Source organism: Ambystoma mexicanum, chromosome 9 (assembly GCF_040938575.1).
Source record: "Ambystoma mexicanum isolate Mex_15411 chromosome 9, UKY_AmexF1_1, whole genome shotgun sequence".
NCBI classification, from domain to species: domain Eukaryota; kingdom Metazoa; phylum Chordata; class Amphibia; order Caudata; family Ambystomatidae; genus Ambystoma; species Ambystoma mexicanum.
Window position 1 is genome coordinate 125,725,585 of NC_090931.1, and position 72,089 is coordinate 125,797,673.

Genomic DNA, 72,089 nt, shown 5'->3' on the forward strand with positions numbered 1-72,089 from the left:
GTCACCCAGACGTGGACCCTTTGCTCACTGTGCTCAGAGAGCCACAACTCCACCTCACTGATGATGCCCAACAAGGCTGAAACATATGTATGGGGTTGCTGTTCGTACTCTTGTTCTGAAAGGAATTGCCATAGAATTTCGGTGCTGGACTGCCCATGTGGGCGGGACACTGACCGATATGCAAATGGATATTTCCCATCTGTGAAAGTTACAGTGAGCTGAAGTGTGGCTGCAGACTCTAGAGATGGTACCTTCCCAAAGAACAGGCCATTTTTGCCGTGTTCGTTCTCATACAGGAGCGCCCGTGACACATTTTTAATTTTTTGAAGGGCCTTAGGTCTTGTCACCCTAAGTTTCTGAGGGTCATCCAGACGTGGACCCCTTGCTCACTATGCTCAGAGAGGCACAGCTCCACCTCACAGATGATGCCCAACAAAGCTGAAACATGTGTATGGGGGTGCTGTTGGTACTCTTGTTCAGAAGGGAATTGCCATATCATTTCTGTGCTGGACTGCCCATGTGGATGGGACAAAGACTGATATGCAAATGGATATTTCCCATCTGTGAAAGGTACAGTGAGCTAAAGTGTGGATGCAGACTCGAAATGGGTACCTTCCCAAAGAGCAGGCCATTTTTGCTGTGTTCCTTCTCATAGAGGAGCACCCATGACACATTTTTGATTTTTTGAAGGGCCTCGGTCTTGTCACCCTAAGTTTCCGAGGGTCACCCAGAGGTGGACCCTTTGCTCACTGTGCTCAGAGAGCCACAACTCCACCTCACTGATGATGCCCAACAAGGCTGAAACATATGTATGGGGTTGCTGTTGGTACTCTTGTTCCGAAGGGAATTGCCATAGCATTTCGGTGCTGGACTGCCCATGTGGGCGGAACAAAGACTGATATGCAAATGGATATTTCCCATCTGTAAAAGTTACAGTGAGCTAAAGTGTGGCTGCAGACTCTGGAGAGGGTACCTTCCCAAAGAACAGGCCATTTTTGCCGTGTTTGTTCTCATAAAGGAGCGCCCGTGACAAATTTTTAATTTTTTGAAGGGCCTTAGGTCTTGTCACCCTAAGTTTTTGAGGGTCATCCAGTCGTGGACCCCTTGCTCACTGTGCTCAGAGAGGCACAGCTCCACCTCACTGATGATGCCCAACAAGGCTGAAACATGTGTGTGGGGTTGCTGTTGTGACTCTTGTTCAGAAGGGAATTGCCATAGCATTTCGGTGCTGGACTGCCCATGTGGGCGGGACACAGACTGATATGCAAATGGTTATTTCCCATCTGTGAAAGGTACAGTGAGCTTAAGTGTGGCTGCAGACTCTAGATGGGTACCTTCCCAAAGAGCTGGCAATTATTGCCGTGTTTGTTCTCACAGAGGAGAGTCCATGACTAATTTTTGATTTTTTGAAGGGCCTTAGGTCTTGTCACCCTAAGTTTCCGAGGGTCATCCAGACGTGGACACTTCGCTCACTATGCTCAGAGAGGCACAGCTCCACCTCACTGCGGATGCCCAACAAGGCTGAAACATGTGTATGGGCTTGCTGTTGGTACTCTTGTTCAGAAGGGAATTGCCATAGCATTTCGGTGCTGGACTGCCCATGTGGGCGGGACACTGACCGATATGCAAATGGTTATTTCCCATCTGTGAAAGGTACAGTGAGCTAAAGTGTGGCTGCAGACTCGAGAGTGGGTACCTTCCCAAAGAACAGGCAACTTCTGCCATGTTTGTTCTCATAGAGGTGAGTCCATGACACATTTTTGATTTTCTGAAGGGCCTTAGGTCTTGTCACCCTAAGTTTCTGAGGATCATCCAGATGTGGACCCCTTGCTCACTGTGCTCAGAGAGGCACAGCTCCACTTCACAGATGATGCCCAACAAGGCTGAAACATGTGTATGGGTGCACTGTTGGTACTCTTGTTCAGAAGGGAATTGCCATATCATTACGGTGCTGAACTGCCCATGTGGGTGGGACAAACACTGTTATGCAAATGGATATTTCCCATCTGTGAAAGTTACAGTGAGCTAAAGTGTGGCTGCAGACTCTAGAGAGGGTACCTTCCCAAAGAACAGGCCATTTTTGCCGTTTTCGTTCTAATACAGGAGCGCCCATTGACACATTTTTAATTTTTTGAAGGGCCTTAGGTCTTGTCACCCTAAGTTTCTGAGGGTCATCCAGTCGTGGACCCCTTGCGCACTGTGCTCAGAGAGGCACAGCTCCACCTCACTGATGATGCCCAACAAGGCTGAAACATGTGTGTGGGGTTGCTGTTGTGACTCTTGTTCAGAAGGGAATTGCCATAGCATTTCGGTGCTGGACTGTCCATGTGGGCGGGACACAGACTGATATGCAAATGGTTATTTCCCATCTGTGAAAGGTACAGTGAGCTAAAGTGTGGCTGCAGACTCGAGAGTGGGTACCTTCCCAAAGAACAGGCCATTTTTGCCGTGTTCGTTCTCATACAGGAGCGCCCGTGACACATTTTTAATTTTTTGAAGGGCCTTAGGTCTTGTCACCCTAAGTTTCTGAGGGTCATCCAGTCGTGGACCCCTTGCTCACTGTGCTCAGAGAGGCACAGCTCCACCTCACTGATGATGCCCAACAAGGCAGAAACATGTGTGTGGGGTTGCTGTTGTGTCTCTTGTTCAGAAGGGAATTGCCATAGCATTTCGGTGCTGGACTGTCCATGTGGGCGGGACACAGACTGATATGCAAATGGTTATTTCCCATCTGTGAAAGGTACAGTGAGCTAAAGTGTGGCTGCAGACTCTAGATGGGTACCTTCCCAAAGAGCTGGCAATCATTGCCGTGTTTGTTCTCACAGAGGAGAGTCCATGACTAATTTTTGATTTTTTGATGGGCCTTAGGTCTTGTCATCCTAAGTTTCCGAGGGTCATCCAGACGTGGACACCTCGCTCACTGTGCTCAGAGAGGCACAGCTCGACCTCACTGCGGATGCCCAACAAGGCTGAAACATGTGTGTGGGCTTGCTGTTGGTACTCTTGTTCAGAAGGGAATTGTCATAGTATTTCGGTGCTGACTGCCCATGTGGGTGGGACAAAGACTGGTATGCAAGTGGATATTTCCCATCTGTGAAAGGTACAGTGAGCTAAAGTGTGGCTGCAGACTCTAGAGTGGGTACCTTCCCAAAGAACAGGCAACTTCTTCCGTGTTTGTTCTCATAGATGAGAGTCCATGACACATTTTTGTTTTTCTGAAGGACCTTAGGTCTTGTCACCCTAAGTTTCTGAGGGTCATCCAGACGTGGACCCCTTGCTCACTATGCTCAGAGAGGCACAACTCCACCTCACTGATGATGCCCAACACGGCTGAAACATATGTATGGGGTTGCTGTTGGTACTCTTGTTCCGAAGGGAATTGCCATAGCATTTCAGTGCTGGACTGCCCATGTGGGCGGATCAAAGACTGATATGCAAATGCTTATTTCCCATCTGTGAAAGGTACAGTGAGCTAAAGTGTGGCTGCAGACTCTAGAGTGGGTACCTTCCCAAAGAACAGGCCATTTTTTCTGTTTTTCTTCTCATAGAGGAGCACCCATGACTAATTTTTGATTTTTTGAAGGGCCTTAGGTCTTGTCACCCTAAGTTTCCGCGGGTCATCGAGACGTGGACACTTTGCTCACTATGCTCAGAGAGGCACAGCTCCACCTCATTGCGGATGCCCAACAAGGCTGAAACATGTGTATGGGCTTGCTGTTGGTACTCTTGTTCAGAAGGGAATTACCATAGTATTTCGGTGCTGACTGCCCATGTGGGTGGGACAAAGACTGATATGCAAATGGATATTTCCCATCTGTGAAAGGTACAGTGAGCTAAAGTGTGGCTGCAGATTCTAGAGTGGGTACCCTCCCAAAGAACAGGCAACTTCTTCCGTGTTTGTTCTCATAGAGGAGAGTCCATGACACATTTTTGTTTTTCTGAAGGACCTTAGGTCTTGTCACCCTAAGTTTCTGAGGGTCATCCAGACGTGGACCCCTTGCTCACTATGCTCAGAGAGGCACAGCTCCACCTCACAGATGATGCCCAACAAGGCTGAAACATATGTATGGGGGTGCTGTTGGTACTCTTGTTCAGAAGGGAATTGCCATATAATTTCGGTGCTGGACTGCCCATGTGGATGGGACAAAGACTGATATGCAAATGGATATTTCCCATCTGTGAAAGGTACAGTGAGCTAAAGTGTGGCTGCAGACTCTAGATGGGTACCTTCCCAAAGAGCTGGCAATGATTGCCGTGTTTGTTCTCACAGAGGAGAGTCCATGACTAATTTTTGATTTTTTGAAGGGCCTTAGGTCTAGTCACCCTAAATTTCCGAGGGTCATCCAGACGTGGACACTTCGCTCACTATGCTCAGAGAGGCACAGCTCCACCTCACTGCGGATGCCCAACAAGGCTGAAACATGTGTATGGGCTTGCTGTTGGTACTCTTGTTCAGAAGGGAATTGCCATAGCATTTTGGTGCTGGACTGCCCATGTGGGTGGGACACAGACTGATATGCAAATGGTTATTTCCCATCTGTGAAAGGTACAGTGAGCTAACGTGTGGCTGCAGACTCTAGCGTGGGTACCTTCCCAAAGAAGAGGCAACTTCTGCCGTGTTTGTTCTCATAGAGGAGAGTCCATGACACATTTTTGATTTTCTGAAGGGCCTTAGGTCTTGTCACCCTAAGTTTCTGAGGGTCATCCAGACGTGGACCCCTTGCTCACTGTGCTCAGAGAGGAACAGCTCCACCTCACAGATGATGCCCAACAAGGCTGAAACATGTGCATGAGGGTGATGTTGGTACTCTTGTTCAGAAGGGAATTGCCATAGCATTTCGGTGCTGGACTGCCCATGTGGGTGGGACAAAGACTGATATGCAAATGGATATTTCCATTCTGTGAAAGCTAAAGTGAGCTACAGTGTGGCTGCAGACTCTAAAGTGGGTATCTTCCCAAAGAACAGGCCATTTTTGCTGTGTTCGTTCTCATAGAGGAGCGCCCATGACTAATTTTTGATATTTTGAAGGGCCTTAGGTCTTGCCAGCCTCAGTTTCTGAGGTCATCTAGACATGGACCCCTTGCTCACTGTGCTCAAAGAGGCACAGCTCCACCTCACAGATGATGCCCAACAAGGCTGAAACATGTGTATGGGGGTGATGTTGGTACTCTTGTTCAGAAGGGAATTGCCATAGCATTTCGGTGCTGGACTGCCCATGTGGGTGGGACAAAGACTGATATGCAAATGGATATTTCCATTCTGTGAAAGCTAAAGGGAGCTAAAGTGTGGCTGCAGACTCTAAAGTGGGTATTTTCCCAAAGAACAGGCCATTTTTGCTGTGTTCGTTCTCATAGAGGAGCGCCCATGACTAATTTTTGATATTTTGAAGGGCCTCAGGTCTTGTCACCCTAAGTTTCCGAGGGTCACCCAGACGTGGACCCTTTGCTCACTGTGCTCAGAGAGCCACAACTCCACCTCACTGATGATGCCCAACAAGGCTGAAACATATGTATGGGGTTGCTGTTGGTACTCTTGTTCTGAAGGGAATTGCCATAGCATTTCGGTGCTGGACTGCCCATGTGGGCGGGACACTGACCGATATGCAAATGGTTATTTCCCATCTGTGAAAGGTACAGTGAGCTAAAGTGTGGCTGCAGACTCGAGAGTGGGTACCTTACCAAAGAACAGGCAACTTCTGCCATGTTTGTTCTCATAGAGGTGAGTCCATGACACATTTTTGATTTTCTGAAGGGCCTTACGTCTTGTCACCCTAAGTTTCTGAGGATCATCCAGATGTGGACCCCTTGCTCACTGTGCTCAGAGAGGCACAGCTCCACCTCACTGATGATGCCCAACAAGGCTGAAACATGTGTGTGGGGTTGCTGTTGTGACTCTTGTTCAGAAGGGAATTGCCATAGCATTTCGGTGCTGGACTGTCCATGTGGGCGGGACACAGACTGATATGCAAATGGTTATTTCCCATCTGTGAAAGGTACAGTGAGCTAAAGTGTGGCTGCAGACTCTACAGTGGGTACCTTCCCAAAGAACAGGCAACTTCTTCCGTGTTTGTTCTCACAGAGGAGAGTCCGTGACTAATTTTTGATTTTTTGAAGGGCCTTAAGTCTTGTCACATTATTTTTCTGAGGGTCATCCAGACGTGGACACTTCGCTCACTGTGCTCAGAGAGGCACAGCTCCACCTCACTGATGATGCCCAACAAGGCTGAAACATGTTTTATGGGGTTGCTGTTGGTACTCTTGTTCAGAAGGGAATTGCCATAGTATTTCGGTGCTGACTGCCCATGTGGGTGGGACAAAGACTGATATGCAAATGGATATTTCCCATCTGTGAAAGGTACAGTGAGCTAAAGTGTGGCTGCAGACTCTAGAGTGGGTACCTTCCCAAAGAACAGGCAACTTCTTCCGTGTTTGTTCTCATAGATGAGAGTCCATGACACATTTTTGTTTTTCTGAAGGACCTTAGGTCTTGTCACCCTAAGTTTCTGAGGGTCATCCAGACGTGGACCCCTTGCTCACTATGCTCAGAGAGGCACAGCTCCACCTCACAGATGATGCCCAACAAGGCTGAAACATGTGTATGGGGGTGCTGTTGGTACTCTTGTTCAGAAGGGAATTGCCATATCATTTCGGTGCTGGACTGCCCATGTGGATGGGACAAAGACTGATATGCAAATGGATATTTCCCATCTGTGAAAGGTACAGTGAGCTAAAGTGTGGCTGCAGACTCTAGATGGGTACCTTCCCAAAGAGCTGGCAATTATTGCCGTGTTTGTTCTCACAGAGGTGAGTCCATGACTAATTTTTGATTTTTTGAAGGGCCTTAGGTCTTGTCACCCTAAGTTTCCGAGGGTCATCCAGACGTGGACACTTCGCTCACTATGCTCAGAGAGGCACAGCTCCACCTCACTGCGGATGCCCAACAAGGCTGAAACATGTGTATGGGCTTGCTGTTGGTACTCTTGTTCAGAAGGGAATTGCCATAGTATTTCGGTGCTGACTGCCCATGTGGGTGGGACAAAGACTGATATGCAAATGGATATTTCCCATCTGTGAAAGGTACAGTGAGCTAAAGTGTGGCTGCAGACTCTAGAGTGGGTACCTTCCCAAAGAACAGGCCATTTTTGCTCTGTTCCTTCTCATAGAGGAGCACCCATGACACATTTTTGTTTTTTTGAAGGGCCTCGGTCTTGTCACCCTAAGTTTCCGAGGGTCACCCAGACGTGGACCCTTTGCTCACTGTGCTCAGAGAGCCACAACTCCACCTCACTGATGATGCCCAACAAGGCTGAAACATATGTATGGGGTTGCTGTTGGTACTCTTGTTCCGAAGGGAATTGCCATAGCATTTCAGTGCTGGACTGCCCATGTGGGCGGATCAAAGACTGATATGCAAATGCTTATTTCCCATCTGTGAAAGGTACAGTGAGCTAAAGTGTGGCTGCAGACTCTAGAGTGGGTACCTTCCCAAAGAACAGGCCATTTTTTCTGTTTTTCTTCTCATAGAGGAGCACCCATGACTAATTTTTGATTTTTTGAAGGGCCTTAGGTCTTGTCACCCTAAGTTTCCGAGGGTCATCGAGACGTGGACACTTTGCTCACTATGCTCAGAGAGGCACAGCTCCACCTCATTGCGGATGCCCAACAAGGCTGAAACATGTGTATGGGCTTGCTGTTGGTACTCTTGTTCAGAAGGGAATTGCCATAGTATTTCGGTGCTGACTGCCCATGTGGGTGGGACAAAGACTGATATGCAAATGGATATTTCCCATCTGTGAAAGGTACAGTGAGCTAAAGTGTGGCTGCAGATTCTAGAGTGGGTACCCTCCCAAAGAACAGGCAACTTCTTCCGTGTTTGTTCTCATAGAGGAGAGTCCATGACACATTTTTGTTTTTCTGAAGGACCTTAGGTCTTGTCACCCTAAGTTTCTGAGGGTCATCCAGACGTGGACCCCTTGCTCACTATGCTCAGAGAGGCACAGCTCCACCTCACAGATGATGCCCAACAAGGCTGAAACATATGTATGGGGGTGCTGTTGGTACTCTTGTTCAGAAGGGAATTGTCATATAATTTCGGTGCTGGACTGCCCATGTGGATGGGACAAAGACTGATATGCAAATGGATATTTCCCATCTGTGAAAGGTACAGTGAGCTAAAGTGTGGCTGCAGACTCTAGATGGGTACCTTCCCAAAGAGCTGGCAATGATTGCCGTGTTTGTTCTCACAGAGGAGAGTCCATGACTAATTTTTGATTTTTTGAAGGGCCTTAGGTCTAGTCACCCTAAGTTTCCGAGGGTCATCCAGACGTGGACACTTCGCTCACTATGCTCAGAGAGGCACAGCTCCACCTCACTGCGGATGCCCAACAAGGCTGAAACATGTGTATGGGCTTGCTGTTGGTACTCTTGTTCAGAAGGGAATTGCCATAGTATTTCGGTGCTGACTGCCCATGTGGGTGGGACAAAGACTGATATGCAAATGGATATTTCCCATCTGTGAAAGGTACAGTGAGCTAAAGTGTGGCTGCAGACTCTAGAGTGGGTACCTTCCCAAAGAACAGGCAACTTCTTCCGTGTTTGTTCTCATAGAGGAGAGTCCATGACACATTTTTGATTTTCTGAAGGGCCTTAGGTCTTGTCACCCTAAGTTTCTGAGGGTCATCCAGACGTGGACCCCTTGCTCACTGTGCTCAGAGAGGAACAGCTCCACCTCACAGATGATGCCCAACAAGTCTGAAACATGTGCATGAGGGTGATGTTGGTACTCTTGTTCAGAAGGGAATTGCCATAGCATTTCGGTGCTGGACTGCCCATGTGGGTGGGACAAAGACTGATATGCAAATGGATATTTCCATTCTGTGAAAGCTAAAGTGAGCTACAGTGTGGCTGCAAACTCTAAAGTGGGTATCTTCCCAAAGAACAGGCCATTTTTGCTGTGTTCGTTCTCATAGAGGAGCGCCCATGACTAATTTTTGATATTTTGAAGGGCCTTAGGTCTTGTCAGCCTCAGTTTCCGAGGTCATCTAGACATGGACCCCTTACTCACTGTGCTCAAAGAGGCACAACTCCACCTCACAGATGATGCCCAACAAGGCTGAAACATGTGTATGGGGGTGATATTGGTACTCTTGTTCAGAAGGGAATTGCCATAGCATTTTGGTGCTGGACTGCCCATGTGGGTGGGACACAGACTGATATGCAAATGGTTATTTCCCATCTGTGAAAGGTACAGTGAGCTAACGTGTGGCTGCAGACTCTAGCGTGGGTACCTTCCCAAAGAAGAGGCAACTTCTGCCGTGTTTGTTCTCATAGAGGAGAGTCCATGACACATTTTTGATTTTTTGAAGGGCCTTAGGTCTTGTCACATTATGTTTCTGAGGGTCATCCAGACGTGGACACTTCGCTCACTGTGCTCAGAGAGGCACAGCTCCACCTCACTGATGATACCCAACAAGGCTGAAACATGTGTATGGGGGTGCTGTTGGTACTCTTGTTCAGAAGGGAATTGCCATAGTATTTCGGTGCTGACTGCCCATGTGGGTGGGACAAAGACTGATATGCAAATGGATATTTCCCATCTGTGAAAGGTACAGTGAGCTAAAGTGTGGCTGCAGACTCTAGAGTGGGTACCTTCCCAAAGAACAGGCCATTTTTGCTGTGTTCCTTCTCATAGAGGAGCACCCGTGACACATTTTTGATTTTTTGAAGGGCCTCGGTCTTGTCACCCTAAGTTTCCGAGGGTCACCCAGAGGTGGACCCTTTGCTCACTGTGCTCAGAGAGCCACAACTCCACCTCACTGATGATGCCCAACAAGGCTGAAACATATGTATGGGGTTGCTGTTGGTACTCTTGTTCCGAAGGGAATTGCCATAGCATTTCGGTGCTGGACTGCCCATGTGGGCGGAACAAAGACTGATATGCAAATGGATATTTCCCATCTGGAAAAGTTACAGTGAGCTAAAGTGTGGCTGCAGACTCTAGAGAGGGTACCTTCCCAAAGAACAGGCCATTTTTGCCGTGTTCGTTCTCATAAAGGAGCGCCCGTGACAAATTTTTAATTTTTTGAAGGGCCTTAGGTCTTGTCACCCTAAGTTTTTGAGGGTCATCCAGTCGTGGACCCCTTGCTCACTGTGCTCAGAGAGGCACAGCTCCACCTCACTGATGATGCCCAACAAGGCTGAAACATGTGTCTGGGGTTGCTGTTGTGACTCTTGTTCAGAAGGGAATTGCCATAGCATTTCGGTGCTGGACTGCCCATGTGGGCGGGACACAGACTGATATGCAAATGGTTATTTCCCATCTGTGAAAGGTACAGTGAGCTAAAGTGTGGCTGCAGACTCTAGATGGGTACCTTCCCAAAGAGCTGGCAATTATTGCCGTGTTTGTTCTCACAGAGGAGAGTCCATGACTAATTTTTGATTTTTTGAAGGGCCTTAGGTCTTGTCACCCTAAGTTTCCGAGGGTCATCCAGACGTGGACACTTCGCTCACTATGCTCAGAGAGGCACAGCTCCACCTCACTGCGGATGCCCAACAAGGCTGAAACATGTGTATGGGCTTGCTGTTGGTACTCTTGTTCAGAAGGGAATTGCCATAGTATTTCGGTGCTGACTGCCCATGTGGGTGGGACAAAGACTGATATGCAAATGGATATTTCCCATTTGTGAAAGGTACAGTGAGCTAAAGTGTGGCTGCAGACTCTAGAGTGGGTACCTTCCCAAAGAACAGGCCATTTTTGCTGTGTTCCTTCTCATAGAGGAGCACCCATGACACATTTTTGATTTTTTGAAGGTCCTCGGTCTTGTCACCCTAAGTTTCCGAGGGTCACCCAGACGTGGACCCTTTGCTCACTGTGCTCAGAGAGCCACAACTCCACCTCACTGATGATGCCCAACAAGGCTGAAACATATGTATGGGGTTGCTGTTGGTACTCTTGTTCCGAAGGGAATTGCCATAGCATTTCAGTGCTGGACTGCCCATGTGGGCGGAACAAAGACTGATATGCAAATGCTTATTTCCCATCTGTGAAAGGTACAGTGAGCTAAAGTGTGGCTGCAGACTCTAGAGTGGGTACCTTCCCAAAGAACAGGCCATTTTTTCTGTTTTTCTTCTCATAGAGGAGCACCCATGACTAATTTTTGATTTTTTGAAGGGCCTTGGGTCTTGTCACCCTAAGTTTCCGAGGGTCATCCAGACGTGGACACTTTGCTCACTATGCTCAGAGAGGCACAGCTCCACCTCACTGCGGATGCCCAACAAGGCTGAAACATGTGTATGGGCTTGTTGTTGGTACTCTTGTTCAGAAGGGAATTGCCATAGTATTTCGGTGCCGACTGCCCATGTGGGTGGGACAAAGACTGATATGCAAATGGATATTTCCCATCTGTGAAAGGTACAGTGAGCTAAAGTGTGGCTGCAGATTCTAGAGTGGGTACCCTCCCAAAGAACAGGCAACTTCTTCCGTGTTTGTTCTCACAGAGGAGAGTCCATGACACATTTTGGTTTTTCTGAAGGACCTTAGGTCTTGTCACCCTAAGTTTCTGAGGGTCATCCAGACGTGGACCCCTTGCTCACTATGCTCAGAGAGGCACAGCTCCACCTCACAGATGATGCCCAACAAGGCTGAAACATATGTATGGGGGTGCTGTTGGTACTCTTGTTCAGAAGGGAATTGCCATATAATTTCGGTGCTGGACTGCCCATGTGGATGGGACAAAGACTGATATGCAAATGGATATTTCCCATCTGTGAAAGGTACAGTGAGCTAAAGTGTGGCTGCAGACTCTAGATGGGTACCTTCCCAAAGAGCTGGCAATTATTGCCGTGTTTGTTCTCACAGAGGAGAGTCCATGACTAATTTTTGATTTTTTGAAGGGCCTTAGGTCTAGTCACCCTAAGTTTCCGAGGGTCATCCAGACGTGGACACTTCGCTCACTATGCTCAGAGAGGCACAGCTCCACCTCACTGCGGATGCCCAACAAGGCTGAAACATGTGTATGGGCTTGCTGTTGGTACTCTTGTTCAGAAGGGAATTGCCATAGTATTTCGGTGCTGACTGCCCATGTGGGTGGGACAAAGACTGATATGCAAATGGATATTTCCCATCTGTGAAAGGTACAGTGAGCTAAAGTGTGGCTGCAGACTCTAGAGTGGGTACCTTCCCAAAGAGCTGGCAATTATTGCCGTGTTTGTTCTCACAGAGGAGAGTCCATGACTAATTTTTGATTTTTTGAAGGGCCTTAGATCTTGTCACCCTAAGTTTCTGAGGGTCATCCAGACGTGGACCCCTTGCTCACTGTGCTCAGAGAGGACCAGCTCCACCTCACAGATGATGCCCAACAGGTCTGAAACATGTGCATGAGGGTGATGTTGGTACTCTTGTTCAGAAGGGAATTGCCATAGCATTTCGGTGCTGGACTGCCCATGTGGGTGGGACAAAGACTGATATGCAAATGAATATTTCCATTCTGTGAAAGCTAAAGTGAGCTACAGTGTGGCTGCAGACTCTAAAGTGGGTATCTTCCCAAAGAGCTGGCAATTATTGCCGTGTTTGTTCTCATAGAGGAGCGCCCATGACTAATTTTTGATATTTTGAAGGGCCTTAGGTCTTGTCAGCCTCAGTTTCCGAGGTCATCTAGACATGGACCCCTTACTCACTGTGCTCAAAGAGGCACAGCTCCACCTCACAGATGATGCCCAACAAGGCTGAAACATGTGTATGGGGGTGATGTATGTACTCTTGTTCAGAAGGGAATTGCCATAGCATTTTGGTGCTGGACTGCCCATGTGGGTGGGACACAGACTGATATGCAAATGGTTATTTCCCATCTGTGAAAGGGACAGTGAGCTAACGTGTGGCTGCAGACTCTAGCGTGGGTACCTTCCCAAAGAAGAGGCAACTTCTGCCGTGTTTGTTCTCATAGAGGAGAGTCCATTACACATTTTTGATTTTCTGAAGGGCCTTAGGTCTTGTCACCCTACGTTTCTGAGGGTCATCCAGACGTGGACCCCTTGCTCACTGTGCTCAGAGAGGCACAGCTCCACCTCACAGATGATGCCCGACAAGGCTGAAACATGTGTATGGGGGTGATGTTGGTTCTCTTGTTCAGAAGGGAATTGCCATAGCATTTCGGTGCTGGACTGCCCATGTGGGTGGGACAAAGACTGATATGCAAATGGATATTTCCATTCTGTGAAAGCTAAAGTGAGCTAAAGTGTGGCTGCAGACTCTAGAGATGGTACCTTCCCAAAGAACAGGCCATTTTTGCCGTGTTCGTTCTCATACAGGAGCGCCCGTGACACATTTTTAATTTTTTGAAGGGCCTTAGGTCTTGTCACCCTAAGTTTCTGAGGGTCATCCAGACGTGGACCCCTTGCTCACTATGCTCAGAGAGGCACAGCTCCACCTCACAGATGATGCCCAACAAGGCTGAAACATGTGTATGGGGGTGCTATTGGTGCTCTTGTTCAGAAGGGAATTGCCATATCATTTCGGTGCTGGACTGCCCATGTGGATGGGACAAAGACTGATATGCAAATGGATATTTCCCATCTGTGAAAGGTACAGTGAGCTAAAGTGTGGCTGCAGACTCTAGATGGGTACCTTCCCAAAGAGCAGGCAATTATTGCCATGTTTGTTCTCACAGAGGAGAGTCCATGACTAATTTTTGATTTTTTGAAGGGCCTTAGGTCTTGTCACATTATGTTTCTGAGGGTCATCCAGACGTGGACACTTCGCTCACTGTGCTCAGAGAGGCACAGCTCCACCTCACTGATGATACCCAACAAGGCTGAAACATGTGTATGGGGTTGCTGTTGGTACTCTTGTTCAGAAGGGAATTGCCATAGTATTTCGGTGCTTACTGCCCATGTGGGTGGGACAAAGACTGATATGCAAAAGGATATTTCCCATCTGTGAAAGGTACAGTGAGCTAAAGTGTGGCTGCAGACTCTAGAGTGGGTACCTTCCCAAAGAACAGGCCATTTTTGCTGTGTTCCTTCTCATATAGGAGCACCCATGACACATTTTTGATTTTTTGAAGGGCCTCGGTCTTGTCACCCTAAGTTTCCGAGGGTCACCCAGAGGTGGACCCTTTGCTCACTGTGCTCAGAGAGCCACAACTCCACCTCACTGATGATGCCCAACAAGGCTGAAACATATGTATGGGGTTGCTGTTGGTACTCTTGTTCCGAAGGGAATTGCCATAGCATTTCGGTGCTGGACTGCCCATGTGGGCGGAACAAAGACTGATATGCAAATGCTTATTTCCCATCTGTGAAAGGTACAGTGAGCTAAAGTGTGGCTGCAGACTCTAGAGTGGGTACCTTCCCAAAGAACAGGTCATTTTGTCTGTGTCTCTTCTCATAGAGGAGCACCCATGACAAATTTTTGATTTTTTGAAGTGCCTCAGGTCTTGTCACCCTAAGTTTCCGAGGGTCACCCAGACGCGGACCCTTTGCTCACTGTGCTCAGAGAGCCACAGCTCCACCTCACTGCGGATGCCCAACAAGGCTGAAACATGTGTATGGGCTTGCTGTTGGTACGCTTGTTCAGAAGGGAATTGCCATAGTATTTCGGTGCTGACTGCCCATGTGGGTGGGACAAAGACTGATATGCAAATGGATATTTTCCATCTGTGAAAGGTACAGTGAGCTAAAGTGTGGCTGCAGACTCTAGAGTGGGTACCTTCCCAAAGAACAGGCAACTTCTTCCGTGTTTGTTCTCATAGAGGAGAGTCCATGACACATTTTTGATTTTCTGAAGGGCCTTAGGTCTTGTCACCCTACGTTTCTGAGGGTCATCCAGACGTGGACCCCTTGCTCACTGTGCTCAGAGAGGAACAGCTCCACCTCACAGATGATGCCCAACAAGTCTGAAACATGTGCATGAGGGTGATGTTGGTACTCTTGTTCAGAAGGGAATTGCCATAGCATTTCGGTGCTGGACTGCCCATGTGGGTGGGACAAAGACTGATATGCAAATGGATATTTCCATTCTGTGAAAGCTAAAGTGAGCTACAGTGTGGCTGCAGACTCTAAAGTGGGTATCTTCCCAAAGAACAGGCCATTTTTGCTGTGTTCGTTCTCATAGAGGAGCACCCATGACTAATTTTTGATATTTTGAAGGGCCTTAGGTCTTGTCAGCCTCAGTTTCCGAGGTCATCTAGACATGGACCCCTTACTCACTGTGCTCAAAGAGGCACAGCTCCACCTCACAGATGATGCCCAACAAGGCTGAAACATGTGTATGGGCTTGCTGTTGGTACTCTTGTTCAGAAGGGAATTGCCATAGTATTTCGGTGCTGACTGCCCATGTGGGTGGGACAAAGACTGATATGCAAATGGATATTTCCCATTTGTGAAAGGTACAGTGAGCTAAAGTGTGGCTGCAGACTCTAGAGTGGGTACCTTCCCAAAGAACAGGCCATTTTTGCTGTGTTCCTTCTCATAGAGGAGCACCCATGACACATTTTTGATTTTTTGAAGGTCCTCGGTCTTGTCACCCTAAGTTTCCGAGGGTCACCCAGACGTGGACCCTTTGCTCACTGTGCTCAGAGAGCCACAACTCCACCTCACTGATGATGCCCAACAAGGCTGAAACATATGTATGGGGTTGCTGTTGGTACTCTTGTTCCGAAGGGAATTGCCATAGCATTTCAGTGCTGGACTGCCCATGTGGGCGGATCAAAGACTGATATGCAAATGCTTATTTCCCATCTGTGAAAGGTACAGTGAGCTAAAGTGTGGCTGCAGACTCTAGAGTGGGTACCTTCCCAAAGAACAGGCCATTTTTTCTGTTTTTCTTCTCATAGAGGAGCACCCATGACTAATTTTTGATTTTTTGATTGGCCTTAGGTCTTGTCACCCTAAGTTTCCGCGGGTCATCCAGACGTGGACACTTTGCTCACTATGCTCAGAGAGGCACAGCTCCACCTCACTGCGGATGCCCAACAAGGCTGAAACATGTGTATGGGCTTGCTGTTGGTACTCTTGTTCAGAAGGGAATTGCCATAGTATTTCGGTGCCGACTGCCCATGTGGGTGGGACAAAGACTGATATGCAAATGGATATTTCCCATCTGTGAAAGGTACAGTGAGCTAAAGTGTGGCTGCAGATTCTAGAGTGGGTACCCTCCCAAAGAACAGGCAACTTCTTCCGTGTTTGTTCTCATAGAGGAGAGTCCATGACACATTTTGGTTTTTCTGAAGGACCTTAGGTCTTGTCACCCTAAGTTTCTGAGGGTCATCCAGACGTGGACCCCTTGCTCACTATGCTCAGAGAGGCACAGCTCCACCTCACAGATGATGCCCAACAAGGCTGAAACATATGTATGGGGGTGCTGTTGGTACTCTTGTTCAGAAGGGAATTGCCATATAATTTCGGTGCTGGACTGCCCATGTGGATGGGACAAAGACTGATATGCAAATGGATATTTCCCATCTGTGAAAGGTACAGTGAGCTAAAGTGTGGCTGCAGACTCTAGATGGGTACCTTCCCAAAGAGCTGGCAATTATTGCCGTGTTTGTTCTCACAGAGGAGAGTCCATGACTAATTTTTGATTTTTTGAAGGGCCTTAGGTCTAGTCACCCTAAGTTTCCGAGGGTCATCCAGACGTGGACACTTCGCTCACTATGCTCAGAGAGGCACAGCTCCACCTCACTGCGGATGCCCAACAAGGCTGAAACATGTGTATGGGCTTGCTGTTGGTACTCTTGTTCAGAAGGGAATTGCCATAGTATTTCGGTGCTGACTGCCCATGTGGGTGGGACAAAGACTGATATGCAAATGGATATTTCCCATCTGTGAAAGGTACAGTGAGCTAAAGTGTGGCTGCAGACTCTAGAGTGGGTACCTTCCCAAAGAGCTGGCAATTATTGCCGTGTTTGTTCTCACAGAGGAGAGTCCATGACTAATTTTTGATTTTTTGAAGGGCCTTAGGTCTTGTCACCCTAAGTTTCTGAGGGTCATCCAGACGTGGACCCCTTGCTCACTGTGCTCAGAGAGGATCAGCTCCACCTCACAGATGATGCCCAACAGGTCTGAAACATGTGCATGAGGGTGATGTTGGTACTCTTGTTCAGAAGGGAATTGCCATAGCATTTCGGTGCTGGACTGCCCATGTGGGTGGGACAAAGACTGATATGCAAATGAATATTTCCATTCTGTGAAAGCTAAAGTGAGCTACAGTGTGGCTGCAGACTCTAAAGTGGGTATCTTCCCAAAGAACAGGCCATTTTTGCTGTGTTCGTTCTCATAGAGGAGCGCCCATGACTAATTTTTGATATTTTGAAGGGCCTTAGGTCTTGTCAGCCTCAGTTTCCGAGGTCATCTAGACATGGACCCCTTACTCACTGTGCTCAAAGAGGCACAGCTCCACCTCACAGATGATGCCCAACAAGGCTGAAACATGTGTATGGGGGTGATGTTGGTACTCTTGTTCAGAAGGGAATTGCCATAGCATTTTGGTGCTGGACTGCCCATGTGGGTGGGACACAGACTGATATGCAAATGGTTATTTCCCATCTGTGAAAGGTACAGTGAGCTAACGTGTGGCTGCAGACTCTAGCGTGGGTACCTTCCCAAAGAAGAGGCAACTTCTGCCGTGTTTGTTCTCATAGAGGAGAGTCCATGACACATTTTTGATTTTCTGAAGGGCCTTAGGTCTTGTCACCCTACGTTTCTGAGGGTCATCCAGACGTGGACCCCTTGCTCACTGTGCTCAGAGAGGCACAGCTCCACCTCACAAATGATGCCCAACAAGGCTGAAACATGTGTATGGGGGTGATGTTGGTACTCTTGTTCAGAAGGGAATTGCCATAGCATTTCGGTGCTGGACTGCCCATGTGGGTGGGACAAAGACTGATATGCAAATGGATATTTCCATTCTGTGAAAGCTAAAGTGAGCTAAAGTGTGGCTGCAGACTCTAGAGATGGTACCTTCCCAAAGAACAGGCCATTTTTGCCGTGTTCGTTCTCATACAGGAGCGCCCGTGACACATTTTTAATTTTTTGAAGGGCCTTAGGTCTTGTCACCCTAAGTTTCTGAGGGTCATCCAGACGTGGACCCCTTGCTCACTATGCTCAGAGAGGCACAGCTCCACCTCACAGATGATGCCCAACAAGGCTGAAACATGTGTATGGGGGTGCTGTTGGTGCTCTTGTTCAGAAGGGAATTGCCATATCATTTCGGTGCTGGACTGCCCATGTGGATGGGACAAAGACTGATATGCAAATGGATATTTCCCATCTGTGAAAGGTACAGTGAGCTAAAGTGTGGCTGCAGACTCTAGATGGGTACCTTCCCAAAGAGCAGGCAATTATTGCCATGTTTGTTCTCACAGAGGAGAGTCCATGACTAATTTTTGATTTTTTGAAGGGCCTTAGGTCTTGTCACATTATGTTTCTGAGGGTCATCCAGACGTGGACACTTCGCTCACTGTGCTCAGAGAGGCACAGCTCCACCTCACTGATGATACCCAACAAGGCTGAAACATGTGTATGGGGTTGCTGTTGGTACTCTTGTTCAGAAGGGAATTGCCATAGTATTTCGGTGCTTACTGCCCATGTGGGTGGGACAAAGACTGATATGCAAAAGGATATTTCCCATCTGTGAAAGGTTCAGTGAGCTAAAGTGTGGCTGCAGACTCTAGAGTGGGTACCTTCCCAAAGAACAGGCCATTTTTGCTGTGTTCCTTCTCATAGAGGAGCACCCATGACACATTTTTGATTTTTTGAAGGGCCTCGGTCTTGTCACCCTAAGTTTCCGAGGGTCACCCAGAGGTGGACCCTTTGCTCACTGTGCTCAGAGAGCCACAACTCCACCTCACTGATGATGCCCAACAAGGCTGAAACATATGTATGGGGTTGCTGTTGGTACTCTTGTTCCGAAGGGAATTGCCATAGCATTTCGGTGCTGGACTGCCCATGTGGGCGGAACAAAGACTGATATGCAAATGCTTATTTCCCATCTGTGAAAGGTACAGTGAGCTAAAGTGTGGCTGCAGACTCTAGAGTGGGTACCTTCCCAAAGAACAGGTCATTTTGTCTGTGTCTCTTCTCATAGAGGAGCACCCATGACAAATTTTTGATTTTTTGAAGTGCCTCAGGTCTTGTCACCCTAAGTTTCCGAGGGTCACCCAGACGTGGACCCTTTGCTCACTGTGCTCAGAGAGCCACAGCTCCACCTCACTGCGGATGCCCAACAAGGCTGAAACATGTGTATGGGCTTGCTGTTGGTACGCTTGTTCAGAAGGGAATTGCCATAGTATTTCGGTGCTGACTGCCCATGTGGGTGGGACAAAGACTGATATGCAAATGGATATTTCCCATCTGTGAAAGGTACAGTGAGCTAAAGTGTGGCTGCAGACTCTAGAGTGGGTACCTTCCCAAAGAACAGGCAACTTCTTCCGTGTTTGTTCTCATAGAGGAGAGTCCATGACACATTTTTGATTTTCTGAAGGGCCTTAGGTCTTGTCACCCTACGTTTCTGAGGGTCATCCAGACGTGGACCCCTTGCTCACTGTGCTCAGAGAGGAACAGCTCCACCTCACAGATGATGCCCAACAAGTCTGAAACATGTGCATGAGGGTGATGTTGGTACTCTTGTTCAGAAGGGAATTGCCATAGCATTTCGGTGCTGGACTGCCCATGTGGGTGGGACAAAGACTGATATGCAAATGGATATTTCCATTCTGTGAAAGCTAAAGTGAGCTACAGTGTGGCTGCAGACTCTAAAGTGGGTATCTTCCCAAAGAACAGGCCATTTTTGCTGTGTTCGTTCTCATAGAGGAGCACCCATGACTAATTTTTGATATTTTGAAGGGCCTTAGGTCTTGTCAGCCTCAGTTTCCGAGGTCATCTAGACATGGACCCCTTACTCACTGTGCTCAAAGAGGCACAGCTCCACCTCACAGATGATGCCCAACAAGGCTGAAACATGTGTATGGGGGTGATGTTGGTACTCTTGTTCAGAAGGGAATTGCCATAGCATTTTGGTGCTGGACTTCCCATGTGGGTGGGACACAGACTGATATGCAAATGGTTATTTCCCATCTGTGAAAGGTACAGTGAGCTAACGTGTGGCTGCAGACTCTAGCGTGGGTACCTTCCCAAAGAAGAGGCAACTTCTGCCGTGTTTGTTCTCAAATCCACAGATTTTTGATTTTCTGAGGGGCCTTAGGTCTTGTCACCCTACGTTTCCGAGGGTCACCCAGAGGTGGACCCCTTGCTCACTGTGCTCAGAGAGCCACAACTCCACCTCACTGATGATGCCCAACAAGGCTGAAACATATGTATGGGTTTGCTGTTGGTACTCTTGTTCCGAAGGGAATTGCCATAGCATTTCGGTGCTGGACTGCCCATGTGGGCGGAACAAAGACTGATATGCAAATGCTTATTTCCCATCTGTGAAAGGTACAGTGAGCTAAAGTGTGGCTGCAGACTCTAGAGTGGGTACCTTCCCAAAGAACAGGCCATTTTTGCTGTGTTCCTTCTCATAGAGGAGCACCCATGACACATTTTTGATTTTTTGAAGGGCCTTAGGTCTTGTCACCCTAAGTTTCCGAGGGTCATCCAGACGTGGACACTTTGCTCACTATGCTCAGAGAGGCACAGCTCCACCTCACTGCGGATGCCCAACAAGGCTGAAACATGTGTATGGGCTTGCTGTTGGTACTCTTGTTCAGAAGGGAATTGCCATAGTATTTCGGTGCCGACTGCCCATGTGGGTGGGACAAAGACTGATATGCATATGGATATTTCCCATCTGTGAAAGGTACAGTGAGCTAAAGTGTGGCTGCAGATTCTAGAGTGGGTACCCTCCCAAAGAACAGGCAACTTCTTCCGTGTTTGTTCTCATAGAGGAGAGTCCATGACACATTTTGGTTTTTCTGAAGGACCTTAGGTCTTGTCACCCTAAGTTTCTGAGGGTCATCCAGACGTGGACCCCTTGCTCACTATGCTCAGAGAGGCACAGCTCCACCTCACAGATGATGCCCAACAAGGCTGAAACATATGTATGGGGGTGCTGTTGGTACTCTTGTTCAGAAGGGAATTGCCATATAATTTCGGTGCTGGACTGCCCATGTGGATGGGACAAAGACTGATATGCAAATGGATATTTCCCATCTGTGAAAGGTACAGTGAGCTAAAGTGTGGCTGCAGACTCTAGATGGGTACCTTCCCAAAGAGCTGGCAATTATTGCCGTGTTTGTTCTCACAGAGGAGAGTCCATGACTAATTTTTGATTTTTTGAAGGGCCTTAGGTCTAGTCACCCTAAGTTTCCGAGGGTCATCCAGACGTGGACACTTCGCTCACTATGCTCAGAGAGGCACAGCTCCACCTCACTGCGGATGCCCAACAAGGCTGAAACATGTGTATGGGCTTGCTGTTGGTACTCTTGTTCAGAAGGGAATTGCCATAGTATTTCGGTGCTGACTGCCCATGTGGGTGGGACAAAGACTGATATGCAAATGGGTATTTCCCATCTGTGAAAGGTACAGTGAGCTAAAGTGTGGCTGCAGACTCTAGAGTGGGTACCTTCCCAAAGAGCTGGCAATTATTGCCGTGTTTGTTCTCACAGAGGAGAGTCCATGACTAATTTTTGATTTTTTGAAGGGCCTTAGGTCTTGTCACCCTAAGTTTCTGAGGGTCATCCAGACGTGGACCCCTTGCTCACTGTGCTCAGAGAGGATCAGCTCCACCTCACAGATGATGCCCAACAGGTCTGAAACATGTGCATGAGGGTGATGTTGGTACTCTTGTTCAGAAGGGAATTGCCATAGCATTTCGGTGCTGGACTGCCCATGTGGGTGGGACAAAGACTGATATGCAAATGAATATTTCCATTCTGTGAAAGCTAAAGTGAGCTACAGTGTGGCTGCAGACTCTAAAGTGGGTATCTTCCCAAAGAACAGGCCATTTTTGCTGTGTTCGTTCTCATAGAGGAGCGCCCATGACTAATTTTTGATATTTTGAAGGGCCTTAGGTCTTGTCAGCCTCAGTTTCCGAGGTCATCTAGACATGGACCCCTTACTCACTGTGCTCAAAGAGGCACAGCTCCACCTCACAGATGATGCCCAACAAGGCTGAAACATGTGTATGGGGGTGATGTTGGTACTCTTGTTCAGAAGGGAATTGCCATAGCATTTTGGTGCTGGACTGCCCATGTGGGTGGGACACAGACTGATATGCAAATGGTTATTTCCCATCTGTGAAAGGTACAGTGAGCTAACGTGTGGCTGCAGACTCTAGCGTGGGTACCTTCCCAAAGAAGAGGCAACTTCTGCCGTGTTTGTTCTCATAGAGGAGAGTCCATGACACATTTTTGATTTTCTGAAGGGCCTTAGGTCTTGTCACCCTACGTTTCTGAGGGTCATCCAGACGTGGACCCCTTGCTCACTGTGCTCAGAGAGGCACAGCTCCACCTCACAAATGATGCCCAACAAGGCTGAAACATGTGTATGGGGGTGATGTTGGTACTCTTGTTCAGAAGGGAATTGCCATAGCATTTCGGTGCTGGACTGCCCATGTGGGTGGAACAAAGACTGATATGCAAATGGATATTTCCATTCTGTGAAAGCTAAAGTGAGCTAAAGTGTGGCTGCAGACTCTAGAGATGGTACCTTCCCAAAGAACAGGCCATTTTTGCCGTGTTCGTTCTCATACAGGAGCGCCCGTGACACATTTTTAATTTTTTGAAGGGCCTTAGGTCTTGTCACCCTAAGTTTCTGAGGGTCATCCAGACGTGGACCCCTTGCTCACTATGCTCAGAGAGGCACAGCTCCACCTCACAGATGATGCCCAACAAGGCTGAAACATGTGTATGGGGGTGCTGTTGGTGCTCTTGTTCAGAAGGGAATTGCCATATCATTTCGGTGCTGGACTGCCCATGTGGATGGGACAAAGACTGATATGCAAATGGATATTTCCCATCTGTGAAAGGTACAGTGAGCTAAAGTGTGGCTGCAGACTCTAGATGGGTACCTTCCCAAAGAGCAGGCAATTATTGCCATGTTTGTTCTCACAGAGGAGAGTCCATGACTAATTTTTGATTTTTTGAAGGGCCTTAGGTCTTGTCACATTATGTTTCTGAGGGTCATCCAGACGTGGACACTTCGCTCACTGTGCTCAGAGAGGCACAGCTCCACCTCACTGATGATACCCAACAAGGCTGAAACATGTGTATGGGGTTGCTGTTGGTACTCTTGTTCAGAAGGGAATTGCCATAGTATTTCGGTGCTTACTGCCCATGTGGGTGGGACAAAGACTGATATGCAAAAGGATATTTCCCATCTGTGAAAGGTACAGTGAGCTAAAGTGTGGCTGCAGACTCTAGAGTGGGTACCTTCCCAAAGAACAGGCCATTTTTGCTGTGTTCCTTCTCATAGAGGAGCACCCATGACACATTTTTGATTTTTTGAAGGGCCTCGGTCTTGTCACCCTAAGTTTCCGAGGGTCACCCAGAGGTGGACCCTTTGCTCACTGTGCTCAGAGAGCCACAACTCCACCTCACTGATGATGCCCAACAAGGCTGAAACATATGTATGGGGTTGCTGTTGGTACTCTTGTTCCGAAGGGAATTGCCATAGCATTTCGGTGCTGGACTGCCCATGTGGGCGGAACAAAGACTGATATGCAAATGCTTATTTCCCATCTGTGAAAGGTACAGTGAGCTAAAGTGTGGCTGCAGACTCTAGAGTGGGTACCTTCCCAAAGAACAGGTCATTTTGTCTGTGTCTCTTCTCATAGAGGAGCACCCATGACAAATTTTTGATTTTTTGAAGTGCCTCAGGTCTTGTCACCCTAAGTTTCCGAGGGTCACCCAGACGTGGACCCTTTGCTCACTGTGCTCAGAGAGCCACAGCTCCACCTCACTGCGGATGCCCAACAAGGCTGAAACATGTGTATGGGCTTGCTGTTGGTACGCTTGTTCAGAAGGGAATTGCCATAGTATTTCGGTGCTGACTGCCCATGTGGGTGGGACAAAGACTGATATGCAAATGGATATTTCCCATCTGTGAAAGGTACAGTGAGCTAAAGTGTGGCTGCAGACTCTAGAGTGGGTACCTTCCCAAAGAACAGGCAACTTCTTCCGTGTTTGTTCTCATAGAGGAGAGTCCATGACACATTTTTGATTTTCTGAAGGGCCTTAGGTCTTGTCACCCTACGTTTCTGAGGGTCATCCAGACGTGGACCCCTTGCTCACTGTGCTCAGAGAGGAACAGCTCCACCTCACAGATGATGCCCAACAAGTCTGAAACATGTGCATGAGGGTGATGTTGGTACTCTTGTTCAGAAGGGAATTGCCATAGCATTTCGGTGCTGGACTGCCCATGTGGGTGGGACAAAGACTGATATGCAAATGGATATTTCCATTCTGTGAAAGCTAAAGTGAGCTACAGTGTGGCTGCAGACTCTAAAGTGGGTATCTTCCCAAAGAACAGGCCATTTTTGCTGTGTTCGTTCTCATAGAGGAGCACCCATGACTAATTTTTGATATTTTGAAGGGCCTTAGGTCTTGTCAGCCTCAGTTTCCGAGGTCATCTAGACATGGACCCCTTACTCACTGTGCTCAAAGAAGCACAGCTCCACCTCACAGATGATGCCCAACAAGGCTGAAACATGTGTATGGGGGTGATGTTGGTACTCTTGTTCAGAAGGGAATTGCCATAGCATTTTGGTGCTGGACTTCCCATGTGGGTGGGACACAGACTGATATGCAAATGGTTATTTCCCATCTGTGAAAGGTACAGTGAGCTAACGTGTGGCTGCAGACTCTAGCGTGGGTACCTTCCCAAAGAAGAGGCAACTTCTGCCGTGTTTGTTCTCAAATCCACAGATTTTTGATTTTCTGAGGGGCCTTAGGTCTTGTCACCCTACGTTTCCGAGGGTCACCCAGAGGTGGACCCCTTGCTCACTGTGCTCAGAGAGCCACAACTCCACCTCACTGATGATGCCCAACAAGGCTGAAACATATGTATGGGTTTGCTGTTGGTACTCTTGTTCCGAAGGGAATTGCCATAGCATTTCGGTGCTGGACTGCCCATGTGGGCGGAACAAAGACTGATATGCAAATGCTTATTTCCCATCTGTGAAAGGTACAGTGAGCTAAAGTGTGGCTGCAGACTCTAGAGTGGGTACCTTCCCAAAGAACAGGCCATTTTTGCTGTGTTCCTTCTCATAGAGGAGCACCCATGACACATTTTTGATTTTTTGAAGTGCCTCAGGTCTTGTCACCCTAAGTTTCCGAGGGTCACCCAGACGTGGACCCTTTGCTCACTGTGCTCAGAGAGCCACAACTCCACCTCACTGATGATGCCCAACAAGGCTGAAACATATGTATGGGGTTGCTGTTGGTACTCTTGTTCCGAAGGTAATTGCCATAGCATTTCAGTGCTGGACTGCCCATGTGGGCGGATCAAAGACTGATATGCAAATGCTTATTTCCCATCTGTGAAAGGTACAGTGAGCTAAAGTGTGGCTGCAGACTCTAGAGTGGGTACCTTCCCAAAGAACAGGCCATTTTTTCTGTTTTTCTTCTCATAGAGGAGCACCCATGACTAATTTTTGATTTTTTGAAGGGCCTTAGGTCTTGTCACCCTAAGTTTCCGAGGGTCATCCAGACGTGGACACTTTGCTCACTATGCTCAGAGAGGCACAGCTCCACCTCACTGCGGATGCCCAACAAGGCTGAAACATGTGTATGGGCTTGCTGTTGGTACTCTTGTTCAGAAGGGAATTGCCATAGTATTTCGGTGCCGACTGCCCATGTGGGTGGGACAAAGACTGATATGCAAATGGATATTTCCCATCTGTGAAAGGTACAGTGAGCTAAAGTGTGGCTGCAGACTCTAGATGGGTACCTTCCCAAAGAGCTGGCAATTATTGCCGTGTTTGTTCTCACAGAGGAGAGTCCATGACTAATTTTTGATTTTTTGAAGGGCCTTAGGTCTAGTCACCCTAAGTTTCCGAGGGTCATCCAGACGTGGACACTTCGCTCACTATGCTCAGAGAGGCACAGCTCCACCTCACTGCGGATGCCCAACAAGGCTGAAACATGTGTATGGGCTTGCTGTTGGTACTCTTGTTCAGAAGGGAATTGCCATAGTATTTCGGTGCTGACTGCCCATGTGGGTGGGACAAAGACTGATATGCAAATGGATATTTCCCATCTGTGAAAGGTACAGTGAGCTAAAGTGTGGCTGCAGACTCTAGAGTGGGTACCTTCCCAAAGAGCTGGCAATTATTGCCGTGTTTGTTCTCACAGAGGAGAGTCCATGACTAATTTTTGATTTTTTGAAGGGCCTTAGGTCTTGTCACCCTAAGTTTCTGAGGGTCATCCAGACGTGGACGCCTTGCTCACTGTGCTCAGAGAGGATCAGCTCCACCTCACAGATGATGCCCAACAGGTCTGAAACATGTGCATGAGGGTGATGTTGGTACTCTTGTTCAGAAGGGAATTGCCATAGCATTTCGGTGCTGGACTGCCCATGTGGGTGGGACAAAGACTGATATGCAAATGAATATTTCCATTCTGTGAAAGCTAAAGTGAGCTACAGTGTGGCTGCAGACTCTAAAGTGGGTATCTTCCCAAAGAACAGGCCATTTTTGCTGTGTTCGTTCTCATAGAGGAGCGCCCATGACTAATTTTTGATATTTTGAAGGGCCTTAGGTCTTGTCAGCCTCAGTTTCCGAGGTCATCTAGACATGGACCCCTTACTCACTGTGCTCAAAGAGGCACAGCTCCACCTCACAGATGATGCCCAACAAGGCTGAAACATGTGTATGGGGGTGATGTTGGTACTCTTGTTCAGAAGGGAATTGCCATAGCATTTTGGTGCTGGACTGCCCATGTGGGTGGGACACAGACTGATATGCAAATGGTTATTTCCCATCTGTGAAAGGTACAGTGAGCTAACGTGTGGCTGCAGACTCTAGCGTGGGTACCTTCCCAAAGAAGAGGCAACTTCTGCCGTGTTTGTTCTCATAGAGGAGAGTCCATGACACATTTTTGATTTTCTGAAGGGCCTTAGGTCTTGTCACCCTACGTTTCTGAGGGTCATCCAGACGTGGACCCCTTGCTCACTGTGCTCAGAGAGGCACAGCTCCACCTCACAAATGATGCACAACAAGGCTGAAACATGTGTATGGGGGTGATGTTGGTACTCTTGTTCAGAAGGGAATTGCCATAGCATTTCGGTGCTGGACTGCCCATGTGGGTGGGACAAAGACTGATATGCAAATGGATATTTCCATTCTGTGAAAGCTAAAGTGAGCTAAAGTGTGGCTGCAGACTCTAGAGATGGTACCTTCCCAAAGAACAGGCCATTTTTGCCGTGTTCGTTCTCATACAGGAGCGCCCGTGACACATTTTTAATTTTTTGAAGGGCCTTAGGTCTTGTCACCCTAAGTTTCTGAGGGTCATCCAGACGTGGACCCCTTGCTCACTATGCTCAGAGAGGCACAGCTCCACCTCACAGATGATGCCCAACAAGGCTGAAACATGTGTATGGGGGTGCTGTTGGTGCTCTTGTTCAGAAGGGAATTGCCATATCATTTCGGTGCTGGACTGCCCATGTGGATGGGACAAAGACTGATATGCAAATGGATATTTCCCATCTGTGAAAGGTACAGTGAGCTAAAGTGTGGCTGCAGACTCTAGATGGGTACCTTCCCAAAGAGCAGGCAATTATTGCCATGTTTGTTCTCACAGAGGAGAGTCCATGACTAATTTTTGATTTTTTGAAGGGCCTTAGGTCTTGTCACATTATGTTTCTGAGGGTCATCCAGACGTGGACACTTCGCTCACTGTGCTCAGAGAGGCACAGCTCCACCTCACTGATGATACCCAACAAGGCTGAAACATGTGTATGGGGTTGCTGTTGGTACTCTTGTTCAGAAGGGAATTGCCATAGTATTTCGGTGCTTACTGCCCATGTGGGTGGGACAAAGACTGATATGCAAAAGGATATTTCCCATCTGTGAAAGGTACAGTGAGCTAAAGTGTGGCTGCAGACTCTAGAGTGGGTACCTTCCCAAAGAACAGGCCATTTTTGCTGTGTTCCTTCTCATAGAGGAGCACCCATGACACATTTTTGATTTTTTGAAGGGCCTCGGTCTTGTCACCCTAAGTTTCCGAGGGTCACCCAGAGGTGGACCCTTTGCTCACTGTGCTCAGAGAGCCACAACTCCACCTGACTGATGATGCCCAACAAGGCTGAAACATATGTATGGGGTTGCTGTTGGTACTCTTGTTCCGAAGGGAATTGCCATAGCATTTCGGTGCTGGACTGCCCATGTGGGCGGAACAAAGACTGATATGCAAATGCTTATTTCCCATCTGTGAAAGGTACAGTGAGCTAAAGTGTGGCTGCAGACTCTAGAGTGGGTACCTTCCCAAAGAACAGGTCATTTTGTCTGTGTCTCTTCTCATAGAGGAGCACCCATGACAAATTTTTGATTTTTTGAAGTGCCTCAGGTCTTGTCACCCTAAGTTTCCGAGGGTCACCCAGACGTGGACCCTTTGCTCACTGTGCTCAGAGAGCCACAGCTCCACCTCACTGCGGATGCCCAACAAGGCTGAAACATGTGTATGGGCTTGCTGTTGGTACGCTTGTTCAGAAGGGAATTGCCATAGTATTTCGGTGCTGACTGCCCATGTGGGTGGGACAAAGACTGATATGCAAATGGATATTTCCCATCTGTGAAAGGTACAGTGAGCTAAAGTGTGGCTGCAGACTCTAGAGTGGGTACCTTCCCAAAGAACAGGCAACTTCTTCCGTGTTTGTTCTCATAGAGGAGAGTCCATGACACATTTTTGATTTTCTGAAGGGCCTTAGGTCTTGTCACCCTACGTTTCTGAGGGTCATCCAGACGTGGACCCCTTGCTCACTGTGCTCAGAGAGGAACAGCTCCACCTCACAGATGATGCCCAACAAGTCTGAAACATGTGCATGAGGGTGATGTTGGTACTCTTGTTCAGAAGGGAATTGCCATAGCATTTCGGTGCTGGACTGCCCATGTGGGTGGGACAAAGACTGATATGCAAATGGATATTTCCATTCTGTGAAAGCTAAAGTGAGCTACAGTGTGGCTGCAGACTCTAAAGTGGGTATCTTCCCAAAGAACAGGCCATTTTTGCTGTGTTCGTTCTCATAGAGGAGCACCCATGACTAATTTTTGATATTTTGAAGGGCCTTAGGTCTTGTCAGCCTCAGTTTCCGAGGTCATCTAGACATGGACCCCTTACTCACTGTGCTCAAAGAGGCACAGCTCCACCTCACAGATGATGCCCAACAAGGCTGAAACATGTGTATGGGGGTGATGTTGGTACTCTTGTTCAGAAGGGAATTGCCATAGCATTTTGGTGCTGGACTTCCCATGTGGGTGGGACACAGACTGATATGCAAATGGTTATTTCCCATCTGTGAAAGGTACAGTGAGCTAACGTGTGGCTGCAGACTCTAGCGTGGGTACCTTCCCAAAGAAGAGGCAACTTCTGCCGTGTTTGTTCTCAAATCCACAGATTTTTGATTTTCTGAGGGGCCTTAGGTCTTGTCACCCTACGTTTCCGAGGGTCACCCAGAGGTGGACCCCTTGCTCACTGTGCTCAGAGAGCCACAACTCCACCTCACTGATGATGCCCAACAAGGCTGAAACATATGTATGGGTTTGCTGTTGGTACTCTTGTTCCGAAGGGAATTGCCATAGCATTTCGGTGCTGGACTGCCCATGTGGGCGGAACAAAGACTGATATGCAAATGCTTATTTCCCATCTGTGAAAGGTACAGTGAGCTAAAGTGTGGCTGCAGACTCTAGAGTGGGTACCTTACCAAAGAACAGGTCATTTTGTCTGTGTCTCTTCTCATAGAGGAGCACCCATGACAAATTTTTGATTTTTTGAAGTGCCTCAGGTCTTGTCACCCTAAGTTTCCGAGGGTCACCCAGACGTGGACCCTTTGCTCACTGTGCTCAGAGAGCCACAGCTCCACCTCACTGCGGATGCCCAACAAGGCTGAAACATGTGTATGGGCTTGCTGTTGGTACACTTGTTCAGAAGGGAATTGCCATAGTATTTCGGTGCTGACTGCCCATGTGGGTGGGACAAAGACTGATATGCAAATGGATATTTCCCATCTGTGAAAGGTACAGTGAGCTTAAGTGTGGCTGCAGGCTCTAGAGTGGGTACCTTCCCAAAGAACAGGCAACTTCTTCCGTGTTTGTTCTCATAGAGGAGAGTCCATGACACATTTTTGATTTTCTGAAGGGCCTTAGGTCTTGTCACCCTAAGTTTCTGAGGGTCATCCAGACGTGGACCCCTTGCTCACTGTGCTCAGAGAGGAACAGCTCCACATCACAGATGATGCCCAACAAGTCTGAAACATGTGCATGAGGGTGATGTTGGTACTCTTGTTCAGAAGGGAATTGCCATAGCATTTCGGTGCTGGACTGCCCATGTGGGTGGGACAAAGACTGATATGCAAATGGGTATTTCCATTCTGTGAAAGCTAAAGTGAGCTACAGTGTGGCTGCAGACTCTAAAGTGGGTATCTTCCCAAAGAACAGGCCATTTTTGCTGTGTTCGTTCTCATAGAGGAGCGCCCATGACTAATTTTTGATATTTTGAAGGGCCTTAGGTCTTGTCAGCCTCAGTTTCCGAGGTCATCTAGACATGGACCCCTTACTCACTGTGCTCAAAGAGGCACAGCTCCACCTCACAGATGATGCCCAACAAGGCTGAAACATGTGTATGGGGGTGATGTTGGTACTCTTGTTCAGAAGGGAATTGCCATAGCATTTTGGTGCTGGACTGCCCATGTGGCTGGGACACAGACTGATATGCAAATGGTTATTTCCCATCTGTGAAAGGTACAGTGAGCTAACGTGTGGCTGCAGACTCTAGCGTGGGTACCTTCCCAAAGAAGAGGCAACTTCTGCCGTGTTTGTTCTCATAGAGGAGAGTCCATGACACATTTTTGATTTTCTGAAGGGCCTTAGGTCTTGTCACCCTACGTTTCTGAGGGTCATCCAGACGTGGACCCCTTGCTCACTGTGCTCAGAGAGGCACAGCTCCACCTCACAGATGATGCCCAACAAGGCTGAAACATGTGTATGGGGGTGATGTTGGTACTCTTGTTCAGAAGGGAATTGCCAAGCATTTCGGTGCTGGACTGCCCATGTGGGTGGGACAAAGACTGATATGCAAATGGATATTTCCATTCTGTGAAAGCTAAAGTGAGCTAAAGTGTGGCTGCAGACTCTAAAGTGGGTATTTTCCCAAAGAACAGGCCATTTTTGCTGTGTTCGTTCTCATAGAGGAGCGCCCATGACTCAATTTTGATATTTTGAAGGGCCTCAGGTCTTGTCATCCTAAGTTTCCGAGGGTCACCCAGACGTGGACCCTTTGCTCACTGTGCTCAGAGAGCCACAACTCCACCTCACTGATGATGCCCAACAAGGCTGAAACATATGTATGGGGTTGCTGTTCGTACTCTTGTTCTGAAAGGAATTGCCATAGCATTTCGGTGCTGGACTGCCCATGTGGGCGGGACACTGACCGATATGCAAATGGATATTTCCCATCTGTGAAAGTTACAGTGAGCTAAAGTGTGGCTGCAGACTCTAGAGATGGTACCTTCCCAAAGAACAGGCCATTTTTGCCATGTTCGTTCTCATACAGGAGCGCCCGTGACACATTTTTAATTTTTTGAAGGGCCTTAGGTCTTGTCACTCTAAGTTTCTGAGGGTCATCCAGACGTGGACCCCTTGCTCACTATGCTCAGAGAGGCACAGCTCCACCTCACAGATGATGCCCAACAAGGCTGAAACATGTGTATGGGGGTGCTGTTGGTACTCTTGTTCAGAAGGGAATTGCCATATCATTTCGGTGCTGGACTGCCCATGTGGATGGGACAAAGACTGATATGCAAATGGATATTTCCCATCTGTGAAAGGTACAGTGAGCTAAAGTGTGGCTGCAGACTCTAAATGGGTACCTTCCCAAAGAGCAGGCAATTATTGCCATGTTTTTCTCACAGAGGAGTGTCCATGACTAATTTTTGATTTTTTGAAGGGCCTTAGGTCTTGTCACATTATGTTTCTGAGGGTCATCCAGACGTGGACACTTCGCTCACTGTGCTCAGAGAGGCACAGCTCCACCTCACTGATGATACCCAACAAGGCTGAAACATGTGTATGGGGTTGCTGTTGGTACTCTTGTTCAGAAGGGAATTGCCATAGTATTTCGGTGCTGACTGCCCATGTGGGCGGGACAAAGACTGATATGCAAATGGATATTTCCCATCTGTGAAAGGTACAGTGAGCTAAAGTGTGGCTGCAGACTCTAGAGTGGGTACCTTCCCAAAGAACAGGCCATTTTTGCTGTGTTCCTTCTCATAGAGGAGCACCCATGACACATTTTTGATTTTTTGAAGGGGCCTCGGTCTTGTCACCCTAAGTTTCCGAGGGTCACCCAGAGGTGGACCCTTTGCTCACTGTGCTCAGAGAGCCACAACTCCACCTCACTGATGATGCCCAACAAGGCTGAAACATATGTATGGGGTTGCTGTTGGTACTCTTGTTCCGAAGGGAATTGCCATAGCATTTCGGTGCTGGACTGCCCATGTGGGCGGAACAAAGACTGATATGCAAATGCTTATTTCCCATCTGTGAAAGGTACAGTGAGCTAAAGTGTGGCTGCAGACTCTAGAGTGGGTACCTTCCCAAAGAACAGGTCATTTTGTCTGTGTCTCTTCTCATAGAGGAGCACCCATGACAAATTTTTGATTTTTTGAAGTGCCTCAGGTCTTGTCACCCTAAGTTTCCGAGGGTCACCCAGACGTGGACCCTTTGCTCACTGTGCTCAGAGAGCCACAGCTCCACCTCACTGCGGATGCCCAACAAGGCTGAAACATGTGTATGGGCTTGCTGTTGGTACGCTTGTTCAGAAGGGAATTGCCATAGTATTTCGGTGCTGACTGCCCATGTGGGTGGGACAAAGACTGATATGCAAATGGATATTTCCCATCTGTGAAAGGTACAGTGAGCTAAAGTGTGGCTGCAGACTCTAGAGTGGGTACCTTCCCAAAGAACAGGCAACTTCTTCCGTGTTTGTTCTCATAGAGGAGAGTCCATGACACATTTTTGATTTTCTGAAGGGCCTTAGGTCTTGTCACCCTACGTTTCTGAGGGTCATCCAGACGTGGACCCCTTGCTCACTGTGCTCAGAGAGGAACAGCTCCACCTCACAGATGATGCCCAACAAGTCTGAAACATGTGCATGAGGGTGATGTTGGTACTCTTGTTCAGAAGGGAATTGCCATAGCATTTCGGTGCTGGACTGCCCATGTGGGTGGGACAAAGACTGATATGCAAATGGATATTTCCATTCTGTGAAAGCTAAAGTGAGCTACAGTGTGGCTGCAGACTCTAAAGTGGGTATCTTCCCAAAGAACAGGCCATTTTTGCTGTGTTCGTTCTCATAGAGGAGCACCCATGACTAATTTTTGATATTTTGAAGGGCCTTAGGTCTTGTCAGCCTCAGTTTCCGAGGTCATCTAGACATGGACCCCTTACTCACTGTGCTCAAAGAAGCACAGCTCCACCTCACAGATGATGCCCAACAAGGCTGAAACATGTGTATGGGGGTGATGTTGGTACTCTTGTTCAGAAGGGAATTGCCATAGCATTTTGGTGCTGGACTTCCCATGTGGGTGGGACACAGACTGATATGCAAATGGTTATTTCCCATCTGTGAAAGGTACAGTGAGCTAACGTGTGGCTGCAGACTCTAGCGTGGGTACCTTCCCAAAGAAGAGGCAACTTCTGCCGTGTTTGTTCTCAAATCCACAGATTTTTGATTTTCTGAGGGGCCTTAGGTCTTGTCACCCTACGTTTCCGAGGGTCACCCAGAGGTGGACCCCTTGCTCACTGTGCTCAGAGAGCCACAACTCCACCTCACTGATGATGCCCAACAAGGCTGAAACATATGTATGGGTTTGCTGTTGGTACTCTTGTTCCGAAGGGAATTGCCATAGCATTTCGGTGCTGGACTGCCCATGTGGGCGGAACAAAGACTGATATGCAAATGCTTATTTCCCATCTGTGAAAGGTACAGTGAGCTAAAGTGTGGCTGCAGACTCTAGAGTGGGTACCTTCCCAAAGAACAGGCCATTTTTGCTGTGTTCCTTCTCATAGAGGAGCACCCATGACACATTTTTGATTTTTTGAAGTGCCTCAGGTCTTGTCACCCTAAGTTTCCGAGGGTCACCCAGACGTGGACCCTTTGCTCACTGTGCTCAGAGAGCCACAACTCCACCTCACTGATGATGCCCAACAAGGCTGAAACATATGTATGGGGTTGCTGTTGGTACTCTTGTTCCGAAGGGAATTGCCATAGCATTTCAGTGCTGGACTGCCCATGTGGGCGGATCAAAGACTGATATGCAAATGCTTATTTCCCATCTGTGAAAGGTACAGTGAGCTAAAGTGTGGCTGCAGACTCTAGAGTGGGTACCTTCCCAAAGAACAGGCCATTTTTTCTGTTTTTCTTCTCATAGAGGAGCACCCATGACTAATTTTTGATTTTTTGAAGGGCCTTAGGTCTTGTCACCCTAAGTTTCCGAGGGTCATCCAGACGTGGACACTTTGCTCACTATGCTCAGAGAGGCACAGCTCCACCTCACTGCGGATGCCCAACAAGGCTGAAACATGTGTATGGGCTTGCTGTTGGTACTCTTGTTCAGAAGGGAATTGCCATAGTATTTCGGTGCCGACTGCCCATGTGGGTGGGACAAAGACTGATATGCAAATGGATATTTCCCATCTGTGAAAGGTACAGTGAGCTAAAGTGTGGCTGCAGACTCTAGATGGGTACCTTCCCAAAGAGCTGGCAATTATTGCCGTGTTTGTTCTCACAGAGGAGAGTCCATGACTAATTTTTGATTTTTTGAAGGGCCTTAGGTCTAGTCACCCTAAGTTTCCGAGGGTCATCCAGACGTGGACACTTCGCTCACTATGCTCAGAGAGGCACAGCTCCACCTCACTGCGGATGCCCAACAAGGCTGAAACATGTGTATGGGCTTGCTGTTGGTACTCTTGTTCAGAAGGGAATTGCCATAGTATTTCGGTGCTGACTGCCCATGTGGGTGGGACAAAGACTGATATGCAAATGGATATTTCCCATCTGTGAAAGGTACAGTGAGCTAAAGTGTGGCTGCAGACTCTAGAGTGGGTACCTTCCCAAAGAGCTGGCAATTATTGCCGTGTTTGTTCTCACAGAGGAGAGTCCATGACTAATTTTTGATTTTTTGAAGGGCCTTAGGTCTTGTCACCCTAAGTTTCTGAGGGTCATCCAGACGTGGACCCCTTGCTCACTGTGCTCAGAGAGGATCAGCTCCACCTCACAGATGATGCCCAACAGGTCTGAAACATGTGCATGAGGGTGATGTTGGTACTCTTGTTCAGAAGGGAATTGCCATAGCATTTCGGTGCTGGACTGCCCATGTGGGTGGGACAAAGACTGATATGCAAATGAATATTTCCATTCTGTGAAAGCTAAAGTGAGCTACAGTGTGGCTGCAGACTCTAAAGTGGGTATCTTCCCAAAGAACAGGCCATTTTTGCTGTGTTCGTTCTCATAGAGGAGCGCCCATGACTAATTTTTGATATTTTGAAGGGCCTTAGGTCTTGTCAGCCTCAGTTTCCGAGGTCATCTAGACATGGACCCCTTACTCACTGTGCTCAAAGAGGCACAGCTCCACCTCACAGATGATGCCCAACAAGGCTGAAACATGTGTATGGGGGTGATGTTGGTACTCTTGTTCAGAAGGGAATTGCCATAGCATTTTGGTGCTGGACTGCCCATGTGGGTGGGACACAGACTGATATGCAAATGGTTATTTCCCATCTGTGAAAGGTACAGTGAGCTAACGTGTGGCTGCAGACTCTAGCGTGGGTACCTTCCCAAAGAAGAGGCAACTTCTGCCGTGTTTGTTCTCATAGAGGAGAGTCCATGACACATTTTTGATTTTCTGAAGGGCCTTAGGTCTTGTCACCCTACGTTTCTGAGGGTCATCCAGACGTGGACCCCTTGCTCACTGTGCTCAGAGAGGCACAGCTCCACCTCACAAATGATGCACAACAAGGCTGAAACATGTGTATGGGGGTGATGTTGGTACTCTTGTTCAGAAGGGAATTGCCATAGCATTTCGGTGCTGGACTGCCCATGTGGGTGGGACAAAGACTGATATGCAAATGGATATTTCCATTCTGTGAAAGCTAAAGTGAGCTAAAGTGTGGCTGCAGACTCTAGAGATGGTACCTTCCCAAAGAACAGGCCATTTTTGCCGTGTTCGTTCTCATACAGGAGCGCCCGTGACACATTTTTAATTTTTTGAAGGGCCTTAGGTCTTGTCACCCTAAGTTTCTGAGGGTCATCCAGACGTGGACCCCTTGCTCACTATGCTCAGAGAGGCACAGCTCCACCTCACAGATGATGCCCAACAAGGCTGAAACATGTGTATGGGGGTGCTGTTGGTGCTCTTGTTCAGAAGGGAATTGCCATATCATTTCGGTGCTGGACTGCCCATGTGGATGGGACAAAGACTGATATGCAAATGGATATTTCCCATCTGTGAAAGGTACAGTGAGCTAAAGTGTGGCTGCAGACTCTAGATGGGTACCTTCCCAAAGAGCAGGCAATTATTGCCATGTTTGTTCTCACAGAGGAGAGTCCATGACTAATTTTTGATTTTTTGAAGGGCCTTAGGTCTTGTCACATTATGTTTCTGAGGGTCATCCAGACGTGGACACTTCGCTCACTGTGCTCAGAGAGGCACAGCTCCACCTCACTGATGATACCCAACAAGGCTGAAACATGTGTATGGGGTTGCTGTTGGTACTCTTGTTCAGAAGGGAATTGCCATAGTATTTCGGTGCTTACTGCCCATGTGGGTGGGACAAAGACTGATATGCAAAAGGATATTTCCCATCTGTGAAAGGTACAGTGAGCTAAAGTGTGGCTGCAGACTCTAGAGTGGGTACCTTCCCAAAGAACAGGCCATTTTTGCTGTGTTCCTTCTCATAGAGGAGCACCCATGACACATTTTTGATTTTTTGAAGGGCCTCGGTCTTGTCACCCTAAGTTTCCGAGGGTCACCCAGAGGTGGACCCTTTGCTCACTGTGCTCAGAGAGCCACAACTCCACCTGACTGATGATGCCCAACAAGGCTGAAACATATGTATGGGGTTGCTGTTGGTACTCTTGTTCCGAAGGGAATTGCCATAGCATTTCGGTGCTGGACTGCCCATGTGGGCGGAACAAAGACTGATATGCAAATGCTTATTTCCCATCTGTGAAAGGTACAGTGAGCTAAAGTGTGGCTGCAGACTCTAGAGTGGGTACCTTCCCAAAGAACAGGTCATTTTGTCTGTGTCTCTTCTCATAGAGGAGCACCCATGACAAATTTTTGATTTTTTGAAGTGCCTCAGGTCTTGTCACCCTAAGTTTCCGAGGGTCACCCAGACGTGGACCCTTTGCTCACTGTGCTCAGAGAGCCACAGCTCCACCTCACTGCGGATGCCCAACAAGGCTGAAACATGTGTATGGGCTTGCTGTTGGTACGCTTGTTCAGAAGGGAATTGCCATAGTATTTCGGTGCTGACTGCCCATGTGGGTGGGACAAAGACTGATATGCAAATGGATATTTCCCATCTGTGAAAGGTACAGTGAGCTAAAGTGTGGCTGCAGACTCTAGAGTGGGTACCTTCCCAAAGAACAGGCAACTTCTTCCGTGTTTGTTCTCATAGAGGAGAGTCCATGACACATTTTTGATTTTCTGAAGGGCCTTAGGTCTTGTCACCCTACGTTTCTGAGGGTCATCCAGACGTGGACCCCTTGCTCACTGTGCTCAGAGAGGAACAGCTCCACCTCACAGATGATGCCCAACAAGTCTGAAACATGTGCATGAGGGTGATGTTGGTACTCTTGTTCAGAAGGGAATTGCCATAGCATTTCGGTGCTGGACTGCCCATGTGGGTGGGACAAAGACTGATATGCAAATGGATATTTCCATTCTGTGAAAGCTAAAGTGAGCTACAGTGTGGCTGCAGACTCTAAAGTGGGTATCTTCCCAAAGAACAGGCCATTTTTGCTGTGTTCGTTCTCATAGAGGAGCACCCATGACTAATTTTTGATATTTTGAAGGGCCTTAGGTCTTGTCAGCCTCAGTTTCCGAGGTCATCTAGACATGGACCCCTTACTCACTGTGCTCAAAGAGGCACAGCTCCACCTCACAGATGATGCCCAACAAGGCTGAAACATGTGTATGGGGGTGATGTTGGTACTCTTGTTCAGAAGGGAATTGCCATAGCATTTTGGTGCTGGACTTCCCATGTGGGTGGGACACAGACTGATATGCAAATGGTTATTTCCCATCTGTGAAAGGTACAGTGAGCTAACGTGTGGCTGCAGACTCTAGCGTGGGTACCTTCCCAAAGAAGAGGCAACTTCTGCCGTGTTTGTTCTCAAATCCACAGATTTTTGATTTTCTGAGGGGCCTTAGGTCTTGTCACCCTACGTTTCCGAGGGTCACCCAGAGGTGGACCCCTTGCTCACTGTGCTCAGAGAGCCACAACTCCACCTCACTGATGATGCCCAACAAGGCTGAAACATATGTATGGGTTTGCTGTTGGTACTCTTGTTCCGAAGGGAATTGCCATAGCATTTCGGTGCTGGACTGCCCATGTGGGCGGAACAAAGACTGATATGCAAATGCTTATTTCCCATCTGTGAAAGGTACAGTGAGCTAAAGTGTGGCTGCAGACTCTAGAGTGGGTACCTTACCAAAGAACAGGTCATTTTGTCTGTGTCTCTTCTCATAGAGGAGCACCCATGACAAATTTTTGATTTTTTGAAGTGCCTCAGGTCTTGTCACCCTAAGTTTCCGAGGGTCACCCAGACGTGGACCCTTTGCTCACTGTGCTCAGAGAGCCACAGCTCCACCTCACTGCGGATGCCCAACAAGGCTGAAACATGTGTATGGGCTTGCTGTTGGTACACTTGTTCAGAAGGGAATTGCCATAGTATTTCGGTGCTGACTGCCCATGTGGGTGGGACAAAGACTGATATGCAAATGGATATTTCCCATCTGTGAAAGGTACAGTGAGCTTAAGTGTGGCTGCAGGCTCTAGAGTGGGTACCTTCCCAAAGAACAGGCAACTTCTTCCGTGTTTGTTCTCATAGAGGAGAGTCCATGACACATTTTTGATTTTCTGAAGGGCCTTAGGTCTTGTCACCCTAAGTTTCTGAGGGTCATCCAGACGTGGACCCCTTGCTCACTGTGCTCAGAGAGGAACAGCTCCACATCACAGATGATGCCCAACAAGTCTGAAACATGTGCATGAGGGTGATGTTGGTACTCTTGTTCAGAAGGGAATTGCCATAGCATTTCGGTGCTGGACTGCCCATGTGGGTGGGACAAAGACTGATATGCAAATGGGTATTTCCATTCTGTGAAAGCTAAAGTGAGCTACAGTGTGGCTGCAGACTCTAAAGTGGGTATCTTCCCAAAGAACAGGCCATTTTTGCTGTGTTCGTTCTCATAGAGGAGCGCCCATGACTAATTTTTGATATTTTGAAGGGCCTTAGGTCTTGTCAGCCTCAGTTTCCGAGGTCATCTAGACATGGACCCCTTACTCACTGTGCTCAAAGAGGCACAGCTCCACCTCACAGATGATGCCCAACAAGGCTGAAACATGTGTATGGGGGTGATGTTGGTACTCTTGTTCAGAAGGGAATTGCCATAGCATTTTGGTGCTGGACTGCCCATGTGGCTGGGACACAGACTGATATGCAAATGGTTATTTCCCATCTGTGAAAGGTACAGTGAGCTAACGTGTGGCTGCAGACTCTAGCGTGGGTACCTTCCCAAAGAAGAGGCAACTTCTGCCGTGTTTGTTCTCATAGAGGAGAGTCCATGACACATTTTTGATTTTCTGAAGGGCCTTAGGTCTTGTCACCCTACGTTTCTGAGGGTCATCCAGACGTGGACCCCTTGCTCACTGTGCTCAGAGAGGCACAGCTCCACCTCACAGATGATGCCCAACAAGGCTGAAACATGTGTATGGGGGTGATGTTGGTACTCTTGTTCAGAAGGGAATTGCCAAGCATTTCGGTGCTGGACTGCCCATGTGGGTGGGACAAAGACTGATATGCAAATGGATATTTCCATTCTGTGAAAGCTAAAGTGAGCTAAAGTGTGGCTGCAGACTCTAAAGTGGGTATTTTCCCAAAGAACAGGCCATTTTTGCTGTGTTCGTTCTCATAGAGGAGCGCCCATGACTCAATTTTGATATTTTGAAGGGCCTCAGGTCTTGTCATCCTAAGTTTCCGAGGGTCACCCAGACGTGGACCCTTTGCTCACTGTGCTCAGAGAGCCACAACTCCACCTCACTGATGATGCCCAACAAGGCTGAAACATATGTATGGGGTTGCTGTTCGTACTCTTGTTCTGAAAGGAATTGCCATAGCATTTCGGTGCTGGACTGCCCATGTGGGCGGGACACTGACCGATATGCAAATGGATATTTCCCATCTGTGAAAGTTACAGTGAGCTAAAGTGTGGCTGCAGACTCTAGAGATGGTACCTTCCCAAAGAACAGGCCATTTTTGCCATGTTCGTTCTCATACAGGAGCGCCCGTGACACATTTTTAATTTTTTGAAGGGCCTTAGGTCTTGTCACTCTAAGTTTCTGAGGGTCATCCAGACGTGGACCCCTTGCTCACTATGCTCAGAGAGGCACAGCTCCACCTCACAGATGATGCCCAACAAGGCTGAAACATGTGTATGGGGGTGCTGTTGGTACTCTTGTTCAGAAGGGAATTGCCATATCATTTCGGTGCTGGACTGCCCATGTGGATGGGACAAAGACTGATATGCAAATGGATATTTCCCATCTGTGAAAGGTACAGTGAGCTAAAGTGTGGCTGCAGACTCTAAATGGGTACCTTCCCAAAGAGCAGGCAATTATTGCCATGTTTTTCTCACAGAGGAGTGTCCATGACTAATTTTTGATTTTTTGAAGGGCCTTAGGTCTTGTCACATTATGTTTCTGAGGGTCATCCAGACGTGGACACTTCGCTCACTGTGCTCAGAGAGGCACAGCTCCACCTCACTGATGATACCCAACAAGGCTGAAACATGTGTATGGGGTTGCTGTTGGTACTCTTGTTCAGAAGGGAATTGCCATAGTATTTCGGTGCTGACTGCCCATGTGGGCGGGACAAAGACTGATATGCAAATGGATATTTCCCATCTGTGAAAGGTACAGTGAGCTAAAGTGTGGCTGCAGACTCTAGAGTGGGTACCTTCCCAAAGAACAGGCCATTTTTGCTGTGTTCCTTCTCATAGAGGAGCACCCATGACACATTTTTGATTTTTTGAAGGGGCCTCGGTCTTGTCACCCTAAGTTTCCGAGGGTCACCCAGAGGTGGACCCTTTGCTCACTGTGCTCAGAGAGCCACAACTCCACCTCACTGATGATGCCCAACAAGGCTGAAACATATGTATGGGGTTGCTGTTGGTACTCTTGTTCCGAAGGGAATTGCCATAGCATTTCGGTGCTGGACTGCCCATGTGGGCGGAACAAAGACTGATATGCAAATGGATATTTCCCATCTGGAAAAGTTACTGTGAGCTAAAGTGTGGCTGCAGACTCTAGAGAGGGTACCTTCCCAAAGAACAGGCCATTTTTGCCGTGTTCGTTCTCATAAAGGAGCGCCCGTGACAAATTTTTAATTTTTTGAAGGGCCTTAGGTCTTGTCACCCTAAGTTTTTGAGGGTCATCCAGTCGTGGACCCCTTGCTCACTGTGCTCAGAGAGGCACAGCTCCACCTCACTGATGATGCCCAACAAGGCTGAAACATGTGTGTGGGGTTGCTGTTGTGACTCTTGTTCAGAAGGGAATTGCCATAGCATTTCGGTGCTGGACTGCCCATGTGGGCGGGACACAGACTGATATGCAAATGGTTATTTCCCATCTGTGAAAGGTACAGTGAGCTAAAGTGTGGCTGCAGACTCTAGATGGGTACCTTGCCAAAGAGCTGGCAATTATTGCCGTGTTTGTTCTCACAGAGGAGAGTCCATGACTAATTTTTGATTTTTTGAAGGGCCTTAGGTCTTGTCACCCTAAGTTTCTGAGGGTCATCCAGACGTGCACACTTCGCTCACTATGCTCAGAGAGGCACAGCTCCACCTCACTGCGGATGCCCAACAAGGCTGAAACATGTGTATGGGCTTGCTGTTGGTACTCTTGTTCAGAAGGGAATTGCCATAGTATTTCGGTGCTGACTGCCCATGTGGGTGGGACAAAGACTGATATGCAAATGGATATTTCCCATTTGTGAAAGGTACAGTGAGCTAAAGTGTGGCTGCAGACTCTAGAGTGGGTACCTTCCCAAAGAACAGGCCATTGTTGCTGTGTTCCTTCTCATAGAGGAGCACCCATGACACATTTTTGATTTTTTGAAGGGCCTCGGTCTTGTCACCCTAAGTTTCCGAGGGTCACCCAGACGTGGACCCTTTGCTCACTGTGCTCAGAGAGCCACAACTCCACCTCACTGATGATGCCCAACAAGGCTGAAACATATGTATGGGGTTGCTGTTGGTACTCTTGTTCCGAAGGGAATTGCCATAGCATTTCAGTGCTGGACTGCCCATGTGGGCGGATCAAAGACTGATATGCAAATGCTTATTTCCCATCTGTGAAAGGTACAGTGAGCTAAAGTGTGGCTGCAGACTCTAGAGTGGGTACCTTCCCAAAGAACAGGCCATTTTTTCTGTTTTTCTTCTCATAGAGGAGCACCCATGACTAATTTTTGATTTTTTGAAGGGCCTTAGGTCTTGTCACCCTAAGTTTCCGAGGGTCATCCAGACGTGGACACTTTGCTCACTATGCTCAGAGAGGCACAGCTCCACCTCACTGCGGATGCCCAACAAGGCTGAAACATGTGTATGGGCTTGCTGTTGGTACTCTTGTTCAGAAGGGAATTGCCATAGTATTTCGGTGCTGACTGCCCATGTGGGTGGGACAAAGACTGATATGCAAATGGATATTTCCCATCTGTGAAAGGTACAGTGAGCTAAAGTGTGGCTGCAGATTCTAGAGTGGGTACCCTCCCAAAGAACAGGCAACTTCTTCCGTGTTTGTTCTCATAGAGGAGAGTCCATGACACATTTTTGTTTTTCTGAAGGACCTTAGGTCTTGTCACCCTAAGTTTCTGAGGGTCATCCAGACGTGGACCCCTTGCTCACTATGCTCAGAGAGGCACAGCTCCACCTCACAGATGATGCCCAACAAGGCTGAAACATATGTATGGGGGTGCTGTTGGTACTCTTGTTCAGAAGGGAATTGCCATATAATTTCGGTGCTGGACTGCCCATGTGGATGGGACAAAGACTGATATGCAAATGGATATTTCCCATATGTGAAAGGTACAGTGAGCTAAAGTGTGGCTGCAGACTCTAGATGGGTACCTTCCCAAAGAGCTGGCAATTATTGCCGTGTTTGTTCTCACAGAGGAGAGTCCATGACTAATTTTTGATTTTTTGAAGGGCCTTAGGTCTAGTCACCCTAAGTTTCCGAGGGTCATCCAGACGTGGACACTTCGCTCACTATGCTCAGAGAGGCACAGCTCCACCTCACTGCGGATGCCCAACAAGGCTGAAACATGTGTATGGGCTTGCTGTTGGTACTCTTGTTCAGAAGGGAATTGCCATAGCATTTCGGTGCTGGACTGCCCATGTGGGTGGGACAAAGACTGATATGCAAATGGATATTTCCATTCTGTGAAAGCTAAAGTGAGCTACAGTGTGGCTGCAGACTCTAAAGTGGGTATCTTCCCAAAGAACAGGCCATTTTTGCTGTGTTCGTTCTCATAGAGGAGCGCCCATGACTAATTTTTGATATTTTGAAGGGCCTTAGGTCTTGTCAGCCTCAGTTTCCGAGGTCATCTAGACATGGACCCCTTACTCACTGTGCTCAAAGAGGCACAGCTCCACCTCACAGATGATGCCCAACAAGGCTGAAACATGTGTATGGGCTTGCTGTTGGTACTCTTGTTCCGAAGGGAATTGCCATATAATTTCGGTGCTGGACTGCCCATGTGGGTGGGACACAGACTGATATGCAAATGGTTATTTCCCATCTGTGAAAGGTACAGTGAGCTAACGTGTGGCTGCAGACTCTAGCGTGGGTACCTTCCCAAAGAAGAGGCAACTTCTGCCGTGTTTGTTCTCATAGAGGAGAGTCCATGACACATTTTTGATTTTCTGAAGGGCCTTAGGTCTTGTCACCCTACGTTTCTGAGGGTCATCCAGACGTGGACCCCTTGCTCACTGTGCTCAGAGAGGCACAGCTCCACCTCACAGATGATGCCCAACAAGGCTGAAACATGTGTATGGGGGTGATGTTGGTTCTCTTGTTCAGAAGGGAATTGCCATAGCATTTCGGTGCTGGACTGCCCATGTGGGTGGGACAAAGACTGATATGCAAATGGATATTTCCATTCTGTGAAAGCTAAAGTGAGCTAAAGTGTGGCTGCAGACTCTAGAGATGGTACCTTCCCAAAGAACAGGCCATTTTTGCCGTGTTCGTTCTCATACAGGAGCGCCCGTGACACATTTTTAATTTTTTGAAGGGCCTTAGGTCTTGTCACCCTAAGTTTCTGAGGGTCATCCAGACGTGGACCCCTTGCTCACTATGCTCAGAGAGGAACAGCTCCACCTCACAGATGATGCCCAACAAGTCTGAAACATGTGCATGAGGGTGATGTTGGTACTCTTGTTCAGAAGGGAATTGCCATAGCATTTCGATGCTGGACTGCCCATGTGGGTGGGACAAAGACTGATATGCAAATGGATATTTCCATTCTGTGAAAGCTAAAGTGAGCTACAGTGTGGCTGCAGACTCTAAAGTGGGTATCTTCCCAAAGAACAGGCCATTTTTGCTGTGTTCGTTCTCATAGAGGAGCACCCATGACTAATTTTTGATATTTTGAAGGGCCTTAGGTCTTGTCAGCCTCAGTTTCCGAGGTCATCTAGACATGGACCCCTTACTCACTGTGCTCAAAGAGGCACAGCTCCACCTCACAGATGATGCCCAACAAGGCTGAAACATGTGTATGGGGTTGCTGTTGGTACTCTTGTTCAGAAGGGAATTGCCATAGTATTTCGGTGCTGACTGCCCATGTGGGTGGGACAAAGACTGATATGCAAATGGATATTTCCCATCTGTGAAAGGTACAGTGAGCTAAAGTGTGGCTGCAGACTCTAGAGTGGGTACCTTCCCAAAGAACAGGCCATTTTTGCTGTGTTCCTTCTCATAGAGGAGCACCCATGACACATTTTTGATTTTTTGAAGGGCCTCGGTCTTGTCACCCTAAGTTTCCGAGGGTCACCCAGAGGTGGACCCTTTGCTCACTGTGCTCAGAGAGCCACAACTCCACCTCACTGATGATGCCCAACAAGGCTGAAACATATGTATGGGGTTGCTGTTGGTACTCTTGTTCCGAAGGGAATTGCCATAGCATTTCGGTGCTGGACTGCCCATGTGGGCGGGACACAGACTGATATGCAAATGGATATTTCCCATCTGGAAAAGTTACAGTGAGCTAAAGTGTGGCTACAGACTCTAGAGAGGGTACCTTCCCAAAGAACAGGCCATTTTTGCCGTGTTCGTTCTCATAAAGGAGCGCCCGTGACAAATTTTTAATTTTTTGAAGGACCTTAGGTCTTGTCACCCTAAGTTTTTGAGGGTCATCCAGTCGTGGACCCCTTGCTCACTGTGCTCAGAGAGGCACAGCTCCACCTCACTGATGATGCCCAACAAGGCTGAAACATGTGTGTGGGGTTGCTGTTGTGACTCTTGTTCAGAAGGGAATTGCCATAGCATTTCGGTGCTGGACTGCCCATGTGGGCGGGACACAGACTGATATGCAAATGGTTATTTCCCATCTGTGAAAGGTACAGTGAGCTAAAGTGTGGCTGCAGACTCTAGATGGGTACCTTCCGAAAGAGCTGGCAATTATTGCCGTGTTTGTTCTCACAGAGGAGAGTCCATGACTAATTTTTGATTTTTTGAAGGGCCTTAGGTCTTGTCACCCTAAGTTTCCGAGGGTCATCCAGACGTGGACACTTCGCTCACTATGCTCAGAGAGGCACAGCTCCACCTCACTGCGGATGCCCAACAAGGCTGAAACATGTGTATGGGCTTGCTGTTGGTACTCTTGTTCAGAAGGGAATTGCCATAGTATTTCGGTGCTGACTGCCCATGTGGGTGGGACAAAGACTGATATGCAAATGGATATTTCCCATTTGTGAAAGGTACAGTGAGCTAAAGTGTGGCTGCAGACTCTAGAGTGGGTACCTTCCCAAAGAACAGGCCATTTTTGCTGTGTTCCTTCTCATAGAGGAGCACCCATGACACATTTTTGATTTTTTGAAGGTCCTCGGTCTTGTCACCCTAAGTTTCCGAGGGTCACCCAGACGTGGAACCTTTGCTCACTGTGCTCAGAGAGCCACAACTCCACCTCACTGATGATGCCCAACAAGGCTGAAACATATGTATGGGGTTGCTGTTGGTACTCTTGTTCCGAAGGGAATTGCCATAGCATTTCAGTGCTGGACTGCCCATGTGGGCGGATCAAAGACTGATATGCAAATGCTTATTTCCCATCTGTGAAAGGTACAGTGAGCTAAAGTGTGGCTGCAGACTCTAGAGTGGGCACCTTCCCAAAGAACAGGCCATTTTTTCTGTTTTTCTTCTCATAGAGGAGCACCCATGACTAATTTTTGATTTTTTGAAGGGCCTTAGGTCTTGTCACCCTAAGTTTCCGAGGGTCATCCAGACGTGGACACTGCTCACTATGCTCAGAGAGGCACAGCTCCACCTCACTGCGGATGCCCAACAAGGCTGAAACATGTGTATGGGCTTGCTGTTGGTACTCTTGTCCAGAAGGGAATTGCCATAGTATTTCGGTGCCGACTGCCCATGTGGGTGGGACAAAGACTGATATGCAAATGGACATTTCCCATCTGTGAAAGGTACAGTGAGCTAAAGTGTGGCTGCAGATTCTAGAGTGGGTACCCTCCCAAAGAACAGGCAACTTCTTCCGTGTTTGTTCTCATAGAGGAGAGTCCATGACACATTTTGGTTTTTCTGAAGGACCTTAGGTCTTGTCACCCTAAGTTTCTGAGGGTCATCCAGACGTGGACCCCTTGCTCACTATGCTCAGAGAGGCACAGCTCCACCTCACAGATGATGCCCAACAAGGCTGAAACATATGTATGGGGGTGCTGTTGGTACTCTTGTTCAGAAGGGAATTGCCATATAATTTCGGTGCTGGACTGCCCATGTGGATGGGACAAAGACTGATATGCAAATGGATATTTCCCATCTGTGAAAGGTACAGTGAGCTAAAGTGTGGCTGCAGACTCTAGATGGGTACCTTCCCAAAGAGCTGGCAATTATTGCCGTGTTTGTTCTCACAGAGGAGAGTCCATGACTAATTTTTGATTTTTTGAAGGGCCTTAGGTCTAGTCACCCTAAGTTTCCGAGGGTCATCCAGACGTGGACACTTCGCTCACTATGCTCAGAGAGGCACAGCTCCACCTCACTGCGGATGCCAACAAGGCTGAAACATGTGTATGGGCTTGCTGTTGGTACTCTTGTTCAGAAGGGAATTGCCATAGTATTTCGGTGCCGACTGCCCATGTGGGTGGGACAAAGACTGATATGCAAATGGATATTTCCCATCTGTGAAAGGTACAGTGAGCTAAAGTGTGGCTGCAGATTCTAGAGTGGGTACCCTCCCAAAGAACAGGCAACTTCTTCCGTGTTTGTTCTCATAGAGGAGAGTCCATGACACATTTTGGTTTTTCTGAAGGACCTTAGGTCTTGTCACCCTAAGTTTCTGAGGGTCATCCAGACGTGGACCCCTTGCTCACTATGCTCAGAGAGGCACAGCTCCACCTCACAGATGATGCCCAACAAGGCTGAAACATATGTATGGGGGTGCTGTTGGTACTCTTGTTCAGAAGGGAATTGCCATATAATTTCGGTGCTGGACTGCCCATGTGGATGGGACAAAGACTGATATGCAAATGGATATTTCCCATCTGTGAAAGGTACAGTGAGCTAAAGTGTGGCTGCAGACTCTAGATGGGTACCTTCCCAAAGAGCTGGCAATTATTGCCGTGTTTGTTCTCACAGAGGAGAGTCCATGACTAATTTTTGATTTTTTGAAGGGCCTTAGGTCTAGTCACCCTAAGTTTCCGAGGGTCATCCAGACGTGGACACTTCGCTCACTATGCTCAGAGAGGCACAGCTCCACCTCACTGCGGATGCCCAACAAGGCTGAAACATGTGTATGGGCTTGCTGTTGGTACTCTTGTTCAGAAGGGAATTGCCATAGTATTTCGGTGCCGACTGCCCATGTGGGTGGGACAAAGACTGATATGCAAATGGATATTTCCCATCTGTGAAAGGTGCAGTGAGCTAAAGTGTGGCTGCAGACTCTAGATGGGTACCTTCCCAAAGAGCTGGCAATTATTGCCGTGTTTGTTCTCACAGAGGAGAGTCCATGACTAATTTTTGATTTTTTGAAGGGCCTTAGGTCTAGTCACCCTAAGTTTCCGAGGGTCATCCAGACGTGGACACTTCGCTCACTATGCTCAGAGAGGCACAGCTCCACCTCACTGCGGATGCCCAACAAGGCTGAAACATGTGTATGGGCTTGCTGTTGGTACTCTTGTTCAGAAGGGAATTGCCATAGTATTTCGGTGCTGACTGCCCATGTGGGTGGGACAAAGACTGATATGCAAATGGATATTTCCCATCTGTGAAAGGTACAGTGAGCTAAAGTGTGGCTGCAGACTCTAGAGTGGGTACCTTCCCAAAGAACAGGCCATTTTTTCTGTTTTTCTTCTCATAGAGGAGCACCCATGACTAATTTTTGATTTTTTGAAGGGCCTTAGGTCTTGTCACCCTAAGTTTCTGAGGGTCATCCAGACGTGGACCCCTTGCTCACTGTGCTCAGAGAGGACCAGCTCCACCTCACAGATGATGCCCAACAGGTCTGAAACATGTGCATGAGGGTGATGTTGGTACTCTTGTTCAGAAGGGAATTGCCATAGCATTTCGGTGCTGGACTGCCCATGTGGGTGGGACAAAGACTGATATGCAAATGAATATTTCCATTCTGTGAAAGCTAAAGTGAGCTACAGTGTGGCTGCAGACTCTAAAGTGGGTATCTTCCCAAAGAACAGGCCATTTTTGCTGTGTTCGTTCTCATAGAGGAGCGCCCATGACTAATTTTTGATATTTTGAAGGGCCTTAGGTCTTGTCAGCCTCAGTTTCCGAGGTCATCTAGACATGGACCCCTTACTCACTGTGCTCAAAGAGGCACAGCTCCACCTCACAGATGATGCCCAACAAGGCTGAAACATGTGTATGGGGGTGATGTTGGTACTCTTGTTCAGAAGGGAATTGCCATAGCATTTTGGTGCTGGACTGCCCATGTGGGTGGGACACAGACTGATATGCAAATGGTTATTTCCCATCTGTGAAAGGTACAGTGAGCTAACGTGTGGCTGCAGACTCTAGCGTGGGTACCTTCCCAAAGAAGAGGCAACTTCTGCCGTGTTTGTTCTCATAGAGGAGAGTCCATGACACATTTTTGATTTTCTGAAGGGCCTTAGGTCTTGTCACCCTACGTTTCTGAGGGTCATCCAGACGTGGACCCCTTGCTCACTGTGCTCAGAGAGGCACAGCTCCACCTCACAAATGATGCCCAACAAGGCTGAAACATGTGTATGGGGGTGATGTTGGTACTCTTGTTCAGAAGGGAATTGCCATAGCATTTCGGTGCTGGACTGCCCATGTGGGTGGGACAAAGACTGATATGCAAATGGATATTTCCATTCTGTGAAAGCTAAAGTGAGCTAAAGTGTGGCTGCAGACTCTAGAGATGGTACCTTCCCAAAGAACAGGCCATTTTTGCCGTGTTCGTTCTCATACAGGAGCGCCCGTGACACATTTTTAATTTTTTGAAGGGCCTTAGGTCTTGTCACCCTAAGTTTCTGAGGGTCATCCAGACGTGGACCCCTTGCTCACTATGCTCAGAGAGGCACAGCTCCACCTCACAGATGATGCCCAACAAGGCTGAAACATGTGTATGGGGGTGCTGTTGGTGCTCTTGTTCAGAAGGGAATTGCCATATCATTTCGGTGCTGGACTGCCCATGTGGATGGGACAAAGACTGATATGCAAATGGATATTTCCCATCTGTGAAAGGTACAGTGAGCTAAAGTGTGGCTGCAGACTCTAGATGGGTACCTTCCCAAAGAGCAGGCAATTATTGCCATGTTTGTTCTCACAGAGGAGAGTCCATGACTAATTTTTGATTTTTTGAAGGGCCTTAGGTCTTGTCACATTATGTTTCTGAGGGTCATCCAGACGTGGACACTTCGCTCACTGTGCTCAGAGAGGCACAGATCCACCTCACTGATGATACCCAACAAGGCTGAAACATGTGTATGGGGTTGCTGTTGGTACTCTTGTTCAGAAGGGAATTGCCATAGTATTTCGGTGCTTACTGCCCATGTGGGTGGGACAAAGACTGATATGCAAAAGGATATTTCCCATCTGTGAAAGGTACAGTGAGCTAAAGTGTGGCTGCAGACTCTAGAGTGGGTACCTTCCCAAAGAACAGGCCATTTTTGCTGTGTTCCTTCTCATAGAGGAGCACCCATGACACATTTTTGATTTTTTGAAGGGCCTCGGTCTTGTCACCCTAAGTTTCCGAGGGTCACCCAGAGGTGGACCCTTTGCTCACTGTGCTCAGAGAGCCACAACTCCACCTCACTGATGATGCCCAACAAGGCTGAAACATATGTATGGGGTTGCTGTTGGTACTCTTGTTCCGAAGGGAATTGCCATAGCATTTCGGTGCTGGACTGCCCATGTGGGCGGAACAAAGACTGATATGCAAATGCTTATTTCCCATCTGTGAAAGGTACAGTGAGCTAAAGTGTGGCTGCAGACTCTAGAGTGGGTACCTTCCCAAAGAACAGGTCATTTTGTCTGTGTCTCTTCTCATAGAGGAGCACCCATGACAAATTTTTGATTTTTTGAAGTGCCTCAGGTCTTGTCACCCTAAGTTTCCGAGGGTCACCCAGACGTGGACCCTTTGCTCACTGTGCTCAGAGAGCCACAGCTCCACCTCACTGCGGATGCCCAACAAGGCTGAAACATGTGTATGGGCTTGCTGTTGGTACGCTTGTTCAGAAGGGAATTGCCATAGTATTTCGGTGCTGACTGCCCATGTGGGTGGGACAAAGACTGATATGCAAATGGATATTTCCCATCTGTGAAAGGTACAGTGAGCTAAAGTGTGGCTGCAGACTCTAGAGTGGGTACCTTCCCAAAGAACAGGCAACTTCTTCCGTGTTTGTTCTCATAGAGGAGAGTCCATGACACATTTTTGATTTTCTGAAGGGCCTTAGGTCTTGTCACCCTACGTTTCTGAGGGTCATCCAGACGTGGACCCCTTGCTCACTGTGCTCAGAGAGGAACAGCTCCACCTCACAGATGATGCCCAACAAGTCTGAAACATGTGCATGAGGGTGATGTTGGTACTCTTGTTCAGAAGGGAATTGCCATAGCATTTCGGTGCTGGACTGCCCATGTGGGTGGGACAAAGACTGATATGCAAATGGATATTTCCATTCTGTGAAAGCTAAAGTGAGCTACAGTGTGGCTGCAGACTCTAAAGTGGGTATCTTCCCAAAGAACAGGCCATTTTTGCTGTGTTCGTTCTCATAGAGGAGCACCCATGACTAATTTTTGATATTTTGAAGGGCCTTAGGTCTTGTCAGCCTCAGTTTCCGAGGTCATCTAGACATGGACCCCTTACTCACTGTGCTCAAAGAGGCACAGCTCCACCTCACAGATGATGCCCAACAAGGCTGAAACATGTGTATGGGGGTGATGTTGGTACTCTTGTTCAGAAGGGAATTGCCATAGCATTTTGGTGCTGGACTTCCCATGTGGGTGGGACACAGACTGATATGCAAATGGTTATTTCCCATCTGTGAAAGGTACAGTGAGCTAACGTGTGGCTGCAGACTCTAGCGTGGGTACCTTCCCAAAGAAGAGGCAACTTCTGCCGTGTTTGTTCTCAAATCCACAGATTTTTGATTTTCTGAGGGGCCTTAGGTCTTGTCACCCTACGTTTCCGAGGGTCACCCAGAGGTGGACCCCTTGCTCACTGTGCTCAGAGAGCCACAACTCCACCTCACTGATGATGCCCAACAAGGCTGAAACATATGTATGGGTTTGCTGTTGGTACTCTTGTTCCGAAGGGAATTGCCATAGCATTTCGGTGCTGGACTGCCCATGTGGGCGGAACAAAGACTGATATGCAAATGCTTATTTCCCATCTGTGAAAGGTACAGTGAGCTAAAGTGTGGCTGCAGACTCTAGAGTGGGTACCTTCCCAAAGAACAGGCCATTTTTGCTGTGTTCCTTCTCATAGAGGAGCACCCATGACACATTTTTGATTTTTTGAAGTGCCTCAGGTCTTGTCACCCTAAGTTTCCGAGGGTCACCCAGACGTGGACCCTTTGCTCACTGTGCTCAGAGAGCCACAACTCCACCTCACTGATGATGCCCAACAAGGCTGAAACATATGTATGGGGTTGCTGTTGGTACTCTTGTTCCGAAGGGAATTGCCATAGCATTTCAGTGCTGGACTGCCCATGTGGGCGGATCAAAGACTGATATGCAAATGCTTATTTCCCATCTGTGAAAGGTACAGTGAGCTAAAGTGTGGCTGCAGACTCTAGAGTGGGTACCTTCCCAAAGAACAGGCCATTTTTTCTGTTTTTCTTCTCATAGAGGAGCACCCATGACTAATTTTTTTTTTTTTTTTTAAACTTTATTTAACAATCGTGGTGGTACACTTACTACACAACATAACATACCATAGCATTTCACATTCCGTTTCTCCAATATCGGAACTTGGTTACAGTGGAACGATTTTACACACTTGGCACAGTAACAGTTCCCCCGGGGCTGTTTCCAGCCGACCCCAATTCACACAAGTATACCCTGAATGGGCCCCATATGTCCTTGGGTTTGCATGTACCTGGCAAGGACATTATGTAATGTTCTTCACATTCGTTGACATAGGCCAGCTCTTTAAGGAAGTGGTTTGCACTCGGGGCGTTCGTGCTTTTCCATTGTTGCAATATACATTTTTTGGCCACTGCGCACGCAACGTTGAATAATCGCCGGGCCACTACTGAGATCTTACCAATGTCACCAAATATATATTTCTGAGGAGCTAGGTCCGCTGGAATCTGTGTAATATCTTCTAGGATGGATGCCACTTCACCCCAGAACTTGTATATGAGTGGGCACCTCCAATACATGTGGAATGAGTCGGCCTGTTCGTCTCCACATTTCAGGCACCTGCTCGATCCATCTCGTATAAATTTCGCTACCTTCTGAGGGGTATAATGTAACTTATTTAACACCTTAAATTGGATTTGGCGGAGACCCGCGTTGATGGAGACTCCTTTTGTCAGAGCACAATATTTCTCCCATTTCTCGTTCGGGATCGTGATCCCCAGGTCAGATTCCCATGTCAGTCTGATCCTGTTTGTTGTGGGTGTGTTTGCCTGCATAACTGCATATAGCCCCGAGACACTAACTCCCCCTTGGGCAGTCAACACATCCAGGCATGGATGGGTAGGTGGTTCCTCCGGGAACAGAGGCCATCTAGCTTTAAAAGATAGTCGCATGCGATGGTATTGCAATATTTTCAGCGGATCTCTTCCCATCCCTACTTTAAATTCCTCTAAAGTTATGAACTTGCCATTAGGGTATATGTCCCGGAGTTTAAACTCACCATCTGGGTCCCAGTTTGTGCGGATACCCGGATCGTAGGACGGTGCTATACCGGGAAAGTTCCAGAAGGGTGCTTCCGGGCAGTAAGGGGCTACTATTCCAAGCCTGCCGAAGAGTCTAGACCACGCGTGTACTGTAACGCTAACCGGGTGGAATGGGCAGTCATCCTTATGTTTTTTATTAAAGATTATGGACCTTATATCGGTAGGGAGAGCGGCGTGCTTTTCGATAACAACATGTGGGGAGGTGTCCAGGTCGTCGTACCAGTATTTGATAAATTGGGCCTGTGCTACAAGGTAATATAATTCGAAATCCGGGGCAGCTATTCCCCCCTTGTCATAAGGTTCCACCATCTTTTCCCATTTCATCCTGGCCGTGTTCCCTCCCCAGACAAATTCCACCGCCAGTGATCGGAGGGTTGCAAAAAACTGTGCCCCCGGCCACAGCGGAATGTTGGTGAATATGTATAGCAATTTCGGGAGTATTACCATTTTTAGTATGGCCACTCGACCAACGAGAGAAATGGGAAGCCGTGTCCACAACTTAAGTTTAGCAGATATGTTGTCTAATAGCTGATCATGGTTGTCAGCATAAAGAGAGGCTGCTCCAGTGGACACCACTATTCCCAGATATCTCAGCTTGGCGGGGGACCATTGCAAACCATATGTGTTGGTTGGGCATCTCGTGGCGGGGGTTAAGGGGAATATCTCGGATTTAGACCTGTTGGTTCTGTAGCCCGAGTACTCGGCAAACTCATGTATTGTCTCTATCGCAGGGCCTAAATGTACATCTGGTTCTCTAATATATAACAGTGTGTCGTCTGCATATAAGGATATGGATTGAGTCAGACCTGCCATTTTTATGCCCCTCTGCCCCTGATGCTCCCTGATTGCTGCTGCAACCGGTTCCATCGTGAGGGCGAACAATATAGGGGAAAATGGACATCCCTGTCGCGTGCCCCTGCCCAGCTTAAACCAGTCAGACAGCACGCGGTTGGTTAGCACTCTGGCGCCCGGGTCCGAGTATAACAGCCCAACACATCTTAGAAAGTAGGGACCTATACCAAATTTATTTAGCACCCTGAACAGGTAAAGCCATGACACCGTGTCAAACGCCTTTTCAGCGTCTAGTGAGACTGCCACTGCCTGGGCCTCCGGTTTTATCTGGGCCATTATACCGAACAGCCTCCTAAGGTTGAGGGCCGTCGATCTGGTAGGGATGAAGCCGCACTGATCAGGGTGTATCAACGTGGGCATGTGTGGGAGAAGTCTAGTGGCCAGGATTTTAGCAAAAATTTTTGCATCACAATTAAGTAAAGAAAGGGGGCGGTAAGAGGACATCTCACTGGATGGTCGCCTGGGTTTCAGCAATACTGTGATTATGGCTTCTCTCATTGATGGCGGGAGAGTACCCACCTCCACAGCCTCCTCCCACACCGACAGCAACACCGGGGTTAGTTCCTCACTAAGCTCCTTGTAGAATTCTGCACCAAGCCCGTCCGAGCCCGGCGCCTTCCCGTTGGCCAAAGATTTTATCGCATCGGCGATTTCCTCAGTGGTCAAGGGTTGGTCCATTGCCAGCTTGTATTCGGAGGGTAGCGACGGGAGGGTGATGCCACGGAGGTATGCCTCCACCTCCTCGGGCGTTTTCGAGTCATGATTAGAGTATAGATTAGAGTAGAACCGGGTGAATTCCCTATTTATCCCCTCCTCACTGGTGACCACTAAACCGTCCTCCAACAGTATGCTGGAAATCGGTGTGTGTTGCCTCTCAGCTTTCAACAAGTTGGCTAGAGTGCGTCCCGCTCTGTTGCCCTCACCATATCTGCGTGCTCTGCTGGGGGTTGACATGTACAATAATTCTCTGTTAGCCAGTTTGTTGAATTCTAGCAGATTACGATTGATGTCCGAAAGGGTTTCTCTATCGTGTTTTTTAGTGTATCTAGCCTCCAGGTTCGTCAGGCGTTTCTCCACTTCCTCGAGCTCTATCCGAACCGCCTTCAACATACCCGAGGACTTAGAAAGCAGTATACCTCTCACCCAAGCCTTAAAGGCCTCCCATAGAGTGTGGCAGCTATTCACTGAACCCCTGTTGGTGTCGAGGAAATGCCCCACCTCTATATGTAAAGACTCCACTACCTCTGGGTCGCTGAGGATATTTGGTGGCATCCTCCATCTTCTGGCGGGGGGTGTTATGTTTTCTAGCGTGATTGTCATCATAACAGGGGAGTGGTCTGAAAAAGTACGGGGAAGTATTTCGCAGCTGTCTAACTGGTGTATGAGGCTTAGAGAAACCAGCCAATAATCTATCCTGGACTCTGAATCATGTACCGACGAATAAAATGTGTATTGTCTCCTACATGGATGCAGTGTTCTCCAGGAGTCAACCAGTGCCATTTGTGACAAGATCTGCGACAGCATCTCTGCCGCTCTGGAGGGTGTCCGGCGTTTTGTGCTGGAGCGATCCAGCGTGGTGTCAAGGATGGTGTTGAAGTCTCCCCCCCACAAAATGTGTTCATTACCCGTGCATCCTATTTCAAGTGCCACAGTTACATAGAAGTCGGGATCGTCCAGATTTGGCCCATACGTGTTCACCAGCACCACCTCCCTTCCCGCTATACTCCCCCATACTATGACAAAACGACCCAACATGTCCACTTTACTTTTCCCACATCGAAACCCAACCGAGGGATGTATGAGGGTTAGGACCCCTCTCGCCTGTGTGGAGTATTCCGTATAGTATCGGTTATGACCCCAGTTCTTCAAGAAGGCCGTGTTAACTTTGCGAAGTGCATGAGTTTCTTGCAGCATGATCACTTGTGGGCAGTGTCTAGTAATATAGGCTCCCAACTTTCTTGATTTAGCTAGATTGTTCAGGCCCCTAACGTTCCAAGTAAGTAGTCTCAACTTCAATCTCTTATCTTTTACTCCGTTACATGCCATCTCTGTGTGTTAGACTCATCATATTCATTCCGATCGTCCCAGAACGGATGTCCTGTGTAGCGTTGTGTCCACCACTTTTAACTTGAAACACCCTCCCAACTGAGCTCCCCCAACTCCCCAAGCTCCTTACATGAGTCCCGTATATCCCAACATAAATGGTTTTATCCCACCCTGTTGGATCCCTCCCCACATCATCCACCCCAACTTGACGATGTTGCCCAATAACATTCGGGACTTCCCCGATGGGCATACCCCTGAAATAACCTTGGAACTTTCCTGAGGGTAGCTGCCGTCGCTGTCCGACCACCCTGTCGGGGGCTCACGGCCCGGTCCTACCTTAAGTTTATGTCCAGGCCATTCTTTGTGTTGAGACATGTTTCCCGGCGGCATAGTACGACAGTGCAGGCCTTTCAGTCTGCCGCTTCCAGTCCCTCTGCCCCTGGCTGGTTTCCGGCGTTTTTATCGTGTGTTCTGTCCCTGGGAGGGAGAGGGATAGAGGCCTCCACGTATGCCATGGCTTCTTTGGGGTTTTCGAAGAAATGGGCCCTACCTCCATGTTGAATTCTGATCTTCGCGGGAAAAATCAGGGCATAGGGCACATTCCGCATCCGGAGTTGTCTTTTTACCGGCTCATAGGATCTGCGTTGAGCCTGCACTCCAGCGGAGAAGTCAGGGTAAATGTGGATCCTGTCATGCTCGAAGTGTAACGTGCCTTTCTCCCTGGAGAGCCGGAGGATTGCGTCTCTGTCTCGATAGTTGAGGATGCGTGCTATAATGGTACGCGGTGGTGCTCCGGGCTTCGGCGGTGGCGCCAGGATGCGGTGGGCCCTTTCGACCAGAAAATGTTCCGAGAGAGAGTCAGAACCAAGGATAGTTTTCAAAAGGTGTTCCACCTGCCGCTCCATGTCCCCTTTGCCGAAGGTCTCCGCTACTCCGACGATTCGTATGTTGTTCCTGCGGGATCTGGATTCCAAATCGTCGCACTTACTCTGGGTTCTCCGCAGTTCAGATTGGAGTAGGGCTATATCTCGGCCATGTTGGGATATCGTATCTTCGCTTGCACTGATTCTGTTTTCTGTATCCGTTATTCGCGCACTCTCCTTCTCTACTCTGGCCTTCAAGGATCCAATCGTTGCCACTATGTCATCCAGCTTGACATTGACGGCCATGAACCCGTTCTGGACCATCGTCGCCAGGCGTTCCAAGGGGTCCTCTTCCTGCCTGTCCGGGGGGTGCTGCGACCCACCAGACACCCCGCATGCTTGAGAATTAGCGAAGGAGTCCATTGGGCCCACCTTTTTGCCTCCTGCCCCCTTCCTTTCAGTGCGGCCCATATAGGATGGTGAGCGACCCTAAAGTGGGTTATGTCCTCCCTTGGAGGCCAGTTGCACTACGAGTTGTTTTCTGCGACGCGTGGCTACTTCCGTGTATTTTGGGCCACGTAATGTGCCTGTAGAGGATGAGGGAGGCGATGGGGGCCCGTACTCACTTACGTCGCCGGAACGGCGGTATTATCGGCCGCGCTCCTCACGACTCCGGAAGAGGCCGCTAGGCAGAAGGTCCGGGTCTCGTGCCGCTGTGCTCACCAGCACTCCAACGGCGTGCCCCCAGTCGTGCCCCCCTCCTCCCTTGAGCACCGATCAGCAAAACCGGGCCGTCGTTGGTTCTTCCAGGAGGTTCCACGCCTCTCTTCCCTCTCCGCCGTGCCCCTCCCCCACTGCGGCCTGTCCCTCCTGCGGCCTCTAGTGGTTCTGCCGCGGAGCCGTCGGCCGGCGACGCCGCCTCTTCCCAGCCGGTGCTTCTTTCGATTCAGGATTTCTCGGCCGAACAGCTGCGATTTTGTCCAATTTTTGGAGGGTGTCTGCAGGAGATCTCTCGCCACTGGAAACTTCAACTTCTTCGTGTGTAGAACGGTTCAGGAAGGATATTTATTCAAAGGATTTTCTGGCCGAGCCGGAGCTCTCCCTTCAGGCGGCCATTTGCTTTGCGCGCAAGCCACGCCCCCACCCATGACTAATTTTTGATTTTTTGAAGGGCCTTAGGTCTTGTCACCCTAAGTTTCCGAGGGTCATCCAGACGTGGACACTTTGCTCACTATGCTCAGAGAGGCACAGCTCCACCTCACTGCGGATGCCCAACAAGGCTGAAACATGTGTATGGGCTTGCTGTTGGTACTCTTGTTCAGAAGGGAATTGCCATAGTATTTCGGTGCCGACTGCCCATGTGGGTGGGACAAAGACTGATATGCAAATGGATATTTCCCATCTGTGAAAGGTACAGTGAGCTAAAGTGTGGCTGCAGACTCTAGATGGGTACCTTCCCAAAGAGCTGGCAATTATTGCCGTGTTTGTTCTCACAGAGGAGAGTCCATGACTAATTTTTGATTTTTTGAAGGGCCTTAGGTCTAGTCACCCTAAGTTTCCGAGGGTCATCCAGACGTGGACACTTCGCTCACTATGCTCAGAGAGGCACAGCTCCACCTCACTGCGGATGCCCAACAAGGCTGAAACATGTGTATGGGCTTGCTGTTGGTACTCTTGTTCAGAAGGGAATTGCCATAGTATTTCGGTGCTGACTGCCGATGTGGGTGGGACAAAGACTGATATGCAAATGGATATTTCCCATCTGTGAAAGGTACAGTGAGCTAAAGTGTGGCTGCAGACTCTAGAGTGGGTACCTTCCCAAAGAGCTGGCAATTATTGCCGTGTTTGTTCTCACAGAGGAGAGTCCATGACTAATTTTTGATTTTTTGAAGGGCCTTAGGTCTTGTCACCCTAAGTTTCTGAGGGTCATCCAGACGTGGACCCCTTGCTCACTGTGCTCAGAGAGGATCAGCTCCACCTCACAGATGATGCCCAACAGGTCTGAAACATGTGCATGAGGGTGATGTTGGTACTCTTGTTCAGAAGGGAATTGCCATAGCATTTCGGTGCTGGACTGCCCATGTGGGTGGGACAAAGACTGATATGCAAATGAATATTTCCATTCTGTGAAAGCTAAAGTGAGCTACAGTGTGGCTGCAGACTCTAAAGTGGGTATCTTCCCAAAGAACAGGCCATTTTTGCTGTGTTCGTTCTCATAGAGGAGCGCCCATGACTAATTTTTGATATTTTGAAGGGCCTTAGGTCTTGTCAGCCTCAGTTTCCGAGGTCATCTAGACATGGACCCCTTACTCACTGTGCTCAAAGAGGCACAGCTCCACCTCACAGATGATGCCCAACAAGGCTGAAACATGTGTATGGGGGTGATGTTGGTACTCTTGTTCAGAAGGGAATTGCCATAGCATTTTGGTGCTGGACTGCCCATGTGGGTGGGACACAGACTGATATGCAAATGGTTATTTCCCATCTGTGAAAGGTACAGTGAGCTAACGTGTGGCTGCAGACTCTAGCGTGGGTACCTTCCCAAAGAAGAGGCAACTTCTGCCGTGTTTGTTCTCATAGAGGAGAGTCCATGACACATTTTTGATTTTCTGAAGGGCCTTAGGTCTTGTCACCCTACGTTTCTGAGGGTCATCCAGACGTGGACCCCTTGCTCACTGTGCTCAGAGAGGCACAGCTCCACCTCACAAATGATGCCCAACAAGGCTGAAACATGTGTATGGGGGTGATGTTGGTACTCTTGTTCAGAAGGGAATTGCCATAGCATTTCGGTGCTGGACTGCCCATGTGGGTGGGACAAAGACTGATATGCAAATGGATATTTCCATTCTGTGAAAGCTAAAGTGAGCTAAAGTGTGGCTGCAGACTCTAGAGATGGTACCTTCCCAAAGAACAGGCCATTTTTGCCGTGTTCGTTCTCATACAGGAGCGCCCGTGACACATTTTTAATTTTTTGAAGGGCCTTAGGTCTTGTCACCCTAAGTTTCTGAGGGTCATCCAGACGTGGACCCCTTGCTCACTATGCTCAGAGAGGCACAGCTCCACCTCACAGATGATGCCCAACAAGGCTGAAACATGTGTATGGGGGTGCTGTTGGTGCTCTTGTTCAGAAGGGAATTGCCATATCATTTCGGTGCTGGACTGCCCATGTGGATGGGACAAAGACTGATATGCAAATGGATATTTCCCATCTGTGAAAGGTACAGTGAGCTAAAGTGTGGCTGCAGACTCTAGATGGGTACCTTCCCAAAGAGCAGGCAATTATTGCCATGTTTGTTCTCACAGAGGAGAGTCCATGACTAATTTTTGATTTTTTGAAGGGCCTTAGGTCTTGTCACATTATGTTTCTGAGGGTCATCCAGACGTGGACACTTCGCTCACTGTGCTCAGAGAGGCACAGCTCCACCTCACTGATGATACCCAACAAGGCTGAAACATGTGTATGGGGTTGCTGTTGGTACTCTTGTTCAGAAGGGAATTGCCATAGTATTTCGGTGCTTACTGCCCATGTGGGTGGGACAAAGACTGATATGCAAAAGGATATTTCCCATCTGTGAAAGGTACAGTGAGCTAAAGTGTGGCTGCAGACTCTAGAGTGGGTACCTTCCCAAAGAACAGGCCATTTTTGCTGTGTTCCTTCTCATAGAGGAGCACCCATGACACATTTTTGATTTTTTGAAGGGCCTCGGTCTTGTCACCCTAAGTTTCCGAGGGTCACCCAGAGGTGGACCCTTTGCTCACTGTGCTCAGAGAGCCACAACTCCACCTCACTGATGATGCCCAACAAGGCTGAAACATATGTATGGGGTTGCTGTTGGTACTCTTGTTCCGAAGGGAATTGCCATAGCATTTCGGTGCTGGACTGCCCATGTGGGCGGAACAAAGACTGATATGCAAATGCTTATTTCCCATCTGTGAAAGGTACAGTGAGCTAAAGTGTGGCTGCAGACTCTAGAGTGGGTACCTTCCCAAAGAACAGGTCATTTTGTCTGTGTCTCTTCTCATAGAGGAGCACCCATGACAAATTTTTGATTTTTTGAAGTGCCTCAGGTCTTGTCACCCTAAGTTTCCGAGGGTCACCCAGACGTGGACCCTTTGCTCACTGTGCTCAGAGAGCCACAGCTCCACCTCACTGCGGATGCCCAACAAGGCTGAAACATGTGTATGGGCTTGCTGTTGGTACGCTTGTTCAGAAGGGAATTGCCATAGTATTTCGGTGCTGACTGCCCATGTGGGTGGGACAAAGACTGATATGCAAATGGATATTTCCCATCTGTGAAAGGTACAGTGAGCTAAAGTGTGGCTGCAGACTCTAGAGTGGGTACCTTCCCAAAGAACAGGCAACTTCTTCCGTGTTTGTTCTCATAGAGGAGAGTCCATGACACATTTTTGATTTTCTGAAGGGCCTTAGGTCTTGTCACCCTACGTTTCTGAGGGTCATCCAGACGTGGACCCCTTGCTCACTGTGCTCAGAGAGGAACAGCTCCACCTCACAGATGATGCCCAACAAGTCTGAAACATGTGCATGAGGGTGATGTTGGTACTCTTGTTCAGAAGGGAATTGCCATAGCATTTCGGTGCTGGACTGCCCATGTGGGTGGGACAAAGACTGATATGCAAATGGATATTTCCATTCTGTGAAAGCTAAAGTGAGCTACAGTGTGGCTGCAGACTCTAAAGTGGGTATCTTCCCAAAGAACAGGCCATTTTTGCTGTGTTCGTTCTCATAGAGGAGCACCCATGACTAATTTTTGATATTTTGAAGGGCCTTAGGTCTTGTCAGCCTCAGTTTCCGAGGTCATCTAGACATGGACCCCTTACTCACTGTGCTCAAAGAGGCACAGCTCCACCTCACAGATGATGCCCAACAAGGCTGAAACATGTGTATGGGGGTGATGTTGGTACTCTTGTTCAGAAGGGAATTGCCATAGCATTTTGGTGCTGGACTTCCCATGTGGGTGGGACACAGACTGATATGCAAATGGTTATTTCCCATCTGTGAAAGGTACAGTGAGCTAACGTGTGGCTGCAGACTCTAGCGTGGGTACCTTCCCAAAGAAGAGGCAACTTCTGCCGTGTTTGTTCTCAAATCCACAGATTTTTGATTTTCTGAGGGGCCTTAGGTCTTGTCACCCTACGTTTCCGAGGGTCACCCAGAGGTGGACCCCTTGCTCACTGTGCTCAGAGAGCCACAACTCCACCTCACTGATGATGCCCAACAAGGCTGAAACATATGTATGGGTTTGCTGTTGGTACTCTTGTTCCGAAGGGAATTGCCATAGCATTTCGGTGCTGGACTGCCCATGTGGGCGGAACAAAGACTGATATGCAAATGCTTATTTCCCATCTGTGAAAGGTACAGTGAGCTAAAGTGTGGCTGCAGACTCTAGAGTGGGTACCTTACCAAAGAACAGGTCATTTTGTCTGTGTCTCTTCTCATAGAGGAGCACCCATGACAAATTTTTGATTTTTTGAAGTGCCTCAGGTCTTGTCACCCTAAGTTTCCGAGGGTCACCCAGACGTGGACCCTTTGCTCACTGTGCTCAGAGAGCCACAGCTCCACCTCACTGCGGATGCCCAACAAGGCTGAAACATGTGTATGGGCTTGCTGTTGGTACACTTGTTCAGAAGGGAATTGCCATAGTATTTCGGTGCTGACTGCCCATGTGGGTGGGACAAAGACTGATATGCAAATGGATATTTCCCATCTGTGAAAGGTACAGTGAGCTTAAGTGTGGCTGCAGACTCTAGAGTGGGTACCTTCCCAAAGAACAGGCAACTTCTTCCGTGTTTGTTCTCATAGAGGAGAGTCCATGACACATTTTTGATTTTCTGAAGGGCCTTAGGTCTTGTCACCCTAAGTTTCTGAGGGTCATCCAGACGTGGACCCCTTGCTCACTGTGCTCAGAGAGGAACAGCTCCACATCACAGATGATGCCCAACAAGTCTGAAACATGTGCATGAGGGTGATGTTGGTACTCTTGTTCAGAAGGGAATTGCCATAGCATTTCGGTGCTGGACTGCCCATGTGGGTGGGACAAAGACTGATATGCAAATGGGTATTTCCATTCTGTGAAAGCTAAAGTGAGCTACAGTGTGGCTGCAGACTCTAAAGTGGGTATCTTCCCAAAGAACAGGCCATTTTTGCTGTGTTCGTTCTCATAGAGGAGCGCCCATGACTAATTTTTGATATTTTGAAGGGCCTTAGGTCTTGTCAGCCTCAGTTTCCGAGGTCATCTAGACATGGACCCCTTACTCACTGTGCTCAAAGAGGCACAGCTCCACCTCACAGATGATGCCCAACAAGGCTGAAACATGTGTATGGGGGTGATGTTGGTACTCTTGTTCAGAAGGGAATTGCCATAGCATTTTGGTGCTGGACTGCCCATGTGGCTGGGACACAGACTGATATGCAAATGGTTATTTCCCATCTGTGAAAGGTACAGTGAGCTAACGTGTGGCTGCAGACTCTAGCGTGGGTACCTTCCCAAAGAAGAGGCAACTTCTGCCGTGTTTGTTCTCATAGAGGAGAGTCCATGACACATTTTTGATTTTCTGAAGGGCCTTAGGTCTTGTCACCCTACGTTTCTGAGGGTCATCCAGACGTGGACCCCTTGCTCACTGTGCTCAGAGAGGCACAGCTCCACCTCACAGATGATGCCCAACAAGGCTGAAACATGTGTATGGGGGTGATGTTGGTACTCTTGTTCAGAAGGGAATTGCCAAGCATTTCGGTGCTGGACTGCCCATGTGGGTGGGACAAAGACTGATATGCAAATGGATATTTCCATTCTGTGAAAGCTAAAGTGAGCTAAAGTGTGGCTGCAGACTCTAAAGTGGGTATTTTCCCAAAGAACAGGCCATTTTTGCTGTGTTCGTTCTCATAGAGGAGCGCCCATGACTCAATTTTGATATTTTGAAGGGCCTCAGGTCTTGTCATCCTAAGTTTCCGAGGGTCACCCAGACGTGGACCCTTTGCTCACTGTGCTCAGAGAGCCACAACTCCACCTCACTGATGATGCCCAACAAGGCTGAAACATATGTATGGGGTTGCTGTTCGTACTCTTGTTCTGAAAGGAATTGCCATAGCATTTCGGTGCTGGACTGCCCATGTGGGCGGGACACTGACCGATATGCAAATGGATATTTCCCATCTGTGAAAGTTACAGTGAGCTAAAGTGTGGCTGCAGACTCTAGAGATGGTACCTTCCCAAAGAACAGGCCATTTTTGCCATGTTCGTTCTCATACAGGAGCGCCCGTGACACATTTTTAATTTTTTGAAGGGCCTTAGGTCTTGTCACTCTAAGTTTCTGAGGGTCATCCAGACGTGGACCCCTTGCTCACTATGCTCAGAGAGGCACAGCTCCACCTCACAGATGATGCCCAACAAGGCTGAAACATGTGTATGGGGGTGCTGTTGGTACTCTTGTTCAGAAGGGAATTGCCATATCATTTCGGTGCTGGACTGCCCATGTGGATGGGACAAAGACTGATATGCAAATGGATATTTCCCATCTGTGAAAGGTACAGTGAGCTAAAGTGTGGCTGCAGACTCTAAATGGGTACCTTCCCAAAGAGCAGGCAATTATTGCCATGTTTTTCTCACAGAGGAGTGTCCATGACTAATTTTTGATTTTTTGAAGGGCCTTAGGTCTTGTCACATTATGTTTCTGAGGGTCATCCAGACGTGGACACTTCGCTCACTGTGCTCAGAGAGGCACAGCTCCACCTCACTGATGATACCCAACAAGGCTGAAACATGTGTATGGGGTTGCTGTTGGTACTCTTGTTCAGAAGGGAATTGCCATAGTATTTCGGTGCTGACTGCCCATGTGGGCGGGACAAAGACTGATATGCAAATGGATATTTCCCATCTGTGAAAGGTACAGTGAGCTAAAGTGTGGCTGCAGACTCTAGAGTGGGTACCTTCCCAAAGAACAGGCCATTTTTGCTGTGTTCCTTCTCATAGAGGAGCACCCATGACACATTTTTGATTTTTTGAAGGGGCCTCGGTCTTGTCACCCTAAGTTTCCGAGGGTCACCCAGAGGTGGACCCTTTGCTCACTGTGCTCAGAGAGCCACAACTCCACCTCACTGATGATGCCCAACAAGGCTGAAACATATGTATGGGGTTGCTGTTGGTACTCTTGTTCCGAAGGGAATTGCCATAGCATTTCGGTGCTGGACTGCCCATGTGGGCGGAACAAAGACTGATATGCAAATGGATATTTCCCATCTGGAAAAGTTACAGTGAGCTAAAGTGTGGCTGCAGACTCTAGAGAGGGTACCTTCCCAAAGAACAGGCCATTTTTGCCGTGTTCGTTCTCATAAAGGAGCGCCCGTGACAAATTTTTAATTTTTTGAAGGGCCTTAGGTCTTGTCACCCTAAGTTTTTGAGGGTCATCCAGTCGTGGACCCCTTGCTCACTGTGCTCAGAGAGGCACAGCTCCACCTCACTGATGATGCCCAACAAGGCTGAAACATGTGTGTGGGGTTGCTGTTGTGACTCTTGTTCAGAAGGGAATTGCCATAGCATTTCGGTGCTGGACTGCCCATGTGGGCGGGACACAGACTGATATGCAAATGGTTATTTCCCATCTGTGAAAGGTACAGTGAGCTAAAGTGTGGCTGCAGACTCTAGATGGGTACCTTGCCAAAGAGCTGGCAATTATTGCCGTGTTTGTTCTCACAGAGGAGAGTCCATGACTAATTTTTGATTTTTTGAAGGGCCTTAGGTCTTGTCACCCTAAGTTTCTGAGGGTCATCCAGACGTGCACACTTCGCTCACTATGCTCAGAGAGGCACAGCTCCACCTCACTGCGGATGCCCAACAAGGCTGAAACATGTGTATGGGCTTGCTGTTGGTACTCTTGTTCAGAAGGGAATTGCCATAGTATTTCGGTGCTGACTGCCCATGTGGGTGGGACAAAGACTGATATGCAAATGGATATTTCCCATTTGTGAAAGGTACAGTGAGCTAAAGTGTGGCTGCAGACTCTAGAGTGGGTACCTTCCCAAAGAACAGGCCATTTTTGCTGTGTTCCTTCTCATAGAGGAGCACCCATGACACATTTTTGATTTTTTGAAGGGCCTCGGTCTTGTCACCCTAAGTTTCCGAGGGTCACCCAGACGTGGACCCTTTGCTCACTGTGCTCAGAGAGCCACAACTCCACCTCACTGATGATGCCCAACAAGGCTGAAACATATGTATGGGGTTGCTGTTGGTACTCTTGTTCCGAAGGGAATTGCCATAGCATTTCAGTGCTGGACTGCCCATGTGGGCGGATCAAAGACTGATATGCAAATGCTTATTTCCCATCTGTGAAAGGTACAGTGAGCTAAAGTGTGGCTGCAGACTCTAGAGTGGGTACCTTCCCAAAGAACAGGCCATTTTTTCTGTTTTTCTTCTCATAGAGGAGCACCCATGACTAATTTTTGATTTTTTGAAGGGCCTTAGGTCTTGTCACCCTAAGTTTCCGAGGGTCATCCAGACGTGGACACTTTGCTCACTATGCTCAGAGAGGCACAGCTCCACCTCACTGCGGATGCCCAACAAGGCTGAAACATGTGTATGGGCTTGCTGTTGGTACTCTTGTTCAGAAGGGAATTGCCATAGTATTTCGGTGCTGACTGCCCATGTGGGTGGGACAAAGACTGATATGCAAATGGATATTTCCCATCTGTGAAAGGTACAGTGAGCTAAAGTGTGGCTGCAGATTCTAGAGTGGGTACCCTCCCAAAGAACAGGCAACTTCTTCCGTGTTTGTTCTCATAGAGGAGAGTCCATGACACATTTTTGTTTTTCTGAAGGACCTTAGGTCTTGTCACCCTAAGTTTCTGAGGGTCATCCAGACGTGGACCCCTTGCTCACTATGCTCAGAGAGGCACAGCTCCACCTCACAGATGATGCCCAACAAGGCTGAAACATATGTATGGGGGTGCTGTTGGTACTCTTGTTCAGAAGGGAATTGCCATATAATTTCGGTGCTGGACTGCCCATGTGGATGGGACAAAGACTGATATGCAAATGGATATTTCCCATATGTGAAAGGTACAGTGAGCTAAAGTGTGGCTGCAGACTCTAGATGGGTACCTTCCCAAAGAGCTGGCAATTATTGCCGTGTTTGTTCTCACAGAGGAGAGTCCATGACTAATTTTTGATTTTTTGAAGGGCCTTAGGTCTAGTCACCCTAAGTTTCCGAGGGTCATCCAGACGTGGACACTTCGCTCACTATGCTCAGAGAGGCACAGCTCCACCTCACTGCGGATGCCCAACAAGGCTGAAACATGTGTATGGGCTTGCTGTTGGTACTCTTGTTCAGAAGGGAATTGCCATAGCATTTCGGTGCTGGACTGCCCATGTGGGTGGGACAAAGACTGATATGCAAATGGATATTTCCATTCTGTGAAAGCTAAAGTGAGCTACAGTGTGGCTGCAGACTCTAAAGTGGGTATCTTCCCAAAGAACAGGCCATTTTTGCTGTGTTCGTTCTCATAGAGGAGCGCCCATGACTAATTTTTGATATTTTGAAGGGCCTTAGGTCTTGTCAGCCTCAGTTTCCGAGGTCATCTAGACATGGACCCCTTACTCACTGTGCTCAAAGAGGCACAGCTCCACCTCACAGATGATGCCCAACAAGGCTGAAACATGTGTATGGGCTTGCTGTTGGTACTCTTGTTCCGAAGGGAATTGCCATATAATTTCGGTGCTGGACTGCCCATGTGGGTGGGACACAGACTGATATGCAAATGGTTATTTCCCATCTGTGAAAGGTACAGTGAGCTAACGTGTGGCTGCAGACTCTAGCGTGGGTACCTTCCCAAAGAAGAGGCAACTTCTGCCGTGTTTGTTCTCATAGAGGAGAGTCCATGACACATTTTTGATTTTCTGAAGGGCCTTAGGTCTTGTCACCCTACGTTTCTGAGGGTCATCCAGACGTGGACCCCTTGCTCACTGTGCTCAGAGAGGCACAGCTCCACCTCACAGATGATGCCCAACAAGGCTGAAACATGTGTATGGGGGTGATGTTGGTTCTCTTGTTCAGAAGGGAATTGCCATAGCATTTCGGTGCTGGACTGCCCATGTGGGTGGGACAAAGACTGATATGCAAATGGATATTTCCATTCTGTGAAAGCTAAAGTGAGCTAAAGTGTGGCTGCAGACTCTAGAGATGGTACCTTCCCAAAGAACAGGCCATTTTTGCCGTGTTCGTTCTCATACAGGAGCGCCCGTGACACATTTTTAATTTTTTGAAGGGCCTTAGGTCTTGTCACCCTAAGTTTCTGAGGGTCATCCAGACGTGGACCCCTTGCTCACTATGCTCAGAGAGGCACAGCTCCACCTCACAGATGATGCCCAAAAAGGCTGAAACATGTGTATGGGGGTGCTATTGGTGCTCTTGTTCAGAAGGGAATTGCCATATCATTTCGGTGCTGGACTGCCCATGTGGATGGGACAAAGACTGATATGCAAATGGATATTTCCCATCTGTGAAAGGTACAGTGAGCTAAAGTGTGGCTGCAGACTCTAGATGGGTACCTTCCCAAAGAGCAGGCAATTATTGCCATGTTTGTTCTCACAGAGGAGAGTCCATGACTAATTTTTGATTTTTTGAAGGGCCTTAGGTCTTGTCACATTATGTTTCTGAGGGTCATCCAGACGTGGACACTTCGCTCACTGTGCTCAGAGAGGCACAGCTCCACCTCACTGATGATACCCAACAAGGCTGAAACATGTGTATGGGGTTGCTGTTGGTACTCTTGTTCAGAAGGGAATTGCCATAGTATTTCGGTGCTTACTGCCCATGTGGGTGGGACAAAGACTGATATGCAAAAGGATATTTCCCATCTGTGAAAGGTACAGTGAGCTAAAGTGTGGCTGCAGACTCTAGAGTGGGTACCTTCCCAAAGAACAGGCCATTTTTGCTGTGTTCCTTCTCATAGAGGAGCACCCATGACACATTTTTGATTTTTTGAAGGGCCTCGGTCTTGTCACCCTAAGTTTCCGAGGGTCACCCAGAGGTGGACCCTTTGCTCACTGTGCTCAGAGAGCCACAACTCCACCTCACTGATGATGCCCAACAAGGCTGAAACATATGTATGGGGTTGCTGTTGGTACTCTTGTTCCGAAGGGAATTGCCATAGCATTTCGGTGCTGGACTGCCCATGTGGGCGGAACAAAGACTGATATGCAAATGCTTATTTCCCATCTGTGAAAGGTACAGTGAGCTAAAGTGTGGCTGCAGACTCTAGAGTGGGTACCTTCCCAAAGAACAGGTCATTTTGTCTGTGTCTCTTCTCATAGAGGAGCACCCATGACAAATTTTTGATTTTTTGAAGTGCCTCAGGTCTTGTCACCCTAAGTTTCCGAGGGTCACCCAGACGTGGACCCTTTGCTCACTGTGCTCAGAGAGCCACAGCTCCACCTCACTGCGGATGCCCAACAAGGCTGAAACATGTGTATGGGCTTGCTGTTGGTACGCTTGTTCAGAAGGGAATTGCCATAGTATTTCGGTGCTGACTGCCCATGTGGGTGGGACAAAGACTGATATGCAAATGGATATTTCCCATCTGTGAAAGGTACAGTGAGCTAAAGTGTGGCTGCAGACTCTAGAGTGGGTACCTTCCCAAAGAACAGGCAACTTCTTCCGTGTTTGTTCTCATAGAGGAGAGTCCATGACACATTTTTGATTTTCTGAAGGGCCTTAGGTCTTGTCACCCTACGTTTCTGAGGGTCATCCAGACGTGGACCCCTTGCTCACTGTGCTCAGAGAGGAACAGCTCCACCTCACAGATGATGCCCAACAAGTCTGAAACATGTGCATGAGGGTGATGTTGGTACTCTTGTTCAGAAGGGAATTGCCATAGCATTTCGGTGCTGGACTGCCCATGTGGGTGGGACAAAGACTGATATGCAAATGGATATTTCCATTCTGTGAAAGCTAAAGTGAGCTACAGTGTGGCTGCAGACTCTAAAGTGGGTATCTTCCCAAAGAACAGGCCATTTTTGCTGTGTTCGTTCTCATAGAGGAGCACCCATGACTAATTTTTGATATTTTGAAGGGCCTTAGGTCTTGTCAGCCTCAGTTTCCGAGGTCATCTAGACATGGACCCCTTACTCACTGTGCTCAAAGAGGCACAGCTCCACCTCACAGATGATGCCCAACAAGGCTGAAACATGTGTATGGGGTTGCTGTTGGTACTCTTGTTCAGAAGGGAATTGCCATAGTATTTCGGTGCTGACTGCCCATGTGGGTGGGACAAAGACTGATATGCAAATGGATATTTCCCATCTGTGAAAGGTACAGTGAGCTAAAGTGTGGCTGCAGACTCTAGAGTGGGTACCTTCCCAAAGAACAGGCCATTTTTGCTGTGTTCCTTCTCATAGAGGAGCACCCATGACACATTTTTGATTTTTTGAAGGGCCTCGGTCTTGTCACCCTAAGTTTCCGAGGGTCACCCAGAGGTGGACCCTTTGCTCACTGTGCTCAGAGAGCCACAACTCCACCTCACTGATGATGCCCAACAAGGCTGAAACATATGTATGGGGTTGCTGTTGGTACTCTTGTTCCGAAGGGAATTGCCATAGCATTTCGGTGCTGGACTGCCCATGTGGGCGGGACACAGACTGATATGCAAATGGATATTTCCCATCTGGAAAAGTTACAGTGAGCTAAAGTGTGGCTACAGACTCTAGAGAGGGTACCTTCCCAAAGAACAGGCCATTTTTGCCGTGTTCGTTCTCATAAAGGAGCGCCCGTGACAAATTTTTAATTTTTTGAAGGGCCTTAGGTCTTGTCACCCTAAGTTTTTGAGGGTCATCCAGTCGTGGACCCCTTGCTCACTGTGCTCAGAGAGGCACAGCTCCACCTCACTGATGATGCCCAACAAGGCTGAAACATGTGTGTGGGGTTGCTGTTGTGACTCTTGTTCAGAAGGGAATTGCCATAGCATTTCGGTGCTGGACTGCCCATGTGGGCGGGACACAGACTGATATGCAAATGGTTATTTCCCATCTGTGAAAGGTACAGTGAGCTAAAGTGTGGCTGCAGACTCTAGATGGGTACCTTCCCAAAGAGCTGGCAATTATTGCCGTGTTTGTTCTCACAGAGGAGAGTCCATGACTAATTTTTGATTTTTTGAAGGGCCTTAGGTCTTGTCACCCTAAGTTTCCGAGGGTCATCCAGACGTGGACACTTCGCTCACTATGCTCAGAGAGGCACAGCTCCACCTCACTGCGGATGCCCAACAAGGCTGAAACATGTGTATGGGCTTGCTGT